The sequence below is a fragment of the Nicotiana sylvestris genome, chromosome 1 (assembly GCF_000393655.2).
Source record: "Nicotiana sylvestris chromosome 1, ASM39365v2, whole genome shotgun sequence".
Taxonomy (NCBI): domain Eukaryota; kingdom Viridiplantae; phylum Streptophyta; class Magnoliopsida; order Solanales; family Solanaceae; genus Nicotiana; species Nicotiana sylvestris.
The window spans coordinates 22,358,475-22,430,563 of NC_091057.1; the positions used below are offsets into that span (position 1 = coordinate 22,358,475).

At 35.8% G+C, this 72,089-nt stretch overlaps 2 protein-coding genes and 1 pseudogene across 2 annotated transcripts; all 3 read left to right on the forward strand.

The window, feature by feature from the left end:
- The first annotated feature begins 12,459 nt into the window (after nucleotides 1-12,459).
- LOC138891208 (uncharacterized) lies at nucleotides 12,460-13,265 on the forward strand. Its single transcript, XM_070174357.1, has 2 exons — nucleotides 12,460-12,750; nucleotides 12,852-13,265. The coding sequence occupies exons 1-2, from the start codon at nucleotides 12,460-12,462 to the stop codon at nucleotides 13,263-13,265; spliced, it is 705 nt and encodes a 234-aa protein (XP_070030458.1).
- A 12,494-nt stretch (nucleotides 13,266-25,759) lies between these two features.
- Nucleotides 25,760-29,126, forward strand: LOC104248565 (uncharacterized). Its single transcript, XM_009804848.2, has 5 exons — nucleotides 25,760-25,945; nucleotides 28,060-28,174; nucleotides 28,247-28,336; nucleotides 28,490-28,588; nucleotides 28,712-29,126. The coding sequence occupies exons 1-5, from the start codon at nucleotides 25,878-25,880 to the stop codon at nucleotides 28,811-28,813; spliced, it is 474 nt and encodes a 157-aa protein (XP_009803150.1). The 5' UTR covers nucleotides 25,760-25,877; the 3' UTR covers nucleotides 28,814-29,126.
- Nucleotides 29,127-46,583: 17,457 nt separating this feature from the next.
- Nucleotides 46,584-49,656, forward strand: LOC104248566 (1-aminocyclopropane-1-carboxylate oxidase homolog; annotated as a pseudogene).
- The last annotated feature ends 22,433 nt before the right edge of the window (nucleotides 49,657-72,089 follow it).

Here is a 72,089-nt window from a genome sequence, read left to right on the forward strand (position 1 = left end):
TCTTTAATCATCCACTTAATTGTCCACTCAATTAGTGATTTTAGTTAATTTGATAATGCAAATACTACCCTACCACTATTAGGAGCTTCTCAATTAGTAACCACTTGCATAAAATTATACTAATCAGTGGATTATTATACACATTAAACCAAATTATTGAACTAATCCCAGTTATTCTGCCTAAGTGATTAAACAAGATACCATTTCAAAGTTTTCTGATATCCTAATTATTATTTAATTCCAAAAAATGTAAAATCAAATCTTAAATGTCAATACTATATTTTTATATTTTTAATGCATTAATAAAATTAAACATGCCCACAAATATATGCAAACAATTAGAAAAATCACGCAATAATTCCTAAAAATAACAAATAATCAAGGCCAAAACCTAATTTTGGGAATTATTTTGGAGTAATTCGTATGAGGCAAAAATCACGTGCTCACAACTGCCCCTCTTTGTCCGGAAACACGAAGAGTTTTCGTGCAAAGATAAAGTGAGCGGATACGAGCAATTTTTGCCTGTTTGAACACTCCGTGGGAAGCATTTTTTGAAAGATTTGACCGAACCTCTGCTTCAAAGGTTTCCTACATATCCTTGGCTATAAAGGAATCAGGTCAATGTAGTTCCGGAAGTTTAGTAACTGGGACTACCATGAAGCTGCGGTTTTACTGTTACTGTTGTTGCTGCTGCTGATACTGCCTACTGACCTCCTTGTCACACCATGACAAAAATGAAGAAGCTAGACTAAGCTATAATCTATGCTTTACAAAGGTTTATTTCCAAACTTGATCTTATGACTGATGTTGCCTTGTTGACTTGTATCTTCCTCATAAGTTCCTTTGTGACTGACTTGAATGGTATTCTTGAGATGTTTTTCCTTTTCTTCAGGTGGACGCCTGACTGTTGAACTCGAACCGTCTTTTCTTGTTACTTGACACTATTTTCCCTTGCACCTTGAACCATTTCCCCTGAAACTTGAACTGTCTTCCTTCGAAACTGCTGTCCCTAGAAACTTGAGTTGTCTCCCCTTGTTCTCCAGGTGGGTGCCTGATTACAACAAAATAGACAAAACAAAGAAAATTTTCTTCCCCCAGTTTGCACTAGGAAGATTTGTGAGTTGTTAGCAATATTGTAAATCAAAATATAACTTGAAATACCAAGACTAGGAAGTGCGTCTCCTAGGGGTGGAACATTAATGACTTAAACTAGGAAGTGTGTCTCCTAGGAATAAATTTAAATGACCGAGACTAGGAAGTGCGTCTCCTAGGGGTGAGAACTTCAGTGACTAAAACTCATACGATCCAAACTAGGAAGTGCGTCTCCTAAAAGTGTATCCTAAGAAAACCCAGACTAGGAAGTGCGTCTCCTAAGGGTATAACTTTAGTGCGTGGAACCAGGAATTGCGTCTCCTAGGGGAAAGCTCAATGTAGGAAGTGCGTCTCCTAAAACAAAAATATAACCTGAAAAACCCAGACTAGGAAGTGCGTCTCCTAGGGGTGAAACTTCAATGACTCAAACTAGGAAGTGTGTCTCCCACGAATGAACTTAAATGAACCAGACTAGGAAGTGCGTCTCCTAGGAGAAAATCTCAATTTAGGAAGTGTGTCTCCTAAAACAACAATACAACCTGAACTACCCAGACTAGGAAGTGCGTCTCCTAGGGAGTGAAATCTCAATTTAGGAAGTGTGTCTCCTAAAACAAAAATATAACTTGAACTACCCAGACTAGGAAGTGCGTCTCCTAAGGGTGAAATCTCAATTTAGGAAGTGCGTCTCCTAAAACAAAAATATAACCTGAACTACCCAGACTAGGAAGTGCGTCTCCTAGGGGTGAAATCTCAATTTAGGAAGTGCGTCTCCTAAAACAAAAATATAACCTGAACTACCCAGACTAGGAAGTGCATCTCCTATGGGTGAAACATCAATGACTCAAACTAGAAAGTGCGTCTCCTACGGATGAACTATCAATTTAGGAAGTGCGTCTCCTAAAACAAAATGTAATTTGGAAGACTTAGACTAGGAATTGCGTCTCCTAGGGGTAAAACCATCAGTGACTCAAACTCATATGATCCAAACTAGGAAGTGCATCTCCTAAAGGGTAAAATCTCAGTTTAGGAAGTGCGTCTCCTACAACAAAATATAACTTGAAAACCCAGACTAGGAAGTGCATCTCCTACGGGTTATGTGTGATCTTCTCAATAGCCTTTGCGTAAGCAGAATTGGGGCATTACACCTAAAAATTTCAAGCTTCCCAGCTTTGATATGAACACAGCTTCTGTCCCTATTCCAGACAAAGAAAACTTGTGAGTTTAAATATGGTGGTTGGTCTGTGGCCTTGACTTTGCGACGATTGCTCCTTCACTTGCCATTATAACTTTGATTTCACCTTGAAAGACGTTGCTTGCTTATTGACTAACCAATTTCTCTGTCACCCATATCACAGAAAATACCTCTTCTCCGTTCAGACCCAATACCCTCTATCTGTTGCATTGCTCATAAACTGACATTTACCAAACCCTTGTGTTTTCACATGAATCTCAAAGTACGACAATTGACACCCACTCAGTGCGTATGATGTTCTTTCTTGAATTAAACCACTGGCCTTAGCCTTGAGGTCTATTGCTCCTTCACTTGCCATGCTAGTTTTGACTTCTACTTGGAAAACCTCGCTTGTCACTGGTTAACCATTTTTGTCAATCTTACCATAGAAGATATCTTTGATCTTTTCACCTAATACCATCCACCTGTTGCATTGTCCATGACTTGATATGTACCAAACCTTTGTGTTTCACAAGGATCCCAAAGTATGTTGATTGTTACCAGCTCAGTGCTCTTGTTGTTTTTCCTGACTTGTGACACTTTGATGTGCTAGCCAGACCCCATTTTGTGCAATTGGAAAGCTGGTGGCAAATTTTGAAGTCATTTCTCACTTGTTTTGACCAAACAGACTCAAAGAGAGGGAGTAACCTAGACAAAAGGCATAGAGTATAGGACAAAAGGAAGAGATTATTCCTAACAAGAAAACTACAAAGTAAAAACCTATCAGACGTGCATACCAACTCTAATGGCCATGACATGCACTTGTGGCCTATTCTGTGAAGAAAATCTGATGTTCAACTCTTGTTCTAAACTTAAACCATGAAACTGGGCTTCAATGTTCCGATTATCCAATCTGATTCACAATCCTTATTCGGCTTGTAGTGCCCGGAGGGTTTTCACCATCAAGCCTCTCTCGTTTTGTTCTTTTCTCTCATCTTACAGTCGCCTCAAGGTCCCCGTGAAGGTTTTCACCAAAAAGACTCTCTCACTTTTTATTTCTCTCAGCTTTCATCGCCTTGCGGTGCCCGTGGGGTTTTTCATCAATAAGATTCTCTCCTTTTTTTTTGCTTGAACCAGAGTGTTGACCTTCATATGAATCAACTCTGCTTGCTCGATTTGGCATGTCTCGAAGACTGGTCGGAAGGTCTTTCTTTGGACCGTAATGTGGGCTTTTGGATGGAGTTAGGAAGAAAGGGTATCAAAAGGCTCAAAACAACTCAATTGGGTTCAAAATTACAACTTTCGGAATCAGATTTCTTACAACTACCACAACTTCTGCCCCAGTTTCTTGCTTGGGGACTTTTGGATTTTCTTTTGATGAGACCGAACCGTGAGGCTGCCTACGTATCCTTAAAAGGAATCAGGTCGAACGTAGTTCATGACATATGAATTGCCTTGTTGTTGCAATTTTCTTTTCTTTTCTTCTTCTTTCTCTTCTTTTATTTTCTTTCTTCCTTTTCTCTTTTTGTTGTTTTATTGTTTGTTGTTTCTTCTTTTTTTTTCTTCTCTTTTTCTTCTTTTTTTCTTTTCTCATTCTTTTTTCCTCTCTCTCTTTTTATTCTTTTTCTTTTCTCTTTTTTCCTTAGTTATCTTTCGCGCTTGTTTCTGAACTTTGCTACTGATTTCAAAAGAGGGGTATGAAATAAAAATAAGTAAGGCTCAAAAGGGTAACGAAGGATAAAGTGTTTAAATAGCAGAACAAAATGCCTTCTTCATTCCAATCTCCAAAACATGCCAAGTGCAAACTACACAATTAAACAAACCAAGGAAACCATTTGTAACATCTTTTGATTGTACCAGATTTGACAATCATATCTACACATTCGCCTTCTACATCTATTAACTAAAAGCACCATTGGACAACACCCTCACTCTCATTATCACGAATGACCCCGGTCAATTTGGGGCAAACTTGCCTTAGCTTCAACCTGATGCGGAAGGATGCGTTTCAACAGTATTTCTTTATGTTCTATCTGCCCCAGTATCGCAATTCGGGCTTGAAATGATCTCAAAATGCCTTTACTTATTTCCCTCAAATGTCCCTATCATCTTCAAAATTGTTTTATTGCTTCATGACTAAATTAACTTTTTAAGACCAGGATGAGAATTACGCGTGCATGTCATGTCACTAGAGTTAACAGGAAAAGAACTATGAAAGGAAAAGAGAACTAAACAAAAATGACTAGAAATAACAGAAAATAGAAAATTGTATTAGACAGATGGTGAAAGGGTTTGAACAACATAACAAACAGACTAAACTGGGGTTACAACCTTGGAACAAACCTAGACAACACTAAACGAGCTACTACGACTAAACAAACTAGGCAAAATAAAAGGATAGAAGAGTTTGAGTCACAAGATAATATCCGAATTACAACCCTGAAAATAACCCGGACAACAGAAATGACAACAAAATAAACCACCAAAACTCCTCTCCGGCTGACCAAGAAATGGAGCGTCTTTCCAATTACCAAGCACGGCATCTTAGCCACTGAGTTCCTCATCAATATTGTCAAGACCATTACCAACTTCAATATCATCAACTTCAGTCAACAAGTTCCCAAGAGGGTTCCCGTGCTCCCTGTCACTGTCATTGATCACAATTACCCCTTCTTGAATCATTCTTTCTATTTCCCTTTTCAAGGAACGACAATCTTCAATGTTATTCCCTTGGACATTAGAGTGGTATATGCATCGTACAGTAGGATCAAAGCTTTTTGCATATGGGTCTGGAGTATAGCCGAGGAGCGGCTCAATCAGGACAAAATGCTTTAACTTTTCAAATAAGCTTGTGTAGGACTCCCCAATTGGCGTGAAACTATTTCTTTACCTTTGTTCCCTTCCCTGCCCTTGTTTTCTTGGGTTGTTGGGTGCTCGAAAATGTTGTGAAGGCAAGAATGCATTATGCGGTGCTGGCGCTCGCCATAGGGAATGACCTGGTGGTTGGGCAGATGACCAGACATTGTTCGGAGGATAATACTGAGGTGGATTATGTGGAGCTCGGGGATATGTTTGGGGTTAGAGTTGAGGCTGGGTATATTGGTGAGGCGTACCCTTTGGTCCATGTCGTGACTCTGAAACGACCATGGCAACATCATCGTGTTCCTTCTAACCCAGCGAGCTTCCTGTGTCATTCTGAATTGCTTGTGTTGTGGCTTTTAAAGTAGAATAACTCATGATCTTGCTAGACTTCAGCCCATCTTCTACCATTTCTCCCATTTTTACCACATCATTAAAAGACCTATCCACAGCCGTGATCAAATGCCCAAAGTAAGTTGGTTCTTGAGCTTGAAGAAAGTACTCGACCATCTCTTTTTCTTCCATGGGAGGATGGACTCTGGCAGCTTGCTCTCTCCATTTGAGCCCGTATTCCCTAAAGCTTTCATTAGGCTTCTTTTGTATCTTGGCGAGGGACATGCGATCTGTGATAATTTCTATATTGTACTGAAAGTGCCTAGCAAAGGCCTGAGCCATATCATCCCACGTGTACCACCTGCCAGCATCTTGGCGGGTGTACCACTCTAGAGCTGCCCCATCCAGACTTTGACTGAAGTACGCCATCAATAATTTGTCTTTCCCACCGATGCCTCTCATCTTACTGCAGTAGCCTCTCAAATGGGCCATGGGATCTCCATACCCGTCATATAAATCGAACTTTGGCATCTTAAACCTATCAGGAGTTAGACGTCAGGAAACAAGCATAAGTTTTTGTAAGCCACGCTCATCTGGCTCCCTATCCCTTGCATGTTTCTTAAATACTGCTCTAAGATTTTCACCTTCTGGATATCTCATCTTGCTCCACTGTCTTAGCAAGCTTTTCAGTTTCACCGGGAGGCTCAAAATAAGGAGCGAGAGAGTATGAATATGAGACTTTGAAAGTTGGTTCTGGTGCATAGTGTTGGGCATCAGGGACTTTGAACACAACCTCGTTAGAGGATCGAGGAAAAGTAGCTGGGGGTGGAACTGCAAGAGCATGAGTGGTCAAAGGGGCAGGCTATGATGTGCTTTTGAGGGGTGGAGTGTGAAAAGGTTGTGGGGAGATATCAACAACAGTGGGAACCTAGACTTGTGATAGTGATGGGATAGTTGCAGGGTTTTCAGTGTAGTTAGTGGGGAATGAAGGTGGAGGATGCCCCCTGATCCAAGACAGATACATTTCTGCCATCTGCTGTTTCACCCTTTGGAACTCCTCTTTTAATTCAGACTCCGACTCCACAAACTCCCTTGACGGGTCAACAACTCTTGTGCCCAAGTTTTTGCTAGTCATGGCTACCTTGCCCTTTGGCCTTGTGTTTAATGGATGAGTTACCTTAAGAACCACAAACCAACCACCCTTCTTTTGTGAATATAACAAAATGAAGCTATCACGTTAGCGTTAGGGCATTTAATAGCAAAAATATCACATTGCGTGCAATGCACCTAGAAACAATTAATGATTCTAGAATGACTTCGAGGGTCATAAAGTCACTTGGCATCATCCCAATTTGTCCATTTGAACCTTCTCTTTTCTTTTCTCGCACTTCTTAGCTCGCTCATTTTCCTCTTTTTCTCTTTCTGATTATCGCTTTTTTCCTCCCTCTCATCCCATGGTTTCATCTTTTTTCTTCTTCTCTTTTGTTTGTTTTTTTTCTTTTTATTTCATTTCTTAATAATAATAAAAGAATGAGTCGATCGAACCCTATGTAGGTTTCTTACGTATCATAATGCCGCATGAATCAGATCTTTGCGTAGTTCTGGAAGATCAGGAACGAAGTAACAAACCAACATTTCCTTTTTCATTCTCTTCTTCTTTTTTCCCTTTTTACCTTAGTGACTAATCCGATGAGAAAAGAGAAATAAAAGAAGCAAATCTTTTTTTTTTTGAATTTTCTAGACTGAATGCTCTATAACCTATTCTAAACTCAAGCTTAATGAGCACATATTCCCCCCCCCCTTTTTTTTAAACAAATACTCTATGAGAAATTATTAAGGAAAATCCCTACAAGAGAAAAAATATTTTTTTTCTTTTTTTTTCTTTTTTAAGAAGGAAATCTAAAGGCTAGACCAAAGAAAAATATTTTGAATTTTCACTTGATATCTTGAAGAAAAGACTTCGAAACAAGAAATGAAAAAGATAAAAAAAAAAACTGTTTTTGAATTTGAATTTTTGATTACCTAAGGAAGAAACTCTGAAAATAATCCAAAGAAAAAGTATTGTTGTTTTCTTTTTCTTATATGTACAATGTCCTAAAATAAAAGAATTTTTTTTTCTCAAGTCATTTTTCATCAATTTCCCAAAGAAAAACCTCAACAGAAAATATTTTTGGATTTTTGGATTTAATATCTTAAAAGAAAACTTTTAAAGAAGTACTAAAGAAAATTCTCTTTTTTTTTTGAATTTTTTGTCTTAATATACTAAAGGGAACATAAAAAATATCCATTTTAAGTCCTAGATATTAATTGCCTAAAGGAAAAACAACCTCGAATTTTTTTCATTTCTAGAATTAGTATTCTAAATAAAGGAAAATATAAAGCAGAAAATAACAATAACAAAGGACTTGACATTACTGTACAAAAGTAGAAAGTAAAAGACGACATAAAATGAAGAACAGCCTCAGAACATAAAAATAAAACATATCTCCTTAAGCAACTCCCGTCTGAGCGATCCTGACTAGATGGTCACGGGGTGTCTGTCATGCTTAAACTCCGGTAAATAAATTCACACCTGTATAAGAAAATTTAAACCAACACTATGTGAGATAAAAACATTCCTTACTAGACACATGGTTGACATGATTGAGGCTACTTTTGCAAAATGACTTATTTGGCCAAAAGGTGGCTAGAAGTACAAAATTTGGCTATGACCCCGCGAAGCCAAGAACCTAAGATTTACTAGGAAGACCGGACCCTATGTGGGTTGCCTACGTATCACACCCCGAAAGACGAGAATCAGGTTTGCGTAGTTCGGGCAGATTGGATACATGCGAGAATAAGATTATTTTTTCATTTTTTTCGAAAAATGATGAAACTTGCAAAATCTTTTTTTTGTTCTTTTTTTTTTATTTTCTGATTTTCGACAAATGATGAAAAAGTGCAAAAAAAAATTGGATTTTCAAGCTCGCTTTATCTTCACACTTCACCCTCTTTTTTCTCTTTTTTTTTTCATTTGCCCTCAACTATCATTGGTTCGCCAAATGATCCTTTGACCCTTACAGATTACAACATGTAGCACATTAGGATGCATCAGGATGTTCTTTTATTTTTTGGGGTACACCTGTCCTAAACAGACCCAACCACTGTGTTGAGTCCCCAAAGTCAGATGCACGTGATGCAAACAAGCGTTCCTACTAGGGATCCGGCATGAGGCTATGTTATTCTAGGTTTAAAAACCTGGGTACATTTGTTCTAAACCTGGCTTACCCGAGCGGACAGCTCGAGCCGAGGCGGGGGCAACGTACCGGGAGCACGAAAGTCTACCCCGCCTAGTTACTTGACCCAACCTCGTTCTACTTGGTATGACTTCTAACAGAAAAGTGGGCCACGCGCACGTGTGCATCATAAATTCAGAAAACTCAGAAAGAAGAAGGGTTTCGTAGCCGTTTATATATACAATTCAGATAATATCAAAGCGGTAAAAAGCAACATTTAGCACATTACGCACAAACATGTGAACAAAATTAGATAAAAAAAATAAAGCCAAATATAACAATTATTCTAAGCTCAAATTCTTGAACCCTGAACCAGGGATTCTGGGTTCGTTCCCCAGCAAAATCGCCAGAGCTGTCACACCTCCTTTTTACCTACACCCGCAAGGGTATAAATGAGTTTTTCCAATTAAAGGACAATTGAAACGAGATTTATTATTAAAGATTTAGAGTCGCCACTTGGGAGATTTATGGTGTCCCAAGTCACCGGTTGAATCCCGAATCGAGGAAAAGATTGACTCTGTATTACAGTCCGCGAACCAGAAATCTGAGTAAGGAATTCTGTTAACCCGGGAGAAGGTGTTAGGCATTCCCGAGTTCCGTGGTTCTAGCACGGTCGCTCAACTGTTATATTTGGCTTAAATTATCTGATTTTAACAATTATGAACCTATGTGCAAATTTTAACCTTAACCGCTTTTATTCATTTTAAAAAAAAATTGCAACGTCATTAAAACAAGTCTTGAACTACGTCACATAAATGCACCCGTGGTTTTTGGACATACTTTAACATCGTTGGGATTTAGATTTGGGTCACATAAATGCGCACCCGAGTTTAGGGAGGTAATGTTATTAAAATACTCGCCTAAAGAGACTAACGCGTTATTATTTTGGGGAAGGCCGTGAAATTCGCTAAACGACCCGTTCTGAAATCTAAGTATTTTAATATATACAATTATCAAGGCCCCGCAATTTATGTGTTTTGTTTAGCGAGGCTCATCCCGTTCTATTATTTTAAAGTACAAACCTAGAGCAATCTATAGTTTTCTACTTAATTTGTCTCTAAAATAAAAGAAAGGCCCTAATTAATTTATTACTGGACTGATGCAAACTAAGTAATATTTTTGCACCAACATCTGACCATTGAGCTCCGATGTGAGCCCAGCAGAGGGAATTTAAAACCAGATATACACCATAAAATAGGCCAAAACAGACCTTAGCCCAGGCCTAAATGAGAAAGGGGCCAAAACTGGCCTGGGCCGTGCATCAATTATCCTGAGGCCCAAACGTTTAGGGACTAGCCTGTTAAGCCCTGTCTTTTACACTAAATGGAATTTCAATTTAATTAAGAACACAAATCTGATGAATCTACTACTAAAATTAACTAGCCAGTAAAATAAATTCAATGCAACATTAAACATGAGTTGGAAAGCAACTGATTTCAGATTTCATGACCCACGTAAACTGCCTATGATCACAATTTCAAACATGGTGCATACTAGTTCAAATTTCAAATTCCCTACTATGACTCATTTTTATTAAAATGCTGACTCATGAACTTTGATTAAACACTAACGTGACCACATATGAGAATTGAAACTCGAGAATTAAGGATGCTGGACGAAAATGGATTGCCTAAATTAACCTTACGAATTACATATCTCATATCTACTTTTAACTTTCTGATTTCGAACCCACACACAACCACTCAAACTCAGAATTATAGATTAACTCACATCATCACTACTAAATATAAAGCTCCCATGATCAGAAGAAGTATCACACTACTTTAACAGTCTACAGCCTAATTAATCACAGCTTGAAAATACCATTTATACAGATCTAGGAAAACCGAAAATTAACTAAACTAATAGAAACTATTCTGTTAGTCCAGCATGGAATTATTACAACGAATACTCAACTAAACTCATATGCATTTCTAAATATCTAACACACACTTAACGGTTCAAATGCACAAACTTATAATTAACAGTCCATCAGTACGGTTATTACAGTATAATGAAAGCAGTAAATCAACAATAGGCCTCCACTTTAACAACAATAGGCCTCCACTTCATTCATTTTCAACTGGATATTTTCATACATCGAGTTTTAGGACATGTACCTGGTATGTAGAACAGAAAAATGAGGTAAGCAATCAGCAACAGCAAAATACAGCAGCAGAAAGCCCAACACAGTAGCTTCAACACCTCAATCCAGAAATCCCAGCAACACGGAGAAACCAGTAAAAATGGAGAAGAAAAGTAGTCCGAAAATCTCTCTTTGTTTTCTCTTTCTAGATTTGAACTCTCTCTGGTGTTCTTCCGCTCTCAATATTTCAGAAATTTTGGTTCTATCTTTTTTACTCTCTCCAAAATGAATTCTGCCCCTGTATATCCAGTGTATACCGCTCTCTCCGCCCCCTTGAATCTGATTTTCAGCTCCCTTAAATGGGCATTCAATTAGTGCATTTTTCACTACCAATTCAACTTTTCATTTCTTTAATCATCCACTTAATTGTCCACTCAATTAGTACTTTTTGTTAATTTGATAATGCAAATACTACCCTACCACTATTAGGAGCTTCTCAATTAGTAACCACTTGCATAAAATTATACTAATCAGTGGATTATTATACACATTCAACCAAATTTTGGAACTAATCCCAGTTATTCTGCCTAAGTGATTAAACGAGATACCATTTCAAAGTTTTCTGATATCCTAATTATTAATTAATTCCAAAAAATATAAAATCAAATCTTAAATGCCAATGCTATATTTTTGTATTTTTAATGCATTAATAAAATTAAACATTCCCACAAATATATGCAAACAATTAGAAAAATCACGCAATAATTCCTAAAAATAACAAATAATCAAGGCCAAAACCTAATTTTGGGAATTATTTTGGAGTAATTCGTATGAGTCAAAAATCACGTGCTCACAGATGTTAGACACCACTTCTTAAGAGATAACTATGAGAAAGGATTGATCTCCATAGAATTTTGTGCTACTGATAAACAAATTGCTGACATCTTCACTAAAGCACTTAGTAGAGAAAACTTTAAGAGGAACAGGTTGGAATTAGGGATGATTAAGATCACCTAATAGGTCCAGCTCAGAATGCACAATGAAAAAAATGGAAAAAAATTGGTTAGGAAATCTGAACTTGTGTAAATATCTAGATTAATTTTTACTCAGCTTTATACTGTAATTAGTATACTCCTGTGACATGTGTTAATATGACTCACTGATCTCTTACAAAATTTTCTCTATTATGGTAAATTGAGGCATGTTCAAGAGAATTCTAAATGAAGAACCTGGTTCATTAGTATGAGTTCATCTGAAAGCTAAGGTATGTTTTCTATACTCTGCACAATTAGAAATATCAATATTTAAATTATGAGCAAAATTCCTATAATTGTTCAATTTCTTAGAAAATTCTATTCGTTAGCTTGAACCAGTTCCGTCAGCCTAGAACTCTAAACTAAAAAAACTACCTAAAATCTAGGGAAGTTAAACCGGTCATTCAAACCTGCAATTTCAGGTTGATTAGATCTCTAATTGACCACTTCTAAAGTTGTCGTTACACATTAAATGTGTATTTCTATTTAAATACACATCATTTCTTCTGCCATCTCCATAATTCCAAACCGTCAAAAATTCCTCTTTACTTTCACTTGCCTTCTTCTCCAAAATTCTAACTCACAAATTCTCTCAAGAAACCAATGATCATGACCAACCTACAAGACAATCTTGGAACTCCTCCACCACCCACTCCCTCTAATTCATCTACACCTCCTCCACCTAGTACATCTCCCAAACCCAGGCTGAGAAGGGTGAAAATGCTTGCTCAAAAAGCAGTATCATCTGGGACTCTCACGAAGAAATTAAACGAGAAATTAAAGGCAAGTCAGGCCCAAGACTCTGACTCCAACTCTAATTCTGAGTCACACAAACCCGCTAGTGAGGGGGAAAGACCTGGGTCTTATGACTCTAAAAATACTCAAGAATCCCCTTCTAAGGTGAGTTGTTCTGTGTCTAAAAATCTAGAAACTAGTTTGTTCTGGTTGGGCCTATTAAGGATGTAAAATTACCTGAGTTACGAAGGAATTGAGGTAAAAAGAATTCTGAAAAAGAAAAAGAGAGAGATGGTGCATGTGGTGAAGAGAGGGGAAATGGGAAAAGAGTGGTTGATCATTCACCCGCTGTTGATTTGCATGTGCCCGCTATCTGTGGAGTTGAACAAGAAAGGGTAGAAGAGAGTGGCAAAAAGTCAGGGGGAAGTGGTTCTAGTGAAGTTGCTGAGGGGCTGGTTAATCTAAGCACACAGGGAGATGAACCTGGTTTATCTACAGAAGAGACCCTACCAGACCTGCTGAAAAAGGTTGAGGCAAGCTATGATCCAAAGAAACGAAGAACTCACACACCAAAAGCCCCAAGTGTTCCTAAACCCTCCAAGAAAAGAAATATTTCATCCCCAACAACTACTGAATTTTCATTGCCAAAGGGTAGGGCTACAAGAAGTAGGGTGAAGTAGAGTGAGAGTGATCTCTAAAAAGCTCTAGCTGAGAGTATGAAGAAAAAGCTGGCTAAAGGAAAAGGGAAGGTTATAGAGTCCTTAGAGGCTGTGGAGGTTGAGGAGATGGAACAGGTCCATCAGGAGGAAGTTCAACCAGTGGAGGTTCAGACCCCCAAGCCTAAAAAGCCCAAGACTTCTTCCAAGAAACCTTTCTCTGTGTCTGAGGCTGCTGAACCTTCACTAGCCAAGAGGACAAGGTCTGCAGTGAAAAGTAAACAAGTGAAAATTTCTGAAGATGAGGAATGGAGTGGAGAAGAAGTAGAAGATGATTCTGATGGTGAACAAGACAAGCTTGCCATGTTTGGCAAAATAAAGATTTTGAATGGTAGACTAGTGAAAGACCTGGTAGAGCCAGGAATGATGAGACTGGTGGATGCCTTAGCTGCTCAGGGGTGGAAGGACATGGTCCTTCAGATGGATGGTAGGCTAACCAGGAATGAGATAATTGAGTTTATAGCAAATGCAGAGGTTAAGGATGGCAAGGTTAGCAGCCTGGTGAAAGGAGTTCAAGTGTCCTTTGATGCAGAAAAACTGGGAGAGATCCTTGATATTGAAGGGTTTGATGACTATACAAGGCAAATGTGGCCTTGTCTGGACTCCCTTCCTACTACCCTTGAAATTACCAGGAGATTTTGTAATGCTGAAGATATCAATAAAGCCAGGGCTGTTCAGAAAAGTGAAAAGAGGCCTCAGCACAAGGTCTTGTTTGAATTTGTTAATAAGTGCCTATTGCCCAGACAGGAGAGAAGGCATATTGCCAATTATATGGACCTAGTTCTTATGGAGTGCCTGGAAAGTGGGAGGCAGATTAATTGGCCTTCATCATCAAGCTGCCGGACAGGGTCATAAATGGCTCCAAGGCTCATGCTACCCCATATAGCTTTATTCTGACTACAATTCTAGATAGGTGCAGTGTGCCTCTGAAGAAATGGGAAGTGACCTCTAGCAAGGATCATTTTGGCATTAACACTTTGATTGCTTGTGAGTACTTAGTCAGTGCCATCCCAAATGAACCTGGTTCATCCAAGAAGAATCCTATCAACAGCAAAGTCAGGGCTCTAGTTCAGCCATGTGAAGCCAAGGATGCTGAGATAGCTAGGCTCAAGGCTCGTGTGACAGAGGTGGAATCTGAGAGGGATACTCTTAGAACTGAGCTTACCAAAGAAAATGAGAAGAATCATGGAATTCTTCATAATATGCTGAATCTTCTCCAAGCCCAAAACCAACCCTCTGGCTCCCCCAAGCCTTAGGAATCCTAGCTTTTGTTTCCTGAACCTGTCTAGTACCTTTAGTGACCTAGATTAGGGATTTTTCTATCTTTTTGCTCATGTTTTAAATGTTTTTTGCTTTCTGATTGTGGATTGTGGTAGCAACATATCTCTATCAATGATATCTACCATTTCTGCTCTTGTTCAATGTTAATCTTTCCTTGATAGTCTAAATATGTTTGCTTGATTACTGATGATTAAAGCATGATTGCACTTGCAATTGCCCTAGTGGCCATGAGTACTTATTAAAATCTGGGACTCACACTTTGTACGCAACTTTTCGATGATGCCAAAAGGGGGAAGAGATATTGTGCTTTACACATTCTGAATAAGTGATATTTATAACCTAATTAACCTGGTCCTTGTTGAGAAGTTAAATTTCTAAGCTTTGTATTGATGGTTAAGCTAAGTTTTTACAGGATCCAAGTAAGTAAAAGCATAGAGTTTGTCATCATAAAAAAGGGGGAATTTGTTGGCCCAAGAATAGGTGAAGTTTTTAAGATTGACAAAAGAACTCAGACATGGACCAGGCCCATCTTGTGAAGCACAGTCATGATCAACCTGTACATGTGAGAGGCACGTGAAGGAGATAAATCTAACTGATCAAGAAGCAATATCTCCTGATCTGATCGAAAAGATTGCATATTTGATAAGGAGAGAAAGACTCCTTACATGAAGAGAACACAATTTAGGATGAAGATAGTGTTAGAGTTTGAGATCAACATGAACTCTTCTACGATAGAAGAGTAGCAATTGAATCCCAGTCAAACTCTGATTACTAACCTATTAAATGTCAGTGTTGTTCTCTTTTACAGGTAATGCACATAAGTAGAAGTTAAACTTAAATTGAGAGCAAAAGAGCAAGGCGATTTTGCAAGCATTTATGTGTGATTTGAGTGTGCAATCCTGAAGCTACTTGGACTAGATAGAAGAACCAGTTCCATGTGTCTATCTTTTATTCTAGTTCAATTGTAGTAGGTGATTTTATATTGTACCTTTCAGCTTTCATAGAAGCAATTGTATTAGGTACCTAGAGTGTTCAAGTTAGAGTTAACTTGAAGTTGTTGCAGCAGTTGAGGCTGTGTGCCACAACGGGATTAGAGTTAATCCTTAGGTTTACAAAGAGTTTTGTAAATGTTGTTTTGGCTCAGTGATTTTAGTGGAATTTTGGGAAAATCCTACTAAGTAGTAGGTCGTACTTTTTTGACATTTTAAGCCAGGTGTTTTCCACTTAAAAATCTCTATGTTCTTTATTTTCTGTATTTATTATTCCGCAAACAGTAGTAGTTGGAATACCTAGAAGAACCATGTTCTTCTATAGTTCAGTTAAGCAAAAATTGGGTACCACACAAATCACCCCCCTCCCCCTCTTGTGTGGTATTGATGCTTAAAACATCAAATCTCATACCATATAGGAGTCAATCCGATCCCCAAACCATACTAATAGTTTAATTAAGGCAAGTATAACTAGTCAAGGTTACAAATAAGGAAATAGGTAAAATCACAGAAAACACTGATTTTAATAGGAAAATATGATTCGAATCCCTAATAAAAATCAATTAGTATATTGGGTTGACCGAATAAACAAATAACGGGAAGAAAATTGAAGAAATCAGTGCAATAACAGAACAAAACCCAAGGTTTAAAGAACATACACAAAATTAACCAAACGAGTAAAGGATAATCAGATTAAACACTTGAAAGTTTGAAAAAGAAAACTTTTTGAAGATACTTGGGACGAAAACCCTAATTTTCAAAGAAGCACTGAAATCAGAATAGTAATAACAAAAGTATAAGATTTTTGAGGAAAAAATATCAAATAGTACTTAAAACCTTCTAGATCTACAAGGATCTCGACAGACCCAAGTAGTTATAAGACTAGGGTTTTCTAAAATAGCAGAGATGAAAGAAACTCGGTCCAAAACTATAGATTCAAAATGTCGAGATGTCATCCTCGGTTAGCGTGACTAACTCAACATATTGAGCATTCTATTGAGTTGATAATGAGTGTCGCCTTCTGTGTAGAGAAGCCCCATCATCACTAGCTTCTCTATCATCGTCGATAATCACGGTGTCTATGACCGGCCCAGGAGGAGTTCTAGTGATCACAACTTTCGGAGAAGACTTGGGGGCAATAATCTTCGCCGTCTTATTTTTTCCCCGGGCACAGAAGAATGCCTTCTTTTCGGTTGCTTATTCTCCGGCCAGGGACTCCGTGATAAAACACTTGTGTCCGAAGCAGGTCAACAGATACCTGTTTGAGTAGCGCCTCCTGAAGCAGCCTCACTGCATCAACAGGATTAGCCAAGACGTCCTCCTCGGGGACAACAACAGAGCCCGCAGGTAGACCTGATTTCAAGAAAAAAATAGAAGGGATTAATCAAGTTGATCACATGAAAAAATGAAACAGGGTGAGTTTGAATTACCATGATTTTTGGCCTTCCACCCATATTTAGGGGCCAGTTCTTTCCACAAACAAGTTTCAGGTGTCGTAACGTCCAAAATCTTCTAAACCCACCGGTCCAAACCTTCAACCATCGGTGGGATCCATCGAGTTGCTGAAACAAGTGAAGGATGAAAGATTGATATGGTTGTGGAAGAATATTTAGTATAAGAAATATTAAACAAAGATCTTAAGAGTGCGGTTCCAAGCGACCGGAAAGGATGAAGCCGTTGCTGGGATAATGTTGTTGGTGGCAACTGCAACAAACCGTTCCATCCACCCACAACCGTTGTCATCATCTATGCTAGACAATAGAGCATGGTGGCCACGTTTGCAAAGGTTTATCATTCCCCATGCGGAAGATCTTGGGAGAGTAGAGATTTATTATTTGACCTAAGGTTAGCTCTTCTCCAGTATCCTGACACAAACACCGAAGGCAAGCAACCGTCCTCGACACAGAAGGACTTACTTATGCCAAACACACTTGGTAACAGAGGCAAAATTTTGCAATCACAGAATCAAGCTCTCCGCTCAAAGAAAACACGCCCAAAGTAAAGGGATACGTGTAAAAATATATAAAACCCTCTTTGGGTAGGGTCACTCGCTCCAATAGATCAGGAGCAATAATATTCAAATCATGGCAGCGGCAGTCTTCCTTCACAACAGGAATGCTAGAAGGACGTTGGAAGAAGGTTACCTACTGATGGCCCATGTACGAGAGTTAGCAATAGGAAAAAAAATTTCGAAGTCTTTTGTAGTAATAAGACTTCTAGGGATGATGGAGGAATAAAATCTTCGGCCTTGTTCTTGTTCTTTGAAGAACTGGTGCACTTTGAGGAAGAAGCCATTGTATGGAAGAAGAAGAAGAAGAAGAAGAAGAAGAAGAAGAAGAAGAAGAAGAAGAAGAAGAAGAAGAAGAAGAAGAAGAAGAAGAAGAAGAAGAAGAAGATTTTTTGTTTGAAGAAAGTTAGAAAAAAGATAGAAACCAAAGATGAATTCAGATAAGGGAAGCTTGGAAAATTATGGAGCATAAGAGATAAAGCTGATGTGTAAGTTTTGGCGGCTAAATTCATGGCCATGATCACCTAGATAATCGGCAAAAGCTATGCCGAATCATGGGATGACGCGTGTTCGGGACATTTAAATGCAGAGAGACGTGCATCTAATCAACCGTCAGAAGCCTTCAGAAGAAGTTATAGTAATTCCCCCAAAAGAATGTTTCTACCAACTTCCCGGTAACATAAAGTTATGTCACCGGAAAGCAGGGGACTATCTATATAGGATAAAATATGCTATGCCACGTGGCCCTTCAAAAAAAGGACATGTGGAACCTAAGATGGGGGAATATCCAAAACCGAAGGCAACTATTATGCCTATCAACGGGGAGAATAACGCTCATAAGGATATAATAAATACTTTTCGCCCGATAGCATTTAATAGGGAATATTCTATGGTATTAAATACGATTGCTCGTTACAAGAAATTTAGGAGTTTATGTTCACTGTTACATCTTCATTAATGACCCTCATAATTGACATTAAAGAGGGGTATGATCCTAGGACCTCCTTCCCTAGACGTAGCTATAAATAATGAGCTAAACTATCATTGTAAGGTAGAGGAATTTTCTGGCAAACTTACACTACATTCTATACAAAGCTTAATATAATCTTACTTTCTGGCTTTTCGATTTCACTATTGCTGTGTCCGGAAATCTTGTTCCTGAAGTTGTCACTTATGCCGTTTCATCTACATTTTAAGACTAAGTATTGTATAATTTTTGATTATTTTATTATTTCAGGATCAATTAGTTTACTTATCTAGAAACCACGTATACATTCAACTGTACCGTTTTACGGATAAATAATGCTTACTAGTAGCAATTTATAAACTCTTCACTATTGGTTGGATCTTTAGAAATGGTGCATGTGGGAATTTTGTCATATAACTTACTAGTAGTAAATTTGCCTGCACTTTTGCGCGTACGTTGAAAGATATCAGTAAACTCAAACTCTTATTATATTTAAATTGCTGAGATCATCTAAATTACTAAAATTAAACACAATAGAGTATAGACATATGAAAATAAAAAATAATTATTACAAAATCAAAAAAGACAAAATAATGAAAGACATATACTACATTTCTTTAAAAGTTTTTTTTACTGGGTCCCCCTAATTTTCAAAATCGGATGTCCGAGTGGTAACTTATGAAAAGTAATTAAAAAATAGTACAAAGAAAGAAGAGGCCATAGACCAGGGGCGGAATCAGTCTTATAATTACGGATTCAGTAGAACTTACCTAGTTGTGGCTCAAACTCGGTATCTATATTATATTAAAAGGAGAGTAGTGAAGCATGTGGTTAAGTCAAGTGACAAGCTAAAAAGAAGCCACTTGGCAATTTAAAGACAACATTAAAAATTTGAATTATACATGGAAACATAATTAATGGAAGTAGTTTAATGAATCTTATACTTAATCTAAATAGATCTTAGAAAAATTTAATCTATATATCTACATTTAAATTTATATTTATAAGTATATTTATATCTATATTGATTCACTCATAGATTTTTTTTCTATATTAGCTAGAGATATGGAGGTAAAAATTAATTAAAAATTCCAATCGGAAAAAATAAAAAATATAGAAAGACGTATTGAGATAACCTATGACTATTTATACATTGGAGTAAGTTAAAATATAAAATAAAATTAAAATTTACTTAAGTTATTCAAGATATATTGAGTTTAAAAATTAAATAAATTTAAGCAGCAAAATAAGATCTTACATAAAGTATATAAATTATTTATAAGGTAAGAAAAAACTTAAATAATTCGTAAAAATATATTTTAGAAATAAGAATAATAAAGTCATATTAATATTGATAAATCGGGCGAATGAATATTTTATACGTAAATATTACTACAACATTCAGATATAATATATTCAAACAATTAAGAAAATATTTTTTTATTAATATTTGGATTGAGTGCAGTAAGTTTAAGTTTGAAAGTATAACATAATATTTTGGGAAATGTAGTCAAATATAGAAAATAGAATAATAAAACTTATTTGAATTTGAGAAAGTTTTTAAATTTTTATCTATATTATATTAGAATGAATGTGGTAGAAATAGATATTAAATTCAAACAAGCTAATAAAAATTCACATGACAATGTAATAATATTAGGTATTGAATAATATAATATCAAAAATAAATAATAAATAGAGGGAAAATAAAAATTCAGATTTTTTATCATAGAGAAGAAGGATAAAACTTATTTAAATTTGAGATGAGAAAGTTTTTTATATTATGATAAGAAAATTCATAATATGGATAAGTCCACGTAACTCAAGTCTAATAGATAAAATCAAAAACTAAAAATATTGAATAATAGAAATAAATTAGAGATAATATGAGATATTTATAAATCATAAGTTTAGAAAATAAAATAAATTAAATATACAATTCTTAAAATCTTATTAAAATTTAAATAATTTAAAATTTTCGAGCAATATTTTTAAAACAAAATAAATATTTATTTTATGATTATAAAATTATATATTTATCTATATTATATTAAAGAATAATAGTTTATAATGATATTAAAAAAAATTATAAGTTAATGAAAAGTCATATAAAACGTAATAAGACTATATATTATATTAAAAATTAGCAAAATTATTAAACAATTACTATTAGAAATGAAAGGGAAAGGCTATTTGAATTTGAAATTAGAAATTTGTTAAAACTACGATTAGAATATCCAAACTATGGATAATATCACGAAATTGAAGTCTTATTTATGAAAATAATATTTTAAAATAGAAAATAAATTTCTAATATAGGTAACTTTACTAATAAAAATTAAAGATTAAATTTGTATTAAATCTAAAAAAGAAAGAAAATTTACGTAAGAAATAAAATGATAATGAAAATATTACTACAACATTAACATATAATGTGTTCAAACAACAAAGAAAATATTTTTTTATGATTAATATCTGAATTGAGTGCAGTTAGTTTAAGTTTGAATATATAGCATAATATTTTAAAAATGCGGTCCAATTTAGAAAATAGAATGATAAAAATTATTTGAATTTGAGATGAGATTTTTTTTATTTCATACGTTTTTATTTTTAGAAAATATTATGTAAAGAAATAAAATGACAATAAACATATTACTACATATATATAATATGTTCAAACAATCAAGAAATTATTTTTCTATGATTAAAATAAAATTTTAAAAATATAAATAACTTTCTAATATAGGTAATTTACTAATGAAAATTAAAAATTAAATTTGTATCTTAAAGCTAAAACAAATTAACTGCATCTAATGTAAAAATAATTATAAGAGAACTCAATATATTTGTAACATAATCATCAAATATATGTATTAATATTTTAGACTAATTCAATTTTATAATTTAAAATAAAATATGATATTATTTTGGTTAAAGGTAAAAAATTAATATAAAAATAATTAAAATTTATAGTAGGGAAGAGAATGTATTAAAAAAATAGAGATAGTGTGAGGATACTTATACATTAAATTAATTTAAAAATAAATAAATTAAAAAATTAAATTATATTTAAAAATATTACAATAAATTTAAATGATTAAAAAAAATTGAATGCATAAAAATATACCAAATTTCAAGAATAAAAAATTTATATTTATTAAAGACTATTAAAAGAATAATAAGCAAGATATTAATTAAGATAATAAAAAATTATATGATAGTAAAATAATATTAAATAATAAATAATACAATAACTATAAGAAAAAAATAAAAGAAAAAAGAATTTGCATAAAAATAATGTGATGAATAAGACATATTTAACTTTTAGATAAAAACAAAGTGATAGTAAGAAGTTTGTTAAAATAATATGATCTAATATGCTCAAACAGGACAGATCGCAACATGATATGTTTAGTATTTTTTGATACTGACAGCAAAACGAAGTGCAAGTACTAAAATCAAGTAGTTAGGTTGCTACAAATAAAAAACAAAATAAGTTGTGCACTACGAGATTTGAACAATAACTTCATATCCTACTTCATAATTAATATCTAATGTTATATAATTTTTATCTGAGAGGTTTATATTTTAAGGTTATTTGCACATGATTCAAATAACCAACATCACAATTTAACATGATTTATGTCCGTGCATCGCACGGGTACTAATACTAGTTTATGTTAAAAAGTTTATTCAATATGTATAAATATTCTATTTTAAACCCAATAGGCAATAAATAAACAATAAAGAATTATGGTCCAAAATCCATAAACTAAAATTCTTAGTTCCGTCTCTAGCACCCATACTCCCTGTTGCTGGATGTGAGTTAGATAGAACCCAATTCATTTACATTTGATCCTATTAATGCAACTATATGAGTGCAGTATATATATATATAACATAAAGCTAGATATTTAAATTACCTATTTTCTTTAAAATAAAGATATTAATTATTATAAGTTGGTAATTAATATAGTAAAGAATAATCGGTAACTTAACTATCTTTCAAATAGTTAATATTTTGATTTAGACTGATTAATAAAAGCTTCGATTATGACTTTAACTTTTTTACCAACTCATACAATGTGAAATTTATGATTTGTTGTCTTTTTTAAATAATAAAAAGATAGATATTTTTTTTCTTATGAATTATTTATACTAAGGAATAAAAAATAAAGTTAATAAAATACGAAATTATGTTTAACAACTAAAACAAATAAAGAATAATAAAAAATAAAATATGAGAAGTTGCCAAATTATGAAAGCGCACCATAAGCAATACATTGAAAGGTTAAAAAGGAAGGAATAAGAGGAATGGAAGAGAAATAATTTAAAATAATAGTACATAATATACAGTCAAATTTCTTTATAACAACCTCGTTTATTTCGGGTTTTTTGTCTACTATAGTGAAGTGCTATTTTATATTACGTATATTATAACATAAAATTAAAAATGCTTGTAGACAATAAATTTGCGTCAAGAAAATAAAATCAAGACCGAAAAATATTGCAATAATCGTAGCATTTTATTTCGAATATTTGAGTGTTACAATCTCTATGAATCCTCTGATTCTTCTTTCCAATAGTAAATAAATCCAAGGGCCTTTGAGCTTGATCTTGAATATGCAGTTGTTGTCACGAACGATGATCTTGAATTCAACTAGTACGAACTTTGATTTGAAATGAAGACCCCTATTTATAGTTGTGGAAGGGAAAAGTTGTGATGAGAACAAACTCTTTCCGACCAATTAAATTGAATAGTGACAAGACCACATTTGATTGGCCCGAACATGTCACTTGCACATGTGACACAGTTCATTGGCCATTTAATTTGACTTGGCATGCCTTGTCATTTTGACAAGTGGCCTGATCATACTGGCTCTTCTACTGACTTGGCGTGCTACATCGTTTGACTCGTGGCACCAAATTGGGCCTCTAGGAAGATGGCATATTGGACTTAGTGAAGTAAACTCATCATTTGTAGCCCAATTAAGTGGGTTACCCAATAAATTTGAATTTATTTATTTTAATCCATATATATTGGGCTAATAATTCAATATAGACTTATGCCAATATTTTACGAATTTAAGAATCAAGTCCAAATTTTGTATGGACTAAATTCAATAAAATTCATCTGTCCACAATGGTTTCAAAGAAAACTTGGTTGTTATACTGAAATATTGTTATATAGAGGACTGTATAGATGTACTTGAAATAAATAAAATAAAAGTCACATTAGCTTTGTAATTACATAATATAATTACCACTAATTCGCATTTCTTTTTTGAGAATTGAATAATGTAATTACACCCCTTCAATTACTCTCAATTTCATACTAAAAAAATAATTATTTGGCTAGATAAACATACTAAACTATATAATTACACTCAAACGTAATTCCTAAGTAATTTTCCATACATGCTCTTTAATTTGCTAATAATTTTACTAATGAAAAATCACATAACGAACTCCAATTCTAAAGTGAGGGACCAAAATGAAACGACCAAAAGTCATAAAGGGTTCAACAAGAAAATACTCTAAAAACAGGGACACATTCGAGAAGAACACAAAAATAGCCCCTATACTCATGTACTTTACTGGTAAGCTACTCGCTTATTCCAGCTGCCACGTTTCTTAATAGTTACATCATTAACCAAATGCTATTGGTTGTGAAACGTGTCACGTTCAATCAACCGTTCATTTCAACAGATCAGTTAACGACAAAGCGAGTACAGTCTTAAATGTCACTCGCGCGCGTTTACCTCCTGAACAGTGAAACTCAAAGCCGACAGTGGAGGGAATTACAAAACTCAATTAAGCGGTCAAAAGAGAAAAAAGAGATGTGAACTTTTCCGAAAAAAGTTGTGATTTTAGATTTTAGTCCCTCAACTATTAATAAGTTACAAATTTGTTAATTATGACTTATGAGATTAACTTTAACTTTCAAAGAGAATCAAAATGTGCATTTTTATCCTTCACCTTCCCTCCATCTCTTTACCAATTTAATCGATCCTTAAATAGTGAATCACGTAATAGATATGCCACTTAATAAACTATGCGTCAAACCCAAATAATTTAGCTGGGCGATATTAAATTTCCAAGCATATCATTATGCGTTCTACAATTAAATACGTAATTATCTTTACAATTTTTTTTTTAAAACTATAAATTCTCTAAGTATGACATTTATCTCTAAAAAAAAGAGCATACACGTATCTAAGCATAACAAAACTTGTAATTTTAGTGTAATAATAGCAACTAAGGGGCCGTTTTCTTTATAAATAAATTATGTAGAGATCATTAATAGTGCATGAATTGTAACATAGAGATGCAACAGTTATTTCACGTTGGAATATTTAGCCTAGATATATTACATTACTCTTATACAATATGTACTTCATGATATGTATATACTTTTTAAATGAAAAGAGTTTGCTTAATATCGTAATAGTTAGTTTTTATATTTCAGTATTATTAATCTATATATAATTAATTATGGCATACTTATTTTTATACTATCTTGCATAAATAATATACATATTCTAACATTATTTATGCATGAATCTTTTTTGGATGTTTTTAATCAATGTATTACTAATAGCCATATTTTTATTCTATATTTAAATTGCTTAAATTAATGCATAAATTTTTTCATAATTTATACAAATATTATTTATAAAAAATAAAAATAACAACCAAATATTGTTTTAATTAACGCATGACCGTATAGAAGATTAAATTTCCTTACTAATCCAACTAAACATTATTAATCTCTTGATATGAAATTAAATATGTACCCCTTTCTTTTTCAATTCTTCAAATAGTGTGTACTTTTTTAAGCCAGCTTCCTTTTATTTACTTGGCACTCCCTTAAGAAGTTATTTATCAAGAGTTTATTTTATTAGATTATCTCTATGAATGATAATTAATATCCAAACAACAAAACAATAATTGAAAAGTTAATAAATTTCTCTTTATTTATTAAAGAGACTAGTAAAGTAGTTATTTTGATATATTGTACTGTTAAAAGAGAACAAAGGAAGTAAGTTTTTAAACATATTAAAGTTGTACCCATTTTTTGGAAGGTTAAGATGTACTCATAAGAATCTTTCAATACCAAATTCTGAATTTCCTATTATTCAAGGGACCAAAAAGCAATTTCCCCCTATCTCCACATATTTCTCTATTTTAATTGTTTTATTACCTATAAATTAACGAAAACTACTTCAAATAAGATCCCTGTTTTCTCTCTCTCCAGTTTGAACTTGTCTGCTTTCTAGAGAGAGAAAGAAGAAGAAGAAAGGAGAGAGAGAAATTTGAAGCATTGCGTAATGGCGTTCGTATCTTTCCTTGGAAGAGCTCTCTTCGTATCAGTCTTCGTTCTCTCTGCCTATCAAGAGTAAGCTTTTCTCTTCAGATCTGCTCTTCTATTTACCTGCACTGTGTTTGTTTTTCACGCACATCAATGTATTCAACATCTAGTTATCTCAATTTAATGTGATTTTGTTTGGTGTATGGATTTTTGTGTATAGTGAGGAAAGCTAGTGTTTTTTCGTTTTTTACAGAGACACAGATGGATCCAGAATTTTAAGTTGGTGCGAAATATGATAAAACGAGACCTAATATATTTATATTTCAAAAGAGTTAGAATATGGTTCATTGCAAGTTGCAACCTTGTTTGTTTGCTCGTACTAGCCAGCGTGCAGATCCGCCCATTTTGTGTGGGGTGTTAGTGTGTCCTCCATTGGTTGCAGAGGCAGGTTATGGGTTCTGGATTGTAGCCTTTTTGAGTTACTGGGTTCTGAATTTACTATACTAGTTTTTCACATGTATACGTATGCTATGTCTCAAAAATACGTAGTCAGAACACTACGTCCGCTCTGATGCTGGTCTCTATGCGGATAGCTAGATAAACCTGCCTACCCTTATGGTTAACGCTGACCTGCTGAGTGTTGTAGTTGAGATTCAATCTGGAATCTTAGGTTGTTAATGCCTTGAACACTAGGTCATTGGAGACTAGATCTTGACCGTGTTTAAACTTGGTTCAATTGATTTGTTTGCAGAGTTGGATATTTGGATGTATTAGTGTAATGGATTTGGAATTGGGATTTTGAATCAGTTCAGTAATCGGATCAGCCATATCCCAATGTTTTTATGTTACTTCCCTTGACTTGGATGTTGAATTTAGGAAGCTTGGGGTTGGAACTGTGTGTTTTTTTGCTCTGTGTACTGATCCATTCAAGGGCTAGATTTACAACTATGTGACTGACTATATGGCATGACGGAATACATAGCTTGAGCCGAAACCTAGGTTATTTGTGCCTTCTTGTGTAGCACTGATTGAAGCATGCCTATTGTGCTGGTAGTTGATATGTTGCTAAAACTACATTGATCTATTGTTGGAGCTTTATATCGCTAGAGGGAATTACATTACAAAGTTTAAATGCAAGGCCCGATCTGGATTGTTGACGTTGGTATTGGCCTATTCGGAGCTTGATATATTTTGTATTTTTGGTGGGTTATTGTTTTAGGATGTAATTATCAATAATTAAGGCTGTCCCATGGTATGGTATGGATGTTTTATGATGTAACTACCTTAAAATTCTCTTCTGAGTCTGTTATCGAATACTATTTTAGCTTATCAATAGTCTGACCTGATCAATAAACTATTAGTTCTTCTTGACTTATCTAATTTCTGCAGCATTTGTAAAAGAAGTTATATGCCCATTCAATAAACACATTACTTAACTCATTTTCGAATTGATTGAACAAGCATTTCCTTTTTGATGCAATTCTTAAGCTTATACTTGAGTACAATCTTTGTTAGTATGTAAGCCAATTCTTCAGGACATAATGATGACTTGGATAATGTTTCTTTTGCACCATTTTAGCATGGCTGATATCTAACCTTCCTCAAGTCCGAAAGGTCGATAATTTGTGTACATTGCCACATTGTGTTGAAAGCTGTGCATAACGTTTCCTATTTGGTGGGTGGGACTTGGGAGTCAGATACAGAAAATGCATTTTGCTTTTGACTTATTACCTCTGTTTCTGAAACTCCTGTACTACCAAAGAGCTGTTAGATGACGGCAAAAAGAAATCTATTATAGAGGCAATAATTACTGAAATGTTGTGAAACATATACTGTGGTGCAAACATGAAGTTATAGCTGCAACAAAATGTAGTCATTATCTTTTCTGAAGTAGCATCATTCTTCAAGAGGCATTTAGGCTTAGAAAGGAAGATAAACCTTTCAAGGATGATCCTCCTCTGTGATTTAACTGTCTTAAGTATTTTTGGGAAGATATGCATCAAATGTTTTGGATTTGAGTGGAATGTATATGGACAGTTTATATGAATAAGCTCTAGCTGATGCTACTGGATTTTGATGCTTTTCATTGATTGATATGTTTGCATTGGATTCTTTCGGCTGAAAAACTTGGAAAGAGAAACTATTGGCTGTCTTCGATAGTAATACTAACTGCATCATTCATTTACTGCTACTGGTTATAGGTTCAGTGAGTTTGGGGCTGATGGCGGGCCAGCAGCAAAAGCATTGAGACCAAAGTTCAATATTTTCTCAAAGCATGTGGCAACACACACTGGATTTCAAGTACCACATGTAGAGGTAACTATTTGGCTAGGCTTATTTGATTCTCTGTAGTTCTATCTAAGTTAACATTATGTATGTGATTCACAGATGAAACATCTTATTCTGGGGGCCATAGTAATGAAGGGTCTTGGAAGCCTTCTGTTCATCTTTGGCAGCTCTCTTGGAGCTTATATTCTGGTTTGTATCATACTCTCTGTTTTTTGTTGTTTTCTCGTTGGACTTTCTTTGAATTATGCTCCCCTTCTTTTATGGGAATTCATTGAGAAGGAGATTTGTTTGAACCTTCTTGTTTCATGCAACTAATCTAGATTTTGTGTTTGTTTTATGCAGCTGCTGCATCAAGCCATTGCTTCCCCCATCTTGTATGATTTCTACAACTATGATGTTGACAAGAAAGAATTTGTTCAACTCTTTTTCAAGTTCTCTCAGGTTAGCCACTGGATTGCTCTCTAAATTATTGTATCTTACACTTAGTCTACCAAATTTCCATTTGTTTGAGTGTCTTATCTGCAATTTTCTTAATGCGTCCTCTGTTCTTACTCTTTCGAACAGAACTTGGCATTGCTTGGTGCACTCCTCTTCTTCATTGGCATGAAGAACTCTATGCCCAGGAGATCCTCAAAGAAGAAGGCTCCCAAGTCAAAAACAAATTAAGAGATAGGTGCAATTTTGTTGCATGTTGTCACAGTACCATAGTATGAGAAATTTTCTTGTAAGCTTTGAGTTTTTGCAGCTTTACTTGCATTTACCTCTTGTTCTATTTTGGTTGAACTTTTCCAACCTTTTTTTAGCATTTATCTTTTTGTTTTCCTTTTGCTTGCAATTTTAAGCTTGAGAATTATTTAGATATCAACAACGCTACAAGAGGAAGATGTTGATACTAGCCATTGGTTCTCTTGCATTCAAGCCCTCAATTTACAGCAGTTACACTATTTCAATGTGATTGGAGTTCTGCACAAGTTTTTAATATGGTGTGTCTTCTTTTGTGCTTGACCAATTTTTCATATAACTTGAAAGTCACGACCTAGTAGGATGGTGACATGTGTTATTGATTTTAAAAAGGAAAAAAATAGAGATTTTTACATTCGTATACACTGTATGAAACTATATTACCCTCCCTACTTAAGTTTTACTATAATTACATTTTATATACCTAATTACCATTTATGTACATTTTAAGGGAATTAATGATAATAATTAGTGTCCTAAAATCACTCTAATGTATCTTTCACTCTCCCCACGTTTCTATTTCCATATCCCACCCCTCCCCCACGTATCTTGCACAAAAGAGTAGCAATTCTACCATTGACAATTATTAAAAAGCTTTGAATCAATTTAGTGCTATGAACCATCAGTTAATGAACTTCAAATTTTTAAGTTTCATAGCATTAAATTAATTGATGGTTAAGCTTTGAAACTTTGGGTTTTCAAAAAATATTGTTTGTTTGGATTGAGTCTTGTTGCAAAGAATTGAGATTCTCTTTATGTCTCTTTCTATCTCTCAATCCCTAATTTCAGTAATGTAAAACAAAGGAAAGAGAGCAACAATTATACCATTGACAACCATTAAAAAGCTTTGAAGCCTTGAATTCGAATTTGGGTTTTCAAAAATCATTATTTGTTTGGATTGGGTGTTGTTGCAAACAATTGAGAATATGTTTTGGAGTTTATATCTCAATTTTGAGGGTGTTTTGGTGAAGATTAGACTTGATTTTGGCTGAATTTCAGATTGAAACTCGAAGAAGAAGACATGAGATACATTATATTTACGAAATTGTAGTAAAATTGTATTATGTTGTTTATATATATTTTTTTTTATTTAACTATTGTATGAAAGTTGAACAATATTCTATAAAAATTATATTTAAGTTGTATATAACTAAGTAGAAATAATGTATGAAAATTATAGATAAGTTGTATAACATATAATTAGTTGTATGAAATTTGTTTTTACTATGTATAAATCAGATACAAAATATACAAAAGACATATTATATAAATTTTGTATAATATTTGTATTTAAGTTGTATGTTATTGTAGTTGTATTTAATTGGGTAGAAATAATGCATGAAAATTGTAGATAAGTTGTATAATATATAATTAGTTGTATGAAATTTAATTTTTACTATGTATAAATCAGATACAAAATATACAAAAGACATATTGTATAAAACTTGTTTTTAAGTTGTATAATATTGTAGTTGTATTTAACTGTGTAGAAATAATGTATAAAAGTTGTAGATAAGTTGTAGATTAGTTCGTTTGAATCCTAAAAATATGCTCAGCTTGTAAGCAAACAGAATAGTACGTACTCTTTAATTTTAGATTTTGTATATACATATTTTTCCTCTAATCCCAGATTCAATGTCAATCGTTTTACTCAAAATTTGTCCCGTGGAGGAAAGTCTTCCAAATAATGGACCCATGTCAAAATTTTGTTAACAGTGATGGGATTGATTTTTGTTTAAGTTTAGGAAATTCCCAAGTCCTTTTCTTTTCTTTCTTAGAACCTTCCCTTTTCATCGTACATGGGAGAAAACAACTACGTAACAGAAATCATTTGGCATTCAAGTATTATTATTATTATTATTATTATAAATTCACTCGTCATTCCTAACAGTTTAATTAATAGAATAATGGGGTAGCCTTGAGGGGTGGAACAGGCATTCAAGTATTATTATTATTATTATTATTATTATTATTATTATTATTATAAATTCACTCGTCATTCCTAACAGTTTAATTAATAGAATAATGGGGTAGCCTTGAGGGGTGGAACAAAATTACTACTGATGATCTTAAGGACTGGAGCTAGTGTGTGACGACCCGGCCAGTCGTCTCATGAGTTATCCCTCTGTTTTTCCCAATTCTGCTTCTTTATGTTTCGTTATCCGTGTTTTATGGTATCGGATTGGTCGGATCGAATCCAGAATAATTTTGGTAAGGTTTGAGACACTTAGTCTCTTGTAAGGGAGTTTGAGTTGGAAAAGTCAATTGGATGTTGACTTATGTGTTAGAGGGCTCGGATGCGAGTTCCGATGGTTCAGTTAGCTTCGGGAGGTGATTTATGGCTTAGGAGCGTGATCAGAATGGGTTTTGGAGGGTTGGAGTAGTTTTAGGCTTGAATTGGCAAAGTTGATATTTTGGCGATTTTCGATTAGTAGGCGAGATTTTGATATAGGGGTCGGAATGAAATTTCGAGAGTTGCTCTGTCGTGTCATTTGGGATGTGTGTGTAAAATTTCAGGTCATTCGGACGTGGTTTGGTTGGGTTTTTGATCGAAAGCGTATTTAGGAAGATTTTAGAAACTTAGGCATGAATCCGATGTGATTTGGTAGATTTGATGTTGTTTGAGGCGTTTTGATAATTGAAACAAGTTTGAATAAGGTATTGGGTTATGCTTGTGCTTTTGGTTGAGGTCCCGGGGGCCTCGGGATGATTTCGGGTGGTTAACGGAGAAGTTGAGATGTCTTGTAGCTGCTGAACTTTGCTGCTTCTGGTGTTTTCGCACCTGCGGTTTGGGCGCCGCACGCGCGGAAGGGGAGCCGCAGAAGCGGATTTGAGAGGAAGAGGCAGGAACCGCAGATGCGGTAATTGAACCGCACCTGTGGAGTCGCAAGTGCATAGAGTGGATCGCAGATGCGGAATTGGTCCGTTAAGTGATTTCCGCAGAAGCGGAGGATAGACCGCATATGCGGTACCGCATATGCGGTACCGCAGAAGCGGGTTTTTGACCGCAGATGCGGGTATCCCTGGGCAGAATGTATATATATCTTCCTTCGCAATTTTTGAAGGGTTTCACCATCTTTAAACACGAATTCGGGAGTTTTGGGCGATTTTGAAGAGAGAAATCAAGGAGACTTCGTTAAGGTAAGGATTTTGGACCTAAAACACATTTCTATGGTAGTATTTCATGGATTAAGGCTGTAATTAAATGAATTAAAGGGCTAAAAATGGAGGATTATCGCTTGAGTTTAAGAAGCCTTTGAAGGAGGATTTGAGGGGTCATTTGGACTCCGATTTTAGTGTTCTTAATATGCATAGACTCGTGGGGAGACGAGGAATCTATTGATATAAAATTTTTTGAATTTTGAGACGTGGGCCCAGGGATCGGGTTTCGGTAATTTCGGGATTTTTGGTATTTTTCGATTGTTTTTGCTTGGGCTTCGTTCCCTTGGCATATTTTGACTTCCTCGTTTTGATTTTGGATAGATTCGACGCGCGTGGAGGCCGATTCGAGGGGCAAAGGCGTCGCAGAGTAGTATTTCACCGGTTTGAGGTAAGTAACCATTGTAAATCTGGAATTGAGGGTACGAAACCCCGATATTTGACTTGTTTTGATAAACGCGGTGACACACATGCTAGGTGACGAGCGTGTGGGCGTGCACCGGTAGGAATTGTGACTTGGTCCGTCCCGTAGCGACTATTGAGCCGCGTATTTGATTTGGAAACGTTATATTATTCCATATTTTGGATAGCTATATTGTATTATGGGCTGTATGCCATGTTTGGGGCCTTGTGCCGACCTGTAGAAACCTTTAGGGACATTTTGACTATTTTTCCTCACTGTTACTTGCTAAAAACATATCCTCAGTCATGTCTTAACGGTTTAAATGTTTAAAACTAGTTTTATCTTTTCACTTCTAATTGTGAGGACTGTTTGGGCTAAGTTCCCTAATTTCTATTGTTGTGCCCGAGAGGCTGTGAGGTTAATGACTGAGAAAGGTTGAGAACCAAATAGTGAAGATGCGATAATTATATGGATCGGGCTGCACGTCGCAACGATACTTATATGGATCGGGCTGCATGCCGCAGTGATATATATATTGGATCGGGCTACACGCCGCAACGATATGTATATTGGATTGGGCTGCGCGCCGTAGCAATATGACGCTTGGGCTGTAGGAGCCCCTCCGGAGTCTGTACACCCCCAGTGAGCGTAGTTGACTATAAATTACGGATCGGGCTGCACGCCACAACAATTACTATGATTTCTATTATTATGAGATACTAAAGAGCCGAGTGCTGAGGGTGAGTACTGCGTGACGAGAGTCGAGTCACGAATGACTGAGAGGCTGCCCGAGGGGCCATATTCTGAGTGATTCCTTGCCCGAGAGGCCTTGTTATGATGTTTTCACTAATTTCACTCTTCTTTTAAATAAGCCTCTGTTGGATATATTGCTAAGCAACTGACTTCAATGTTTTAAAGTGGAAATGTGATTCTATAACGAAAATTGATTTTTAGACTGTAAAGGTGACCTGATATTCTGTTGATTATCCAGTTATGTATTTTTGAATTGCTCGTCACTGCTTTCAGTCCTTATTTACTCTAGCTACTTACTGAATTGACATACTCACGTTACTCCCTGCACCTTGTGTGCAGATCCAGGTGCCCGAGCGGCCGAGTGAGAGCTTTCAGCTGTTTCAGTATTTGACAGAGATTTCGAGGTAGTTGCATGGCGTCCGCAACCCTGTTCTCTCCCTCTTATCTTATTATCTTTTCCGCATTTCCTAGACTATTGATGTATTAGGTATTCAGACTTGTATTAGAGGTTCTAGACTCGTGACACCAGATTGTTGGGGCTGTGTAGTTTATTGTTATTTTGACTTTCCGCATATCTTTTGTGGCCTTAACGCTTATAATGAATTTGGTATCTAAAACTTGCGTTAGAAAATGGCTTAATGTTATTAGAAAGAGGGTTGTGGTTATTGATTAGTTGGCTTGCCTAGTAATGTGATAGGCACCATCACGACCGGTATTTGGGGTTGTGACATGGTGGTAGCTGCTTAACTATTTTATCAGTGAAATAGTTTAAAATAATGGAAGATTTGGAGAGAAACGGGAGAGAGGAGGAAAAAAAATAGTTCAGTAAGACTAGAAATTTATTTTTCTTGCGATTTTCTTATTAAAACGAGTACATTTTTCTATATCAATTATTCCCATGTGTGATGTTATAGTTAAAAATTCGCGTTGGTCATATTTGATTTTGACCAACTGAAGTAGCGTTTTTCAATTTCAGCAGCAATTCATGTGCAAATTTAAGCAGCAACTCAAATGGGTTAGGTTGTATTATAGGAAGGGAGAGAGGAGAGAAAGAAGGAAAGGGTATAACTAAATCTCTTGATTGAAGCCATAAATAATGGATTGTGAGTCTTTTAAGGTGGATTGTATATATTTTGTAAGTAAAACTTGTTTATGCCAGGTAATTAGCTAAACATGAACATTAAGGGTAATAAAGTTTCAAATAGTATATATGTATGAAAAAATCCCCAAAAAATATTAGAAATTAAAATTAAAATTAAAATCATATCTTCTTCATCTTTCTATTTTCTATCTTAAGTACTATTGTTGCGATCACCATGGTTGTTTGTGAGAAAGTTTCTAACAACACCAAAATTCAACCACACTATCTAAACAATTAGCCGAAAATAATCAAACAACAAATTGAGTTCAATAATCCAATAATCAACAAGACCTAATAGAATTTTCAAGCTTTTTTGATACCCCAATGGTGGATTCTAGATTTTTTCACCAGACCTTCAATACTACTGTTAAAACTTTTAAATCTATCATAAATAAATAGTTTTCACAATATTTGGACAATAAACCAATAAAATCTGCTCAATTTTAGATCTAAAATTGATATGTTCTTTCAAAAATTCTATTTAGGAAAAATAAAATGAGGGGGATGGTGGTGAGGAAGAAGACCATAGGGAAGGGGAGGGGTTTGTAGGGAGGGGAGACAAAAAATGAGATTTTTTTACGGGCTTCACGCGTTTTTTTGTGTGTGTAAATACGCAAGAGCTATCTGGTCAAAAGTAGTATGCCTTAGACACACTTTTAAAAGGTTGAATGTGTAAAAGGTTTCCCGTGAAAGAGAGGTGTGTAACAGGTATTTCGCTGCACGGTTAGAGGTCGTTTAGTAGAGTGTATTAGAGAAAATAATGCATGCATTAGCTTTGTGTATTAGTAATACTTTGTTTGGTACACTTTTTCACCCTATGTATAACTAATACAAGCAGTACTTATACACTCTACTTGGTATTATCTTATGTATAGCTAATGCATAAAAAACTATGGTATTAGTAATACCAAGGGTATTAATGCATGCATTAGCATGATTAAAGATAAAATTGTCCTTAAAGTCCCTTAAAGCTAAAGAATAATAAGGGTATTTTTGTAAACAACTAATTTATTTAAAAATTATATAATGCATTTTAATTTATAATGCACCATACCAAACTGTGTATAAAAATAATCTCTGCATAACTAGTGCTTGCATTACTAATACATCATATTCAATATTATTCTTATACACCCTACCAAACGACCTCTTAATGTGTAAATTTATTTTGCCATCCTCAACTATTTTGGACTTAAATGGTAACCTATGAGATATCTTTGTCTGGTAACCAAACGACAGGTTCCTTACAGCCGTGAATATCTCGAGATATGCTCCAAATGGGCCTTTGTTTTAAAAGAAAAGGACCTAAAGTATGCAGGTGCGCACTAAACACGCGTTTATGGAGAAAACCAGCTTTTGCCTGTAGTAAATGTTGGTGATATATTTTCAACAGTGGTCGATTCAACTCGTAGGGAGGACCACTAATGCTTTAACTCTAAGGTACTAGGCAGTTAAACGGGGTGAACTGCTGTACATCATAATGGTTTTTGTCTTTTAACTCTCAGGGGTTGTTTGATTGGAAAGAACTTGTCTCAGGATTAATTATCCTCAGATTAATTATTCCAGAATTAATTATTTTATTTTTTCATGGGGATAAAAAACACTACAATCTCGGGATCTAATTTCGGGATTAATTATATCGCAATTTTTTCTAACCAAATATGAGATAAATTCTTCTTAAATTTAGTCTCGAATTAGTTATTCCTTATCCCTCATACCAAACGAGCCCTTAGAGATATTAGAAGGCAGTTCCTCTCAAGTCTCAACTACCAACTTCGAATTTTGTTCCCGTTTGGTCATAAATTTTGGCTAATTTTTTGAAAACATTATTTGTTCATGGAATATGATAAGTTTTGGAAAAGAATTTGATTTTTTTCAATAAATCAGTTTTCGTGTGAATTTTTTTTTCACTCATAAAACTTCAATTTTTTTTCTAAATAAAATTACTTTTCAACACAATTTAAAAACTTTTTTTTTAATTTTCAACCAAATTTATGTCTAAATGCTAGCTTCATAAACATTAATAGTGTAAACATCAACTCAATATTATGATGCTGACACCGAAGAAAAATGTAAATTTTCACGACAAAAAATACTGAAAACTTTGACAGACAATCAACAATAGATTGTGGGAGAAGGATCTCACGACATTTAATTATGTGTGTTTGACCAAAAAAGTATGAGACCTTTTTTGTTAAACTAATTAAATAAAAAGATAGAGGGTAAATCCTAGTTAAAAATAATTAATTCTAGATCTGAGATGAATGATATGAATAGAAAAACATAGCTGAGTATAAATGCTGGCAGTGATTATGTCCAGAATTAATAACATGAAGAAAGATACATTAAGTAACATTAAATGACAATAAAATATAAATAAAGGAAAAGAGTTACTCAATCTTGAGTGAGGCAAATCCTCCTTCATTTGATAAAGATGAATGATAGACAAATACAAGAACCTTAGGACCCCTTTTGGGTCTGATGGAGGTATGGGACCACAGATCTTCTAATCCTTAGATAGATGTCTTTTTTCTCTTTTCTAGAGAGAGAGAGAGAGTCCCCTTTTTGGGAAGTCCTCTCTTACTATTTATAAGATGTATCCCTAGAAAACCCTAAAAAAGTACAATTAGAGGGAATATCCAGTAGAATATTCCCTTTGAGGAGTCCAAAGCAAACTAGCTGTTATATCTATCATCACTGCCCAACCTCGGCCTTATTGATCACTGCCCGACCTCGGCCTTATTGATCTCTGCCCAACCTGGGCCTTCTTGATCTCGGCCCGACCTCGGCCAATTGTCTTCGCATGTCGAATTTCTCTGATATGATTTTGACCCATACAGTTAGTTCCTCCACTTATCGAGGTCATCTTTTGGTCGAGCTCGGTGAGCGAACTAGTGTGGGTCGCGGCTGAGGGTGCCGTTCTTCGGGTCAAAAAGTGGTATCCCCGCGGGCTGAACTTGAGCAGGGTGCAATCAGGGCCAATGACTCGAGTGATGAGTTAATCGAGAAGACGGTAGAGTTGGAGAAGGCCGACGAGGTCGGGATGGCGGCTTTGGCAAGTAATGCGGCATCGGAGGAGGTCATTCACGTCCTTAGATCTAGACGGGTGATTCGGCCCTTGTAAGAAGCCTTTTATAATACTTTTGATTTGGAATGCTACTTTTTGCTGATCATTCCTGATTCTATTTTTCTTTTTCCTGAACGTTTTCCTCGATTGATGGTTTCAAAGGAATCACTGGTAGGTGTTAATCCGAGCATGCTCGAGTGTCTTTGATTGGTTCGAGCGAAGTCAGATGTTGCCCAATTCAACTCGAACGAGGTCTAGTTGTGAATCAAGTTCGAGCTAGGTTGAATGAGAGTTAAATTCAAGTGAAGTCGAATGTAAATTTGGGCGAGGCCGAGTGTTAATTCGAGCGAGGTCGAATTCTGCTTTTTGGCGATGGCTTTTGGCCGTAGGGGTGTTATTTCGAGCTAAGTCCGAAATATTAACCCGTTGTAATTCGAGAGAGGTCGAATTCTTCTTTTTGGAGATGGTCCTTGGCTGTAGGGGAATTATTTCGAGCTAAGGCCGAAATGTTAACCTGTTGTAATTAAAGCGAAGTGGAATTCTTCTTTTTGGCGATGGCCCTTGGCCGTATGGGTGTTATTTCGAGCTAAGGCCAAAATAACCCGTTGTAATTCAAGCAAGGTCGAATTCTTCTTTTTGGCGATGGCCTTTGGCCGTAGGGGTGTTAGGTCAGGCTAAGGCCAAAATATTAACCTGTCATAATTCGAGCGAGGTCGAATTCTTCTTTTCGGCGATGGCCCTTGGCCGTAGGGGTGTTATTTTGAGCTAAGGCCGAAATGTTAACCCGTCGTAATTCGAGCGAGGTCGAATTCTTCTTTTCGGCGATGACCCTTGGCCGTATGGGTGTTATTTCGAGCTAAGGCCGAATGGGTGTTATTTCGAGCTAAGGCCGAAATGTTAACCCGTCGTAATTCGAGCGAGGTCGAATTCTTCTTTTTGACGATGGCCTTTGGCCGTAGGGGTGTTATTTCGAGCTAAGGTCGAAATATTAACCCGTCGTAATTCGAGCGAGGTCGAATTCTTCTTTTTGGGGATGGCCTTTAGCCGTATGGGTGTTATTTCGAGCTAAGGCTGAAATGTTAACCTGTTGTAATTCAAATGAGGTCGAATTCTTCTTTTTGGCGATGGCCTTTGGCCGTAGGGGTGTTATTTTGAGCTAAGGCCGAAATGTTAACCCGTCGTAATTCGAGCGAGGTCGAATTCTTCTTTTCGGCGATGACCCTTGGCCGTATGGGTGTTATTTCGAGCTAAGGCCGAATGGGTGTTATTTCGAGCTAAGGCCGAAGTTAACCCGTCGTAATTCGAGCGAGGTCGAATTCTTCTTTTTGGCGGTGGCCTTTGGCCGTAGGGGTGTTATTTCGAGCTAAGGCCAAAATGTTAACCCATCGTAATTCGAGCGAGGTTGAATTCTTCTTTTTGGCGATGACCTTTCGCCATGAGGGTGTTATTTCGAGCTAAGACCGAAATGTTAACCCGTCGTAATTCGAGCGAGGTCGAATTCTTCTTTTTGGCGATGGCCTTTGGCCGTAAGGGTGTTATTTCGAGCTAAGGCCGAAATGTTAACCTGTTGTTTCACTGTCAAATTTTGGAGGATCGCAGGTCGCCGTACTGTTTGTACATACATTGGGGTGAATCCTGGCGCACTCGGTTTTGTTTTTACTGGAAAATATTGGGGGTTCTCTGGGGGAGTCCCAGTTTTGCTTATCTTCTGCGTTTCTTGGGTGAGTCCCAGTTTGCTTAATTTTGCTTGCATTTGAGGGTACAACGCGTTTCCTGGGTGATTACTCCTGCTTCTATTCCACTTAAAAAAATAGTCAGGTAAAACAAAATGAAAGCGTTCGTTACCTCGATTTGATCGGTCGACGAGTGGAGAGGAGTGACCACGTTCCCTTCTCCGGTTATGTTTTTAGTGGCCGCTACCAATTTGTCAAGAAAGGGTTGTTCCGCCGAATAAAGAGGAATATATGCGGAAAATACCCTAAATCTTAGATGTAGAAGGCAAGCCCTCGTCAAGTACAGTCCCGACATTCATCTTCACGAAGACGTTTGAATCGACAAACTTTCCGGCACCATCATCTCCGCCGATTTCCTCATCGGGAACGTAGAGGCTCAATTTAATAGATAATAACAAGAAAACTTTGGTCCTTCGCTTTTGATTTACCTTGATGCTTCTTCTCCAATTTTTCAGCTTCTTTTATCAATGTAGTGACCTGGAATATCTCGCCAGCACCCTCGCAATCACTGGTGGTGATGATTGGTGTGTGGATATAAAGAAAGCCATTCTTCTGAAAGAATGTATGGGTGGCTTAAGACAATGCATTATGGATTCTTATAACTGTAGATATCAGCCCTACTAATTTGTATTCGTCTTTTAAGACAGGAGCTCCTAGGCAAACTCGAAAAAGAAGGAGTGAGCACGTTAGCGATTAATCAATCTGTTGCTTGTTCCTTTCGTGACTCAAACAACAGTGTAATCCCACTATACAGATGCAATATCAAAATAAATTTGTAAGCTCAAACTATGACATCCTCATAAAATGACAAAAGACAAAGAAGTTCCATATGCATGTAATCCCTTATTATGAGAATATGTTTTATTTGTAAAATTAACCAATATCATAAAATGATACAAATATATTTTGTGATCTCACATATTTCAGCACTGATGATTGTAGTCACTAACAAAGGAGCAAAACAGGCAACCACCTATCTTCTTTCAAGAAGCATAAGGACTAATTGCATCAATCAATCCTACCTCACTTCCAAATAATTTGTCGTTATTCCATTTATATAGAAACATAAGCAAAAAAACAAGCTGGGTATGAAACTCAAAAATATTTGGAAATCAAAGAGCAAATAAGGAAGTTCCACAAGCACTGAGGTTGTGGGCCTACATGATGTCCATAGGCAGACAACTAATATTGGTAAAGTATAGGTAGACAGTGCGCGTCGGTTGGAAACCAGAAGCCTTGAGCTTGTCTATGAATTTCTCAAGTTTGCATATATAACGAAAGGATGACGCTACAACAAGTAGAAAGTGGAACTAGAATTGAATTTAGATCTAGAGGAAACTAAAATTTTAACTAGAAAGTCCCCACAGACGGCGCCAAATTGTTTGACCAAAAACGTATGAGACCTTTTGTCACGACCCAGATTTCCCACCCTCGAGAACCGTGATGGCGCCTACTAGTGAAAGTTAGGTAAGTCAACCAACTGAACTATCTACCTTGTTTTCATTTTTAATCTGATAACAGTTAAGAGTCAATAATTAGATAACAACAGAATTGAATAAGCAAAAGGCTACATTTTAAAGTTTAATAATACTGCTAATACCAATCCATAACAAATCTACCCAAGACTGGTGTCACAATTTCACAGACTATCTAGGAGTACTACAAATAAAGGTCTGAAAGAAATAAATACAACACTGTCTCTGGAAATACATGAAGGAAACAAGAATAGTAGATAGAAGGAGACGCCAAGGCCTGCGGACGCCTGCAGGACTACCTCGGGTCACCTGATGAACAAGAAACAACAATCTCACTGCGGTCCAAAGTCTACAACAATGAGATCTGCACAAAAGAGTGCAGAGTATAATATCAGCACAACCGACCATATATGCTGGTAAGTGCCTAGCCTAACCTCGGCGAAGTAGTGACGAGGCTAGGACCAGACTACCAAATAAACCTGTGCAATATAGCGTACAAAAATAATAGGAAGCAGATAACAATAATGGCAACAATGATCAACCAGTGATATAAATAGCAGGCAACAAGAACACCATAAATGTTTCTCAACAAATAATAGATATAAGTGCAATCAATTAGTCAAGTCCTTCAAATATAAATCTTTCACCTATAAATCCTTCAAGTAATAATCTCTAAGATAATATGCTTTTTAATGAATATATTTCTAATATATTTCCTTTAAATAAATATCTTTCAAATAAGCATCTTTCGAATATAATTCTTTCGAGTAAAGGTCACCTTGTGACGCCTCATTTCATAATCATACATAATATAGGTCTCAGCCCACTTTCATATTTTCATGGCACCTCGTGCCCATATTTGTATCACAACCGCACGGACAACTCACGTGCCATTAAATAAAACCATAATATTTTTTCCGGCACCTTGTGCCCACATATTTCTGTCTCACATTGCACAATAATATTCTCATGTTACTCAGTTCATAGGTTCTATAACCCAATACAATTAAGAATGTTCAAGGAGCCTCATTCACTTAACATAAAGTAGAGTACAACTTCCAACCCAATTAGGAAATCAACAAGAAAAGATGAAGTTATTTTTAGAAATCATTTGATAAAGAAAATACCCTTTTCAATTAAAGTACAATATCGAATGAGTCATTACCTTTAATACGAGAAATCAATAAATCAAAACATAGTAGAAATTCCTTTTTAAGTAAAGTACAATCTCAAACGGTTTAAGGAAAATTTAGTTGAGAAATCAATTGAGTTAAAAATGTAACAATTGTTGAAATTTGGAGTATTGAACATATAAAAAATAATAAGGCGGGGTATTGTAAACACTATGGATTCCAACATAAAGGATCACAACAGTAAAGGGATCTAAACAGTTAATACACTTGAATTGTTAATAACAAGTAAAGATGGGAGGGGAAAAACATGCTTCGGGGAATAAAAGGTAAAAACAGGATATCAAGAGAATTATAAATGAATCAAAATCCAACCACTAACAAGAATAAGGAAAACAAAGGCAGATTTCACTTTCTTTTCACATCTAGTTGCAGGCGTGCAACCCGATCCCATTTCCTGTATCTCGTGGAAGGCGTGCCACCCACTCCCATTTCATGTATCTCGTGGTAGGCGTACCACCCTCTCTTATTTCATTATATCTTGTGGTAGGCGTACAACCCGCTCCCATTTTATTATATCCTGTGGTAGGCGTACCACCCGCTCCCATTTCATTATATCTTATGGTAGGCGTACTACCCGCTCCCAGTTACAAGCTAACAATAATCACAAAGAATCCCGGCACGGGAACAAGAGCAATATAACTTCCCGGCAAGGGAACAATGATATTTCAACAACATCCCGGCAAGGGAACAATAATATCAAACAAACATCCCGGCAAGGGAACAATACTATCAAAATAAACATCCTGGCAAGGGATCATTAATATCAAACAAACATCCCGACAAGGGAACAATGGTGATAAAAACATATGAAGCGCAATAAACCACAACGGAGTCATAACAATTATAATACAAGACTCACGAGCATGCTTGACACCAACGTATAGATACTCATCACGATACCTATACGTCGTACTCCACAATTAACATGTAGCAAATAAGACACAACTCCTAATCCCTCAAGCTAAGGTTATACTAAACACTTACCTCGCTTTGCAACCAATTCAAAATTCCAACAAGCCTTTGCCTCGCGAATTCATGCCCGAAATTCTCAAATCTAGTCATAAACAATTCGATTCAGTTAATAAAAATTATAGGAATTAATTCCATATGAAATTCTACATTTTCCATTAAAAATCTGAAATTGCACTAAAAATTTGCCCGTGGGGCCCACGTCTCGGAATCCGACGAAACTTACAAAATCCGACAACCCATTTAGCCACGAGTCCAGCCATACCAAAATTACTAAATTCCGATATCGGATTGGCTTTCAAATCTTAAATTTTTATTTTTAGAAAATTTGGCTAAAAATCTGATTTTTCTTCCATAAATTCATGGATTCATGATATAAATGCGTCATAATCATGAAATATAATCAATATAGGATAAGGAACACTTACCCCAATGTTTTCACGTGAAAATCGCCCAAGAACCGAGCTCCAAAAATTCCAAAACGAAATGGCAAAGTGACTGATTTTTGTGATTAAATGTTTCTGCCCATCCATCACTAAAAGCCATTTTCGTCACTAAAAATCGTCACTAAAAGTCTACTAGAAACAGCTTTACTAACCCTTATTCAGTTGATCATAACTTTCTGTACAAATATCAAAATGCTGAACGGTTTAATATTCGGAAAACTAGAATACAAGGGCTACAACTTTTATGTTTTGCACATTTTTAGGTTACTTATAGATTTCGAGATATAAGCTTCCAAAGTAGCCTCCTCGCATCAAATATTTCTGGAAAATTTCAAAGTAGCTTTACCAACCCTTATTCAATCGATCATAACTTTCTGTAAAATATCAAAATAATTAATGGTTTAGCTTTCTGGAAACTAGGATGCAAGGGCTACAACTTTCATGTTTTGTAAATTTACAGATTCCTTATGTATTTTGCGATATAAACTTCCGAAATAGGCTCCACGATTGCACAGTTGCTGTCCAAGACAGCTTCTGCAGCAGAAAATTCCAGCAACCCTTTTTGTCCGATTTCCATTCCGTTAACCTTCCGAAATCCACCCGAGGCTCTCGAAACCTTAACCAATTATACGAACATGTCCCAAAATACAATACAAACTTAATCAAGGCTTCAAACCACGTCAAACAACACCAAAATTACGAATCACGCATCGAATTAAATTATGAGTTTTCAAATCTTCCAACTTCTATATTTTTGCGCCGAAACATATCAAATTAATCCGGAATGACTTTAAATTTTGCACACAAGTCATAAATAACATAATGGAGCTGTTTCAATTTTCAGAATCGGATTCCGACCCCGATATAAAAAGTCAACTCTCGGTCAAACTTTTCCAAAAATCTTCTATTTTCCAACTTTCGCCAAAATGCGCCGAATTGTCCTACGGACTTCCAAATCCAAATTCGAACATGCTCCTAAGTCCAAAATCACCATACGAAACTATTGGAATCATCAAAATTCCATTCCGGGGTCGTTTGCTCAAAAGTCAAATCTCCGGTCAAACTTACGAAATCTTTAGCCTTAGATTTCTAGATTCCGTTAAATGGCGATAATTTGATCTAGGGACCTCCGAATTCGATTTTGGGCATATGACCAAGTCCTAAATTACGATACAGAACTACCGGAATGGTCAAAACTTGGATCCGGGTTCGTTTGCTCAAAATGTTGACCGAAGTCAACTCAGTTGAGTTTTAAAGCTCTAATTAATAATTTATTCCATTTTTCATACAAAAACTTTCCGAAAAATTATATGAATTGCGCACGCAAGTCGAGAAATTATTGATAGCGCTTTTCAAGTCTTAAAATACCGAGATGATTATTTAATTTACAGATGACATTTTGGGTCATCACACCTTTTTTGTTAAACTAATTAAATAAGAAGATAGAGGGTAAATCCTAGTTAAAAATAATTAATTCTAGATCTGAGATGAAAGATATGAATAGAAAAATATAGCTGAGTATAAATGCTGGCTGTGATTATGGCCAAAATTAATAAAATGAAGAAAGATGCATTAAGTAACATTATATGACAATAAATGTAAATAAAAGAAAAGAGTCACCCAATCTTGAGTGAGGCGGATCCTCATTCATTTGATAAAGATGAATGATAGACAAATACAAGAACCTTAGGACCTTTTTTGGGTCTGATGGATGTATGGGATCACAGTTCCTCTAATCTTTAGAGAGATGTCTTTTTTCTCTTTTCTAGAGAGAGGGAAAGAAAGAGTCCCCTTTTTGGGAAGTCCTCTCTTCCTATTTATAAAAGGATATCCCTAGAAAACCCTAAAAAAGTACAATTAGAGGGAATATCCAGTAGAATATTCCCTTTGAGGATTCCAAAGCAAACTAGCTGTTACATTTATCATCACTGCCCGACCTCGGCCTTATTGATTACTGCCCGACCTCGGCCTTATTGATTACTGTCCGACCTCGGCCTTATTGATTACTGCCCAACCTCGGCCATATTGATCTCTGCCCGACCTCGGCCTTATTGATCTCTGCCTGACCTCGGCCATATTGATCTCTGCCCGACCTCGACCTTATTGATATTTGCCCGACCTCGGCCTTATTGATCTCTGTCCGACCTCGGCCATATTGATCTCTGCCCGACCTCGACCTTATTGATCACTGTCCGACGTTGGTCAATTATCTCCGCATGTCGAATTTCTCTGATCTGCTTTTGACCCATACAATGTGGTGTGTCGATAAATTGATGGAATAAGAAGAAGGGTTGTGATAATCACCACTTTTATCGAATTTGCTAATGTGAATCATAGAAATATTTAAATTATCAAAATAAATGCCATCAAAATTACATATTCTGGTAAATAATTTTAATTCTAAAGATAATCACCAATCCAACAATTTGTCCAACAACGAATTCAAACAAGAATCATATAGACAAACAATACTAATACTTCATTTGTTTCATTTTAGATGACACATTGCGCTTATCAAAAGTCAATTTGACTAAATTTCGAAACTAATTGAATTTGTTCAACTCAGTATTTTAAAATTAAAATTTAGATATTCAATAATTATACGAAAAGTATTATAAGTTGCAATTTTTCTCACGTCAATATGATTAAAAAATATATTTTAAAATATTGATCAAATTCATACAGTTTGACTCTCGATAAACAAAATGTGTCATCTAAATTAAAATGGAGGAAGTTCTAAAAATAAATATTTTCTAGTCAAGGGGATGCTATTTAATCCTGCATTTTCCCTCTATGCTAGATATCCTTATATTAACTTAATCCTGTATTTTCCCTCTATCCTTATATTGTTGAGTTCCAAAATCAATGTATGGTCTCGGACAATTCTCACCTAATGAACTAGCTTTTTTTACATAGTATAAGGATGATATTGTCTCTTTTCGTCTTCTTGAGCTGTGGATCTTTTGGAAACATCTTTCTACTCCCTCGGGTAGGAGTAAGGTCTGCGTATACACTACCCTCCCCAGATCCCACTAGTGGGATTTTACTGAGTCGTTGTTGTTGTTGTATAAGGATGTACTAGCTCCTCTATACGCTTGTCAATTATTACCAAAAAATTTAAAATGATAAATTTTTTATTTGCAGGCAGTCACCTAATATCTAAATTTAATATAATTAGATATTCTTTTAAATTATTTGTTTGATGAAGCTTTTTTCTCATCTTCAGAAATGACAAGACAAAATAATTGCTTACCAGTACTATTTTCAGAAATGTGAGAGCCACCATTAAATATTTACTGTTTCTAATCAACTTCCTATAAAGTGGCTGTTAGTTTTGAATAGATCCCATTCTTATCTTCTTTATATCCCTTCTTTCTAGTCTTTATATACCTTAGAATGCAATATGGCTTATATACATTCAATATACAAAATGGTTGTTTCAAACACACAACAAATTCAGGAAAATTTCCCACAAAACTATGATAAAAACAGTGAACTTAAAGCCTTTGATGACACAAAAGCCGGTGTCAAAGGCCTCGTTGATGCTGGAATTACTGAAGTACCTCGGATATTCATCCATCCAGAGGGTTCGGGGAAGTCCCCGAGCCTCGAGGAAAAACATTTTATTTTTCCATTGATAGACCTTGAAAACATGAACAATGATCTTGTCAAGCACAAAGAGATGGTTAAACAAATTGGAGATGCATCAGAGACATGGGGTTTCTTTCAAGTGATCAATCATGGTATTCCAGTGTCCGTCCTGGACGAAATGTTGCGAGGAGCACGTCGTTTTTTTGAGCAAGATATTGAAATTAAAAAGCAATATTACCATAGAGATTATACACAGAGGGTGGTTTATAATAGCAATTTTGATCTGTATAGTCCTAAAGCTATATCAGTAAATTGGAGTGACTCACTTTATTCCACAATGGGTCCTGATCCTCTTAACCCTGAGGAATTGCCTGAGGCATGCAGGTATACATTTTTTGTCTGAAGGGAAATTACTAGTTATGTCAGTCCATAATTAGCCAATTCATAAAGTATTATAGTATTAGCCAATTAGCTATTTGTAGCCAAAAAATGTTAACTTTTTACTTTCTTTTGAGTGAGTATTGTTGGATAGATTGAATACATATTAAGGAGTTTAAATCTCAGTTTTGGGATAATTTAGTAGAGTTTTGTAATGGTTTGAATTAAAAATTCGAAGTAGAAATTGAACATGAAAAAAAAGATAATGTGTATCACATATGTATCAAATGTATATCATATGTATATCCATATATATCAGTGTGTGTGTTACATGCGTGACACATGATTGATACATGTTGCAGATGAATTTTGAAACTTGATTTTGACTACGAATTTTGATACCAAATTATTCCAAATAACCTCCAATCTTCCTCAAATTTTGTATATTGACTTATCTATATGTTTTCCAAAAAAATTCAACCATACCCATTAAAAAAAGGTCCCTTTTTGTTTAGATTTTGAAATATATATTATATTTTGTCACCTTATTTGCTACCTAATCCATGAAATTTCCCTTTCGTATAGCATCTAAGTTGGTGATCATGCTTAAAAATATGGAAGAAGATATTTGCGTGTGATTCTTGGAGAGAAAGAATTCTTATTTATTTGGGTTTTTAATGTTATATGTGCTTGACCAGTTTTGATAAGTCTATGATTAATGACTGGAGATTGGTAAGTTATGACTTATTTGAGACATTTCCGTAAGATTCTCCTTTCTGAAAGAATTTATGTTATATATATTGATAATCTAAAAATCAATATAATTTAACCTGTTATGGTAGGTTACTTGTCATTTGTTATAGGTTACCACTTAATGCTACTCAATAAATTAAGTTACCCTTAATTACCAGGTTTTAAATGGCATGATTATTTAAATATATTTTCATCATCATTATATAAAGCTTAAACTCTTGAAAACTACTCAATCGGTCCAATTTATATGAGACTTTTTCTATTTTGGGACGTTTCAAAATGTTTGACACCATTCCATATCTGAACAAATTTCACAACCTTCGGAAACTCCAACTCATTACACTAACTTTAACTCTGATATGTTTTTTTTTTATATCCACCTATTTTTTCTATCAATGCTTTAGTATTTTTCATTCACTATCACTATCTTCAACTTTGTGTCTAGTCAAATACCGTCATGAACATTACATTAGGGCAGCTCAGCTCATAAGAGTCTATTGTATGCAGCCCTACCTTGCATTTCTGCAAAAGCCTATTTCACGGCTCGAACCAGTAACCTCGTGGTCACATGATAGCAACTTTACCAGTTACGTCAAGACTTCCCTCATGTCATGAACATCATATAGTGATCCTAATTAGAAATGATGCATTCATCTTTTGGTGTTAAGTGAATGCTTAAAAATTGTCAGCTACTTTCAACATCTAAATGTTAACTTTTACTTGCATTTTTGAAGGGAAATAACAATGGAGTACTCACATCATGTAGAGAAAATGGGGTGCACTTTGCTTTGAGTTAATGTCAGAGTCTCTTGGTCTAAAACCAAGCCATCTCAACGAAATGGAATGTTCTGAGGGTCTTAGCATTTTGTGCAATTACTACCCAGCATGTCCACAGCCAGAACTAGTTATAGGCCTCAGCAAACATACAGACAATGACTTCTTCACTGTCCTTTTGCAAGACGATCTCGGCGGCCTCCAAGTTCTTCACCAGAATCAATGGGTTGATGTTCCTCCTACACCTGGAGCTTTAGTGATCAATATTGGCGACGTTCTCCACGCAAGTCTTTTTATTCTTACTTCTTAACATAAGAGAATTCAGATCTAGAGCCCGCGTGGTTCAAATTGAGTATGATCGTATCATACGTATACATTAAGCTTTTTTGCATATGTATGCATAATCGAGAAGATGAACATAGCTGAAATGAGTTTGTGATGGATATGCGGGCACACTAGGTTGGATAAGATTAAGAATGAGGATATTCGGGAGAAAGTGAGCGTGGCCCTATGGAGGATAAAATGCGTGAAGCGGGGCTTAGATGGTTCAGGCATGGGAGAAGGAGAAGCCTAGATGCTCCAATGAGGAGGTGTGAACGGTTGGTTCTGACAGGTAGGAGAAGAGGTAGAGGGCGACCAAAGAAGTGTTGGAGAGAGCTGATCAGGACATGACGCGACTTCAGCTTACCGAGGACATGACTCTTGACAGGAGGATATCAGGGTCGGAGATTAGGGTAAAAGGGTAATAGGTCGTAGTGTGTTTTTCTGATCTGTTCCAGGTTTATTGGGGCTATCTGACTAGTACATTGTCTTTGATTCTTAGAGTGCTAGTTTTAGGGTTGTTTTAGTACTATCTTTCGCTTCGATTTTCTAGTACCATGTCGTGTCACTGCTTGTTGCTATTGCTTTTGCTATTGTTACTACTTTCTTCCATTTGTTTTTCTCCGGTTCCTACATTGCCGGTATTATTTTCTTGGCCTTGTTATTATTTACCTGTTCCTATTCTTCCTCTTTGTCTTTTGGAAACAACTTCTTTGTTCCCTCCCAGGGTAGGAGTAAGGTATGAGTACTAATTATTACCATCCGCAGACCCAACACATGGGATCCCACTGAGTTGTTGATGTTGTTATACATAGTTAGAGTAGAAAAATGATGGGATCATTTGAGCCCGCCAATGACACCCTGGATCGTCCGCTGCTTCTTAACATTCTGTTTTCCATAAAAGTCTATTTAATCAACTAAAATTTTGTTTAACTTTTGGTTTTCAGCTCATATCAAATGACAAGTACAAAAGTGTAGAGCATAGAGCATTGTCAAAAAAAGTTGGTCCAAGAATATCTATAGCAAGCTTCTTCAGTTCAGGGCCATTGCCATCTTCCAGATTGTAGGGGCCAATTGAGGAGCTGTTATCAGAAGAGAATCCTCCAAAGTATCGCGCAACTACATTGAAGGAATTCTATGACTATTTCAGCCAGGAAGGGCTTGATGGGACTTCCAATCTGTCTCATCTCAGAATCTAAACTTGGCTATGGAGTTGAAAATTTAGGGGTCCTTTGGTTCACATTATAGTTATGCGGGGATTGTAATGCTAGAATGATTTTTACAATGAATAATAAAAAATGATTGTGTTGCGATGAATAATAAAATGAAATTGTTATGCAGTGAATCATATCATATCTATCTATACTATATTAAAAGCACGAAGGCCTTTAGCAAAATATCGTTCGCCTTTTTTACCCTTTAAAATTAATTTTACATTGGATAAAATTATTATTTACTTATTTTTTCTAATTTATAGTACTTTGAAATATACTAAAATTTTGATTATTAAATGCTTCCTTATTTAAACTATGTTAAAAGGCCTAAAATTTAAAATTTCAAAATCAAATAAGATCTTACCAAAAATCGACAACCTAATCGTAAGGACTTTGAGCCAAATATTAGGAGTATCTGACTTTCCATTTAATTGATGTTCGCTTTTTGTGTATGTATGTGACTTTCTTTTTAATTTTTTTTGGTAAGTTGTTTCTTTTTTTGGTTTCAAGAATATTATTTTGTTGGTCAAGATGACTCATTAATGCATTATTTTATATTTTATGGTTTATCCATTCTCATTTGAGTCATGTACCCGAGGCTTCTTCTTATTTTAGTTGTCTACTAGTATACATACTCGTGCGATGCGCGAAAAATATTTATTATTTTTCATATTAAATTCTACCTGCAACAAATAATAGTCTAAATAATTAGCATCGGGAAAACACTTTGGTAAGTTATACGGATCACAACTCATGAGGAAGAAGTTTTTTTCCCTAAGAACTGAAAAGAAAAATTCAAAAGAAGAAAGATATAAAACTTTATTTCTGTTTGGTAGTGAAACTTGTAGGAGACCAACAACTTATTCTAATAGATTGAACAAACGATACACCAAAACAAAAACAAAAGAACGGAGTTGTCTCATACCATTCTTTCGCAGTGGCAGGCCATGTAAGGTTATCACAAACTGCATGGCTTGACAAACAAATATTACTTGTGCTATTTGCTAGTACAAAACTATAAAAACATAGAATTTGTTTTCTAATCATAAAAAAATTTTCGAATACTGAAGTAGTTTGAAGAGATCGCAAGTTTATTTACATAAATTACTCAGAGTAGACAAAAAAAGGAACATAAATTATTCTACGTAGGCTTATGTTGAATGGATCTTAATCACAATATTATTTTACCATATATGTCATTTGATTATCAATCAATTATTCACTTCCATGTATTAAACGTGAAACTTAAAATATGAATTAATTTCCATATTAATATTTTTCTTCAAAGTGTAAACAAACAAAAGTAATAAATGAAGTAAATACGCTGATTTAATTACCTTTAGATCTAAGGCACGCGTAATCTTAATTTTCTTATGTAGCAATACTTATTATAATTTTTAAATTTCAATACGAATATACTAAAATGTTACCTTTGAAATCAAATAATTTACTAAAATGTTATACATGTACCACCAGATTATCTCAATCAAAATTTAGACTCATATATCTATATATTTTCACATAATAAGTTTTGAACGATATTTACTGTCCCAATAGAATTTAACTATTCTATCTTTTAATTTTAATTTAAACAATAATAATTGGTTAAGAAATAATTATTTTTAAAAAAGATATTATTGAGTTTGAATGACATTAATTACGCTATTGATAAGCTTTAAAAGCCTACTGAGTGCTAAATATGAATAAATATAATTAGCTTTTAAATCAAAATTTAAAATTTATTATCCTATTAAAAAATTAATATATCAATTATGAAATATGGTAAAAACCATGAATATTGTTTGACATATAATATTATCTTTTATATGGTAATATACTTGAATTGCAATATTCTAATTTCCATATAAGGAATAATATTATATGAATATTCTTTGTCATATAATGTTATTATTTATGATAATTTTAGACCTATATATCCATATATAGTTATGTATAAATTTCAAGTGATATTTACCTTTCCATTCTAATTTAAACAAATGGTTAAGGTATATATATATATATATATATAAAATAGAGAGATAGAGATAGAGAGAGAGATTTTTAGTTTATGTATAAATTTTGAATGATAATTATGTTCCCATTCGAATTCAAATTTAAATGGGATATTTGATTAAGAAACGGTTCTTTTAAAAAAAAAGATATCATTGACTTTGAATTGCCCTATAATTAAGGTATTGTTAAGATTTAAAATCGAGCTAAATATGGATATATACAATTAGCTTTTCAATTGCCCTGTAATTATGGTATTGGTAAGGTTCATTTTTGTTAAGAAATTAATATATCAACTAAAGAATTTGATAAAAATTATCAACTATTATTTATAATAAATATCAATAATCATTCCCTTTGAATGTGAGATTTTTGTTTATCTCTCGAATCAAATCTACCACCAAAATAGTGAGTACATATTAACTTTAAATAATGCTAATTAATATCTTTTTAAAACTAATATATATTAACTTTACATAATGTTAAGCCAAGTGACTTTTTAAAATATTTTTTGTATTTTATGTAAAAAAATGTGCTACTTGAAATTTTTTTAATTTTCAAAGTCATCAATCCTTAATATCTTAAATAAATTTATTTACTTTATTTATATTTTAACTTGCCCAAAGTAACAAATAGTCATAATTATCCCAATCTACATCTTTCTAATATTTGTATTATTTTATTATTATGACTTTCTAATTATTTTTTCACTTTTATGTTTTTAGCTAATATAGAAGGAAAATTGATGATTGGATTTATATATGATATAGATATAAATATAGATATATAGATTAGATTTATTTTCTAGATTATGTCTTAAATGTGCCAAGTGGCATTTTCTCAATATGCCACTTGTCTTAACCTCATGCTTCACTATCCTTCCTTTAATATAATATAGATATATCCATATATAGTTATGTATAAATTTCAAGTGATATTTACCTTTCCATTCTAATTTAAACAAATGGTTATATATATATATATATATATATATATATATATATATATAGAGAGAGAGAGAGAGAGAGAGAGATTTTGTTTATGTATAAATTTTGAATGATAATTATGTTCCCATCCGAATTCAAACTAAATGGGATATTTGATTAAGAAACGGTTCTTTTAAAAAAAAGGTATCATTGACTTTGAATTGCCCTATAGTTAAGGTATTGCTAAGATTTAAAAGCATGGTAAGAGCTAAGTATGGATATATACAATTAGCTTTTCAATTGCCCTGTAATTATGGTATTGGTAAGGTTCATTTTTGTTAAGAAATTAATATATCAATTAAAGAATCTGATAAAAATTATCAACTATTATTTATAATAAATATCAATAATCATTTCCTTTGAATGTGGAATTTTTGTTTATCTCTCCAATCAAATCCACCACCAAAATAGTGAGTACATATTAACTTTAAATAATGCTAATTAATATCTTTTTAAAACTAATATATATTAACTTTACATAATGTTAAGCCAAGTGACTTTTTTTAAATATTTTTTTAATTTTATGTAAAAAAAATGTGCTACTTGAAATTTTTTCAATTTTTAAAGTCATCAATCCTTAATATCTTACATAAATTTATTTACTTTATTTATATTTTAACTTGCCCAAAATAACAAATAGTCATAGTTATCCCAATCTACATCTTTCTAATATTTGTATTATTTCATTATTATGACTTTCTAATTAATTTTTTATTTCTATGTTTTTAGCTAATATAGAAGGAAAATTGATGATTGGATTTATATATGATATAGATATATAGATTAGATTTATTTTCTAGATTATGTCTTAAATGTGCCAAGTGGCATTTTCTCAATATGCCACTTGGCTTAACCTCATGCTTCACTATCCTCCTTTTAATATAATATAGATTTATTTTTTCACTTCTATGTTTTTAGCTAATATAGAAGGAAAATTGATGATTGGATTTATATATGATATAGATATAAATATAGATATATAGATTAGATTTATTTTCTAGATTATGTCTTAAATGTGTCAAGTGGCATTTTCTTAATATGCCACTTGGCTTAACCTCATGCTTCACTATCTTTATTTTAATATAGGAATCAGAATGGAATTTCAAGAGTTGCAGTAGCTCCGTCGTGTCATTTGGGATGTGAGTGTAAAATTTCAGGTCATTCGGACGTGGTTTGGTTGAGTTTTTGATCGAAAGCGTATTTCGAAAGAATTTTAAAAACTTAAGCTTGAATCCGATGTGATTTGGTAGATTTGATGTTGTTTGACGCGTTTTGATGATTGGAACAAGTTTAAATAAGGTATTGGGTTATGTTTGTGCTTTTGGTTGAGGTCCCAGGGGCCTCGGGATGATTTTGGGTGGTTAACGGAGAAATTGAGATGTCATTGCAGCTGCTGAAGATTTGCTACTTCTGGTATTTTTGCACCGGCGATTTGGGGACTGCAGGTGCGGCGCCACACGTGCGGGTGATCTATCGCAGAAGCGAAAAAGAGCCAGATGAGCAGAGACCGCAAAAGCGGTATGGGGACCGCATCTGCGATGTCGCAGATGCAAAAGTTGGGTCGCAGATGCGATGTAGGCTGGGTAAGTGAATTCCGCAGAAACGGAGGATTTGACCGCATATGCGGTACCGCAGAAGCGGGTTTTGGACCGCAGATGCGGAAAATCCTGGGCAGAACATATAAGTTATTTCATTTCGAGAGATTTAGCTATTTCACCATTTTTTGACTGTGGCTTGGGAGCTTCTTGGGCGATTTGAGAGGGAGATTTCAAGAGAACTTCTTTGAGGTAAGGAATTTGGACCTAAAACTCGTTCCTATGCTATTATTTCATGGATTAGGGCTAGAAATTATGGAAATCAAAGGTTAAAATTGGGAAAACTAGAGCTGGAGAACTTAGGCCTTTAATTGTGGATTTGAAGGACTATTTGGGGTCGGATTTGAGAACTTTTGATATGTATGAACTCGTAGGAAGATAAAGAACCTATTGATGTAAAAATTTCTGAATTTCGAGAAGTGGTCCCGGGGGTCGGGTTTTGGTAATTTCGGGATTTGTTCCCTTAGCATATGTTGACATACTCATTCTGATTTTGGATAGATTTGACACGCGTGGAGGCTGATTCGAGGGACAAAGGCGTCGCGAACTAGAGATTTAGCCGGTCTGAGGTGAGTAATGATTGTAAATGATGTTCTAAGGGTTTGAAACCCCGGATTGCACATCGTAGTGCTATATTAAGGTGAGGCACACACTCGATGACAAGTGTGGGGTTGTGCACTATTGGGAATTTGTGATTTGGTCTGTCCCGATTGATGATTTTACCGCGTATTTGATTGAAGACTATTTGCTATCATCATTATTTGGGCTGAATGCCATATTTGGACCTACTGCCAACTATTTGCAGCCTTCGGAGATTTTTATTGATATTTCCTCATTGTTTTGACTTTACACTTGAACTCAGTCCTGTTATTTTTTAATGTTTTCTTACTTAGCCATGTTTACTCAGTTTTAAGACTTAAATGATATTTTAAATGATGTTTGGGCTGAGAAACACTGTTTACTATTGCCCGAGGGGCTTGTGAATATTTTTGACTGAGTAAGGCCAGGGGCCTGGTTGTGAGGAAACACTGATACTAAATTGAGGCCGAGGGCCTGAGATATATGCGCCACGAGGTGGCTTGATTGATATGAGGCCAAGGGCCTAGATTTGATGCCACGAGATGGCTTGTTATTGCGCTTAGGCCGTAAGGGGCCCCTCCAGGAGTCTACATACCCCTAGTGAGCGCGGGTACCCATGTGATGTGAGATTGAGTCCGAGGGGCTGGTATTGTTCTGAGATATTGCCCGAGGGGCGGATTTGTTGATACTATGCCCGAGGGGCGAACTTCTATTTGTTTACTCTACCTTAATTACCTGTCAATTACTTGTTTATTTGTTGAAAGAGGATTTTTCTTGACTTTCCACTGTTGTACTGCTTTTAAATGGTTTTACTGCTTTATTATAGAATGCCTTGTGCCTTATATGTTTTCTTACTTTCAGTCGTTATTTACATTTATTACTCACTGAGTTGGAGTACTCACTTTACTCCCTGCACCCCTGTGTGCATATTCAGGCATTGTTGATCCTGTCAGTGCGAGTTGAGAGATCCCGGCGGACATTCGGAGTTCACGAGGTAGCTGCTTGATGTCCGCAGACCCGTGTTTCTCCCTCTTTATCATTTCTATCTCATATCAGACTTTTGTACTAATTGTAGACCTTTCAGACTTGTATTAGGTTTTATAGATACTCTGACTTGTGACACCCCGGTTAGGGCTGTGTTGGGTTGTACTTCCGCACTTTATTGACATTATCCGCTACTTAGTATTGCTATATCATGTTTTAGACTGCTTTTATGTTATTTAACTATTTAAGAAGTGAATTAGGTTTAATTGGCTGGCCTTGTCTTCACGAGAGGTGCCATCACGACCGGGTTCGGGTTTAGGGTCGTGACAAGTTAGTATCACAACCTAGGTTACATAGGTCTCACGAGTCATGAGCAGGTTTAGTAGAGTCTCGCGGATCGGTACGGAGACGTCTGTATTTATCCTCGAGAGGCTGCAGAACCTTTAGGAAAAACTTCATATTCTTGAAATTCTTGTCGTGCGAACTTGTTGATCCAAGCACTAAACTTCTGTTATTCTATTCTCTCACAGATGGTGAGGACACGCGCTGCTGGTCGGGGTGGACGACCCCCAGTACCACCAGCTGTGGCCACCAGAGGCCAAGGATGCGATCGTGGTCGTGGTAGAGGCATAGCAGCGAGGCAGCACCTGTAGACCCACCAGTTGCCCCAGTTCAGGATCAGGTCCCAGTTATGGACGCTTCTGCAGCACCAGCTGTGCCCATCGTGATTCCAGGTCTTCAGGAGGCCTTGGCACAGATCTTATTAGTTTTCAATGGCCTAGCTCAGGCGGTTTCAGCCATTATAGCCGCAACTACTTCTCAATCTAGGGGAGGCAATGAGACTCCTGCCACTCATACACCTGAGCAGGTCGTGCAGGGACTCCAGATGCTGGGGGCACATTGTCACGACCTAGAATTTCCACCCTCGGGAGTCGTGATGGCGCCTACTCGTAGAAGCTAGGCAAGTCACGAACTTAGAAATCTTTAGCTCTTCTATGTTAATCTTTTTTTTACAACTCATTTTAACAAGTGATAAACACCTACATGACAGCGGAATATGAGATTCAAGCAGAAGTCTTAAATAAAAATAAAACCAAAATATTTCGAAAGTCAACACATGCCTCTACCCAGAAACTGGTGTCACAATATCCACGGTCTACTAGGAGTACTACATACAACAGTTTGAAGGAAAAATAACACTGTTTGTCTCTGATACATGAGATAACAGAACATAATAAAAGATAGAGGAGACGCCGCGCCTGTGGACGCCTGCAAGGCTACCTCGGTGTCTCGGTGGACTGAAGGCTGGCTCCCCTACTGCTACTGATCAAGTGCCGCTCTGGTATCTGCACAGAGTACAGAGTGTAGTATCAGCACAACCGACCCCATGTGTTGGTAAGTGTCTGGCCTAACCACGACGAGGTAGTGACGAGGCTAGGACCAGACTCCAGATAAACCTGTGCAGTTATATAATATACAGCAGAAATACAAACAGGTAATAACAGTTTTAAAGGGAGGGGGGGACATGCTTCGGGGAAACATATCAATTCTATCAGAAACTTAATAAAGTATGAAATAACACTCGATGTCTACAATCAATACAATAACAATACTGTTGCGGCGTGCAACCCGATCCCTTATCATTTAACATTGTTGCGGCGTACAACCTGATCCACATATATAACTGTTGCGGTGTGCAACCCGATACAATATAATATTTGTTGCGGCGTGTAACCCGATCCAATATAATATCTGTTGCGGCATGCAACCTGATCTAATATAATATCTGTTGCGGCGTGCAACCCGATCTACATATATAACTGTTGCGGCGTGCAACCCGATCCAATATAATATCTGTTGCGGCATGCAACCCGTTCCAAATATACAGTCAACAATAATCATAATTAACCGTCCCGGCAAGGGATCAACAATAGACTACACTATCTCGGCAAGGGAACTCCACAGTACAAGTATATATGTCCCGGAAAGGGAGAAACAGCCATAACCAAACTTGTTCCAACACCTAACTATCTCAATTATAACTCAACTAGTTTCAACATCTAACTACCTCAGCTATAACTACACTTGTTACAACACCTAACTACCCAGCTATAACCAAACTTGTTACAACACCTAACACGAAGAATCATCAACCTGAGCGTCCATAATATCAACTAAGAACACAATGTAAGGGAACCTCAACTCAACAATAGCCCGGCAAGGGGCAACATAATGATCTCTTCTCTTTCTCACTTTTACTTCACAATTCACTTTACAACTCGAGCCAATGCTCTAGAGTTTCGATTATCACTTATACGTTCACAATTCGTTATACAATTGGAGCCAACGCTCCTCAATGTTCATAGGTCACAATTCTTTCCACAACTTTACACTACAAATAGAAATCTTTACCAAAGCATAAATAGTACAACGAGATCATGAAAATCACAATATAATATTCACGGTCATGCTTGACACCAACACATAGATACTCATCACCATGCCTATACGTCGTACGCAACGAGGAACAAATAGCAAATAGGACACAACTTCTAATCCCTCAAGCTAAGGTTAGACCAAACACTTACCTCGATGCCTCGAACACAACTCAAGCTTCAATTATAGCTTTACCCCTTAATTCCTTCGCCAATTCGCTCGTATCTAGCCACAAGTTACTTAATTACATCAATAAATGCTAAATGAATCAATTTGAATGCATGAAAAATGAGTTCTCCAAAGTTTTACCAAAAAAGTCAAAATCGCCCCCGGGCCCATGTGGTCAAAACCCGAGGTTCAAACCTAAACCCGATTACCCATTCCCCTACGAACTCAAATATATTATTTATTTTGAAATCGAACCTCAGATCGAGGTCCAAATCCCCAATTTTTGAAAAACCTAGGTTCTACCCAAAACACCCAATTTCCCCCATGAAAATCATTGATTTGAAGTTAAAATCATGTTAAAAGATGTTAATGATTGAAGAGAACTAGTTAAAAATGACTTATAATTTATTTGGAGAAGAAAGGTTGTTTGAAAAATCGCCTCTTATGTTTTTTGGTGTTTTGAAAAATAAAAAATGACTGAAAATTCCATCTATTTATACCCCCCTCAGACCCCCTGTGCGGACCGCACAAAGTCGACTGTGGCCGCACAGCAGTGCCCTGTGCGGACCGCACAAAGCCAACCGCGGCCGCATAGCCTTCACCGCGCTCCGCACAAGGTCGACCGCGGACCGCATTGGTGGGGTTCAGAGACCTGCAATTTCTGGTTTTAAGCCTAAAACATCCCGAAACCTACCCGAAACTTATCCGAGCCCTCAAAACTCCAAACCAAGTGCACACAAAACCTCAAGAGCATCGTACGGACTTATTCGTTTAATCAAATCATCAAAATAACATCATGAACATCAAATTAAATCTCAAGATCAATGAAATCTTCTCAAAACTTCTTTAAACATCAATTTTGCAATTTAAGTCCAAATCACGTCATATGACATCCGTTTTTCGCCAACTTCCACAGAAATGTCTTAAATCATATATAAGACCTGTACCAGGCGCCGGAACCAAAATACGGGCCCTATACCATCATGTTTTAATCAAATTTCATTTCAAATTTCTTTAAACAATTTCAGAAAATAATTTTCTTTGAAAATTTATTTCTCGGGCTCGGGACCTCGGAATTCTATTCCGGGCATACGCCCAAGTCCCATGTTTTCCTACGGACCCTCCGGGATCGTCAAATCACGGGTCCGTGTCCATTTACCCAAAATGTTGACCAAAGTCAAATTAGCTCATTCTATGATCAAAACTTATCATTTTTCATAGATTATCATATTTAAGCTTTCCGGCTACACGCCCGGAGTACGCATGCAAATCGAGGTGGCTCTAAATGAGGTTTTCAAGGCCTCAGAACACGGAGTTCCGTTTTAAAACAAGTAATGACCTTTTGGGTCATCACATTCTCCACCTATAAAACAACCGTTCGTCCTCGAACGGACAAAAGAATGAAGTACCTAAATCAGGGAAAAGGTGGGGATAACGGCTCTGCATACTGGACTCGGACTCCAAGGTCGATACCTCAGGAGGCTGACCTCTCCATTGAACACGAACAGAAGGAAAACTCTTCGACCTCAATTGACGAACCTACCTGTCACACCTCTTTTTTGCCCGCGCCGCCCGTGGGGGGCACAAAAGGGAGTTTTTTCCAATTAAAGGACAATCGAAACAGGATTTGTTTATTTATTTCAGAGTCGCCACTTGGGATATTTATGGTGTCCCAAGTCACCGGTTGAATCCCGAATCGAGGAAAAGAATGACTCTGTTTAACAGTCCGCGAATCAGAAGTCCGGATAAGGAATTTTGTTAACCCGGGAGAAGGTGTTAGGCATTCCCGAATTCCGTGGTTCTAGCACGGTCGCTCAACTATTATATGTGGCTTATTTATCTGATTTTTTTCTTAACAATTAAGGACTTATACGCAAATTTGACTTTGACCCGCTTTTATCATTATTATTATTATTATTTTATACAAGAATTGCAACGTCGTGAAAACGCATCTCGAACCACGTCATAACCAGTGTACATGTGATTTGTTGACGCATTTTGACTCCGCCAAGATTGGGATTTGGGTTACATAAATGCACACCCATGTTTAAGAAAATACCCTTATTAAATACGCGCCTAAAGACTATGCGTTGTTATACTTTTTGGTAGGACCGTGAAATTTACTAAACGACCCATCCCAGAATCTAAGTATTTTAAAAAAATAAATAAGATTGGAGGACCCTGCAATTTTTTTGTATTGTTTATATTATGTTTTTTTAGCGAAATCCTCCCTTATTTTATGAATATCCTAAAATGACTACATTTTTTTTATTTTTGTCTATAAATATAAAATCAATCTTTATATACTTAAAAATAACATATTAAATACTAGTTTAAAACAAATATTAGTGGAAAGAAATATTACTAAAATTGTAATTATAAATACAATATGGAATTGTCAAATAATTTTTTAAAAGAAACTAATTATCCCATAACCGGATTAAAATCATATTGTTAGATGACTTGAGCTATTGAAATTAATTATTTACAACTACTAAAAATTAGAAACAATCTTGATTACTAATGCGTATTTCTAAAATTTAATTAATTTAACCTTAACTAACCTTGTTTTAATTCAAATCATGTCTTAATACTTGATTCGCAAAATTAATTTAAATTCATGTTTTAACTAAATTTAGCTACATGATTTCGATTAACTTAATGTTGGCGATACTTAAACCCTTATAAATAGTGAACTTAATCAATTTTGCCAAACTGATTTATTAAAGTCATTTTTTCGTTATTTTCTTCTCATTCTAATTATTAGACAGTTTAATCAGTAATGAACATGCTTAAATATATACTACCTAATAATCAGGTTAAAGCAAAGCATTATTTAATACATCACTACAATATGTCTAATTATGCAAAACGACGGTGATTTACAGAATAATAATACATGAAATAACCTAAATACAATTAATAAAAAAAAGAAAAAGCTAAATTAGAAATTTAACATTCCATTCTTCATTTCAGCTTACAAAATGCCAAAATTACAGTTGTGTACCTGGTATTGCCAATATAAGAAGAAGAAAGTCAGCAACGTAGTACGTAACACAACAACAACAATAATAACTAGCAATCCAGTCAACAGAAATCTCAGTGACAGATTTGAAAATCAAGATAAATCCAGAAACACCGACAACAAACAACAGACAGAAGCCAAGGGAATCTTTTCAGATTTGAAAGACTAATTAATGTTTAACCCTTAATTTCTAAACCCGTATATCAGAGTATTTCTCAGGTGTATACTACTCTCTCTTTTAATTTCCAGCTCTTTTTTTTATTTGTATTTTTTTCTTTTTTTTTGAAAGTTTTAATATTTTTCGGAATTTTTCTTTCTCTCTCTTCAATCTTCAGCCCTTTTTTTTTCTCTCTATCTCTTTCTGTCCTTTTTCTTTTCTGATCAAGTCCCTTATTTATTACCATATTTCGGCATTTTTAAACATAAAACTCACTATTTTCCCACTCATCCCCCTTTTAATCCCACTACCTAATGTTTTGTCTCCCACTACATTAAACAAATACCCCATTATATCATGTCCCTCATGCTTATATTAAATAATTGCATTATTCCCCAGCAGTATATCTTGTCCTCCCATTATTGATTATTTTAATATTATTTTAATCCTAATTGACAGGGCACTCAAAATAAATAATTATTCAGAATTTTAATTCCAAAAATACCCCTCTGACCTTACTGAAATTACCATTTTGACCCTGAAAACATTGTAATTTACCAATCTACCCCGTCAGCTATAACGAGTTCAACAAATCAATTCTAACCAAAATATAGCAGCTATAACCAATTCCTAATCAGATTTTATGAACAAACTCAAACTATATGATGAACAACAAAGAAACAACTTGAATTATTTTGACTGAATAATGTTTTTACACAACAGACCTATTTTCAGATTCACCAACAATAACAAACCAATATATATTCAAAGCATAAACTCAAATTCAAATTAAACTTTAAACAAAATAAATAAACAGATTGAAACTCTAAACTCAAATAATCAATTGATCTTCAAATTAAATTCAACAAAATTACAACAAAGATACATGATTCAAACTAAATCAAAAAATTAAAAACCAAAACATAAACTCACATTAAATCACTGAATTAAAAATGAATTTCAAATAAAATGAACACGAATTAAATCTATATTAAACAACAAAGAACGGATTCGAGTGATTTAAACTAACACTCTTCTATATTAAAACTAAATTCTCTTAAATTAATAAAACAAACTGAAAAATAATTAATTGAATCTTCAACTTAAGTCTAACAACATTATAATTAATCTAATCAATTTCTTCCTAAAAATAAACAAGAAGAATGAATGAAACAAACTGAAGAAAATAACAAAACGATAAGCATGAAATTAATATCGAACATATCTAATTTTAGATCCGAAAATATCAAACAAAATACGGACAAAATGAAACTCAAACCCACTAACCGGATCGAAACGACGATTGAAGAACGGAAGAAGGAAGCCGCAGACAGCAGCAGTAGCGGAGGAGAAGAAAACGTAGCAGCAGTCCAATGGCGAAGACGCAGCCATGGCAGCAACGACGCGAAGGAGAAGACGCAGCAACGGTGAAGGCAATAACAACTGCTACTGCTGAGCATGCTCGACGTGAGGGCTTCCATGGATGGTGGTTTTGAGCTGGAAGGAGCAGATGCGTCGAGCAGCAGTGGTGAATAACAAAAACGCAGCAGCAGCTCGTCGAGGCAGCAGTAGCGACGAAGAAGAAGACGCAGCCGCGGCCATGGCGACGTGAAACGCAGCAACTGACGGAGAAGAAGTGACCAGCAACGATAGCAGCTCGGCGTTGGACGTGAAACGCAGAAGCAACAGCAACGAATGGAGAAGAATAAGCAACAACAACACGAAGGATGAAGAAGATGCAGCAGCAGGAGGAGAAGCAGCTAAGGGCAACAATGGTGGCGGAGCAGTTGCTCGACGAACTTGAAAACGCAGCCATGGCAGCGAGGGGACGTCGTGGGGGTGAGGGTGGCTGTGTTGTGTGTGTGTGTGTGTATGTGTGTTGACGTGAGGGGGAAAGGGTGTGAGGGGGAAGGGCTGCCATGGGAGGAGCTTGGGGTAGGAGGAGAAAGAGAGGAAGAAGAAGAGAGAGGGGGCGGATGGTTAGCTTTTAGGTTTAGTTTTTTTTGTTTTTTGTTTTCTTTTGTGAAATGTAAGATAATAGGGGTGTTGGGTTATGGACTGGGTCGACCCGGTTTGGAATGGACCGGGTCGTGGAGGAAGGTTGGGTATATTTGGGCCTGTGGTTCAAAATTGAAGAAGAGGCCTAATTCCGATTTTCTTTTATATTTTTGTTTTCTTTTCTTCTTTTATTTTTCTAAAACTAAATTCTAAAAATCCTTAAATTATCATATGGAACTAAATTAATTTATAAAAGCGCAAATTAACTCCCAATAACAATTAACACACAATTAAGTAATAATTAAGCATAAAATTGTACAATTGGACATTAAATGCTAAAAAATGCAAAAGATGCCTATTTTTGTAATTTTTAATTTTGTAAAAAAAACTTAATTACTAACAATTGTAAACTTAAATCCTAAACGCAAATGCGACGTATTTTATATTTTTTTATTAATTTAAACAAATAAATATGCACAGACAAAAATACAAATAATTATACAAAAATACCACAAAAATACAAAAATTGCACACAAAAGGAAAATTGTTTTATTTTGAATTTTTTTTGGAGTAATTCTTTCATAGGGCAAAAATTACGTGCTTACAGCTGCCCCTCTTTGCCCGAAGACACGAAGGGTTTTCGTGAAAAGATAAAGTGAGCGATTTTTGCCCATCCGAGTACTCCGTGTGAAGCATTTTTTTAGAAAAAGATTTAACCGAACCTTTGCTTTAAAGGTTTCCTACATATCCCTGGCTAAAAAGGAATCAGGTTAATGTAGTTCAGGAAGTTTTGGTAGCTGGGACTACCGTGGGACTGCAATGTTGCTGCTGTTGCATGCTACTTTTACTGTTTGCTGACCTCCTTATTATACCATGCTTAAAAGAAAAATCAAGAAGTTAGGCTAGACTACGGATTACAAGATCCCATCTATGACCTCCTTATTATACCATGCTTAAAAGAAAAATCAAGAAGTTAGGCTAGACTACGGATTACAAGATCCCATCTATCTTCCATTTGTTCTTGATGCCTTGCTTTCTTGTCGGCTCGCGTCGATTCCGGTGCTTCTTTCTTCCGAGAACTGACGGGGGTGACACCGACCTTTTGCTACTCTGAATACCAATTCTCACTGTCTGGTTCGGTCCGCTGGGGATATGGCTTTCTTCATTAAGCTTTGTTATGCTGGGCATAATTCAATGTTCACAGGCCGCTTTTTTCAAGATGTGTCTTTTCTTCCTTTTGACTCATGCGCTTGATTTTGCGCTGGGATCTCTTGTTGCAACCTTCCGCTTTCCGGTGCTGGAGATTTTTATTGTTTCCTGTTGGGGATTCCGGTTGGATTCTTCTGCTTTACTGACTTGCAATGTATTCCTCTATTATATGGGTGGGCTCCTAACTTCAACCAACAATTTTGAAAATAAATTCGCCATTCCTCTCTTCAGGCGGGCTCCTGACTTCATCAACAATTTTGAAAAATAAAATGCCTTTCCTTTCTTCAGACGGGCTCCTGACCACAACAACAACTTTGAAAATAAAACGTCATTCCTTTCTTCAGGCGGGCTCCTGACTTCAACAACAACTTTGAAAATAAAATGCCATTCCTTTCTTTAGGCTGGCGTGATTTCAACAACTTTTAAAAATAAAATGCCTTTCCTCTCTTCAGGCGGGCTCCTGACCTCAACAACAACTTTGAAAATAAAATGTCATTCCTTTCTTTAGGCTGGCGAGATTTCAACAACTTTTAAAAATAAAACGCCTTTCCTTTCTTCAGGCGGGCTCCTGACTTCAACAACAACTTTGAAAATAAAATGTCATTCCTTTCTTTAGGCTGGCGAGATTTCAACAACTTTTAAAAATAAAACGCCTTTCCTTTCTTCAGGCGGGCTCCTGACCTCAACAACAACTTTGAAAATAAAATGTCATTCCTTTCTTTAGGCTGGCAATATTTCAACAACTTTTAAAAATAAAATGCCTTTCCTTTCTTCAGGCGGGCTCCTGACCTCAACAACAACTTTGAAAATAAAATGTCATTCCTCTCTTCAGGCGGGCTCCTGACTTCAACAACAACTTTGAAAATAAAATGCCATTCCTTTTATTAGGCTGGCGAGATTTCAAAAAATAAAACGTCTTTCCTCTCTTCAGGCGGGCTCCTGACTTCAACAACAACTTTGAAAATAAAATGTCATTCCTTTCTTTAGGCTGGCGAGATTTCAACAACTTTTAAAAATAAAACGCACTTTCCTTTCTTCAGGCGGGCACCTGACTTCAACAACACTTTGAAAATAAAATGTCATTCCTTTCTTTAGGCTGGCGAGATTTCAACAACTTTTAAAAATAAAATGCCTTTCCTTTCTTCAGGCGGGCTCCTGACCTCAACAACAACTTTGAAAATAAAATGCCATTCCTTTCTTTAGGCTGGCAAGATTTCAACAACTTTTAAAAATAAAACGCCTTTCCTTTCTTCAGGCGGGCTCCTGACCTCAACAACAACTTTGAAAATAAAATGACATTCCTCTCTTCAGGCGGGCTCCTGACTTCAACAACAACTTTGAAAATAAAATGACATTCCTTTTATTAGGCTGGCAAGATTTCAAAAAATAAAACGCCTTTCCTCTCTTCAGGCGGGCTCCTGACTTCAACAACAACTTTGAAAAAAAAATGCCATTCCTTTCTTTAGGCTGGCGAGATTTCAACAACTTTTAAAAATAAAATGCCTTTCCTTTCTTCAGGCGGGCACCTGACTTCAACAACACTTTGAAAATAAAATGCCATTCCTTTCTTTAGGCTGGCGAGATTTCAACAACTTTTAAAAATAAAACGCCTTTCCTTTCTTCAGGCGGACACCTGACTTCAACAATACTTTGAAAATAAAATGCCATTCCTTTCTTTAGGCTGGCGAGATTTCAACAACTTTTAAAAATAAAACGCCTTTCCTTTCTTCAGGCGGGCACCTGACTTCAACAACAACTTTGAAAATAAAATGCCATTCCTTTCTTTAGGCTTACGAGATTTCAAAAAATAAAACGCCTTTCCTCTCTTCAGGTAGACTCCTGACTTCAACAACAACTTCGAAAACAAAATGCCATTGGCAATGATTTATGAAACATATATTTTGGCAATGTTCATACAAGCCGGACCACTCGGGTCGAATAGATTCAACATCCTATTTGAGGGCGGATAGACCCAAAATATCCTATTTGAGGGTGGACGAACCCAAAATATCCTATTCGAGGGCGGACGAACCCAATTTCTTCAACTTAAATGTAAAGACTGAAATATATTCCTCTGTTATATGGGCGGGCTCCCAACTTCAAAACTTGAAATTTAAATCGCCATTCTGTTCTTCAGGGGGCTCCTGACCTCAACAACTTTCTCAAATATTAACACCTCCATTCTCCAAGCGGGCTCCTGACTTTAGCAATTTCTTAAATTTTAACACCCCCATTCTCCAGGCGGGCTCCTGACTTCAACTCTAATACTTTAAAAATAAATCAAGCTCCTTTCGAGCTTTGGAGAAAGATTCATCGGACTAAGATTTGATATCTCAGGAGAAAATTTTATCAGACTAGGACTTTTATCCTAGGAGGAAAATGTAAAGATCAAAGGTTTGAGAAACTTACCTTTGTAATTCCTTCTTTTCTTTTCTTTTTCCCTTGCGCTGCTTTGTTCCTGTTTCAACTCTCAAGCAAAGAAAATTTTTCAGTTTTTTTTTTAAAATGGTGGCCTATTTGTGGCCTTGCTGGGGATGGTTTTATTCTTTAAAAGCTCGTATTGTCTATCCCCGAGACTGCTGGGGATAACACTGATGGGGAATTATTTACTTACCTATTGGAGAATAATATTATTGGGGAATCTCCTTTCTTCCCCTTTTCTCCAAAACTACCTCCTTCAAAACTTTTCTCTCTCAACATTGCTGGGGATAAAATGTTATCAGCCGGGGATAACGTTGTTGAGGATAACACTGCTGAGAGATTTTGATTCCTTTAAAACTAGTGCTTCACTCTTCTGAAGGCTGATGGGAATGATACTGGCCTTTTGCTTTTTTCCGAGCACAAGTTTCATCCTTTTGTTTTGTCCGCTGGGGAACAACTTCCTTTATTAAAACTTGTTATGCTGGGGTAAAACTGGTTCAAAGACCACTTCCCTTAAGACTGGTGCCATCTTTATTATTCCCCGAATGGGTATCTGACTTCCATAAAAGTTTCTAAATGAAAGGAAAATTTTCTGCCCCAGTTTGACAATCTCCCTTGTGGCATGCCTTTCTGCCATCAATGCCATTTCCTTTTAAGATTTGACTGTGGTGGTTGGTTGTGATACTCCTACTGGGGATGGCTTTTCCCTTTCTCCTTCCCTGCTCTGCATTCCAAAAACTTGCTGGGGACGATATTATTTGCTGGGAAGGATCCCTTTCTACTGGGGATATCCCTCTTCTTTTGTGGCATAGTTCGGAAACTGTCATTTTTCCGACCTTTTAGTCTCGCATGAATTTCCCAAATCATGCTCATTGCTCTCCTTGATTTGTCCACGGGCCTTGGCCTTGAGGTTTAATAACCTTTGATTTCGGCAAGGATATCCCTCTTGACACTCGTCAATCCTTTTGTCAATCTCCTTTTGCTGGGGATATCTTTCTTGACACTGGCCTCGCGCTTGTTCCTTCCTGACTTAGACCATTTGGATCTTCTAATCAGATCTGGTCTTGCCTAATTGGAAAGCTGATGGCAGATTTTGAAGTCATTTCTCACTTGTTCTGACCAAACAGACTCTACTGGGGAATTTTCTATGAAAGGAGAAAGATAAACAAAAAGGGAACCGAATAAAAGACAATGGAAAAAGATGACTCTTTAACAAGAGAAACTATAAATAAAAACCTATCAAACGCAGATACCGACTCTAATGGTCATGACATGCTCATGTGGCCTATCCTCTACCGTTAATCGTCTTTCAAGATCTTCATTTGGCGATTCCCCATCTGATTCTCAATCTTATTCGACTTGTAGTGCCCGAAGGGTTTTCACTATCAAGCCTCTCTCATTTTGTTTTTTTTTTCTCAGCTTTCATCGCCTTATGGTGTCCGTGAAGATTTTCACCGATAAGACTCTCATTTGTCTAACTTGGCGTCTTTTGCAGACTGATCAGAAGGTCTTTCTTTGGATCGTAATGTGGGTTTTTGGATAGGCTAGAAAGAAAGGGTATTAAAGGCTCAAAAACAAATCAATTTGAGGTTCAAAATTACAACCTTCAGAACCATATTTGTTTACAACAAGCGCAACCCTTGCCCTAGTTTCTTGCTTGGGGATTATTTATTTTTATTTTTTTAATTTTTTAACACCATGACCGAGCCGTGAGGCGCCTACGTATCCTCTTTGAGGAATCAGGTCGAACGTAGTTCCCAATTCCTCTGTTTTCTTCTGACTTTCTTTTGTTTTTTTGTTATCATTTTTCTTTTCTTTTCTTTTTTCATTTTTCTTTTGTCGTTTTGTTGATTTTTTTTCTTTTGTCGTTTTGTGTTTTTTTTCTTTTTCTTTTCTTATCTTTTTATGTTTGTGTTTCTACTCTTTGCTACTGATTCCGAAAGAGGGGTATGAAGGAAAACAAATAAGGCTCAAAGGGTTAACGAAGGAGAAAGTGTTTAGATAGCAGAATAAAATGCCTTCGTCATTCCAATCTTCAAAACACGCCAAGCACAAACAACACCATTAAATATTCACCACATCTTCTGATTGTGCCGGACTTGATAACCATATGCATACATTTGCCTTTTTCTTTTGTCATTTTTAAAGCACCATTGGACAATACTCTCACTTGATTTTACGGTTTTTCTTTATGTTTTATTTGCCCTAGTTCCACATGACTCGAGCTCCGAATAATCTCAAACCGTCTTTATTCCTTTTAAATGTTCTGATAACCTCCCAATGGTTTTATGATTATCTTTTAAGATCAGGCCCAAACTGTGTGCGCATGTCATGTCACCAGAATCGGCGCTGAACAAAAATGATAAAAGGACCAAACAAAAAGATGACTGGAAATAATAAAAGACCGGATTTTGCATTAGATTACCGGTGAAATGGTTTGGATAACAAAACAAACGAAACAAACCAGAATAAAATCCTAAAATAGCCTGGACAAAACTTAAACAAACCGCTATGACAAAATGGAAAGATAAGAAAGTTTGACGTAAGACAATATCCGAATTACAACCCTAATAATCCGAAGAACAGAAATGACAACAAAATAAACCATCAAAAGCTTCTCTCTTGCTAACCAAGGAACGAAGCGCCCTCTCAATTATCAAACCTGACATCTTAGCCACTGAGCTTTGCATCAATACTGCCAAGACCATTACCAGCTTCAACATCATCAACCTCCGTCAACAAGTTCTCGATAGGGTTCGAGTGCTCCATGTCACTGTTATTGATCACAATCCGCCCTTTTTGGATCATTTTTTCTACTTCCCTTTTCAGATTACGACAACTCTCAATGTTGTGCCCTCTGACATTGGAGTGGTATGCGCATCGTGCTGCCGGATCAAAGTTTCTTGCACGTGGATCTGGAGTATATGCGGGGAATGGCTCAATCAAGCCAGCATGCCTTAGCCTTTCAAACAGACTTGCATAAGATACTCCGATAGGGGTGAGAGCCTTTCCTCGTTTCAGCAACCTCTCGTTCCTAAATGCTTGATTGGGCCGGAAACCTGATCCAGGGGGCTTCCGGTAGGCTTGTGAGGGTGGATAGGCCTTCTATGGAGCTGGGTATTTGGAAAGTGAAGCATGTCTTTGGGAGTCTCGTGGAGAGAAGTAGTGTCGAGGAGGGGAGTAGCGTTGACGAGTGATGGAGCTACTCGGGTAGCTGGGAAAGCTGCCATAAGTGGGTTGGGATGGAGAGTATGGGGGATCTTCCATTATGGTATTGGGTGCTTGGGTAATGACAGAGTTCAAGAAGCTTGGCGGTGGAGGGGGTGGTGCTTTCCCAGTCATCCCTGCCTGATACATGTCTGCCACATGTTGTCTCAGCATTTTCACTTCTTCTACCAACCCGTTGTTCCGTTCGACCAGTTGTTGTTGGTCATCAGTACCGACCCACTTGGTTCTGAGGTTCTGAGTCATTGTCCTTTGACTTTGCTTTGCAGGGAGGAATTACCACAACCAACCACTTTTCTATATATGAACAACATCAAAGTGAAGTCATCACGTTAGTGTTAGGGCATTTGACAGATAATCATATATCAGAGATACAGTGCCCTTAAGCAGTTAGACCGTTCTATCACGCATTCACTTCAGTTACGTGCGTCGTTCCGGCTTCTTGTAATTGTGCCCCTTTGAAAATCTCTCACACTTTCCTTTATTTTTTTTCTTTTTTTTCAATGGTGGTCGAATCTTACGGAGATTGTCTACGTATCATCACCCCACATGAATCAGACCTTGCGTAGTTCGGACAAAATGAAAGGTAACAACAATGTGACATTTTTTTTCTTTATCAATTTTCATAATAAAACAAACTGAGTTTCAAAGGTTGAAAGATGACCAACAAACTCAAAAATCAAACAACCCACATATTCTAGTCAAAAGATTTACAACCTCAAAACAAAAGGCCAGCTCCCTTTCTCCGTTTGACAAATGCAACCAAACGGTTATTTTTTGCAAATGTGGCCCCTTCCAAATTTCACATGAATTTTGAGGCCGGGGAGGATTATTTTATGACACTTTACAAACTTGTCCGTTCTTTTACAAAAATAGCCTTTCGACAACTGAAAGATACTCTAAGGCTATTTCGGCAAGAACGACTTAAGACGCTGCCAAAGCTGGCTCGGCTTATTTTGACCAAAAACCCAAACGGTATTCACCTGACCGCTGACTCTTTATTTTTTTTTTCAAATTACAATAAAAACCTGGTGTTGC

What these genes read in the sequence shown, in the direction of transcription:
- LOC138891208 (XM_070174357.1), top strand. Translation starts at nt 12,460, where the DNA reads ATGACCAACCTACAAGACAATCTTGGAACTCCTCCACCACCCACTCCC. An exon ending in CTCAAGAATCCCCTTCTAAG is followed by an intron (nt 12,751 to 12,851) that starts GTGAGTTGTTCT and finishes TGAGGTAAAAAG; the next exon opens with AATTCTGAAAAAGAAAAAGA.
- LOC104248565 (XM_009804848.2), top strand. Translation starts at nt 25,878, where the DNA reads ATGGCGTTCGTATCTTTCCTTGGAAGAGCTCTCTTCGTATCAGTCTTC. An exon ending in GTTCTCTCTGCCTATCAAGA is followed by an intron (nt 25,946 to 28,059) that starts GTAAGCTTTTCT and finishes TACTGGTTATAG; the next exon opens with GTTCAGTGAGTTTGGGGCTG. An exon ending in TTCAAGTACCACATGTAGAG is followed by an intron (nt 28,175 to 28,246) that starts GTAACTATTTGG and finishes TGTGATTCACAG; the next exon opens with ATGAAACATCTTATTCTGGG.